The sequence below is a fragment of the Amblyraja radiata genome, chromosome 31, assembly GCF_010909765.2.
Source record: "Amblyraja radiata isolate CabotCenter1 chromosome 31, sAmbRad1.1.pri, whole genome shotgun sequence".
Lineage (NCBI taxonomy): Eukaryota > Metazoa > Chordata > Chondrichthyes > Rajiformes > Rajidae > Amblyraja > Amblyraja radiata.
In genome coordinates, this window is record NC_045986.1 from 27,728,903 (window position 1) to 27,800,991 (window position 72,089).

Below are 72,089 nucleotides of genomic sequence, written 5' to 3' on the forward strand. Positions count from 1 at the left end.
CGCACCTTATGTTAAATGCAGCTCGTACCTGGTGCCAGCTACTGCAGTCTGAGCTGAGCTAATATCTCCAGTACGTACCCACTAATTCGGACGGTGCAGTTCCAGTGGATGGGGATGCAGCAGGAGTGGATTGGATGGAGTGAGGCGGGAACGACTGCAGCTCCAGCTCCAGCAGCTTATTAATCTCGACTAACTGGCTTAGTGTCAAAAGGCTGATAGAATCAGCTGCCGGTGGTGGATGCTGTTCAAGTGAAGCTTTGATCGCAGCAAGGTTCTGAAAGTGAATCATACCTATTGCAGGGCAGGGTGACATCAATGTGGGGAATAGCAGGATAACGGACAAGGAAACTACTTGTGCGGACAGCAGCTGAGCAAGTCCCTGCATCCCGAACGTTAAGCTGGGGGAACTGCAGCTAAATCAGTTTAACTGTGGAAAGCAGAGCAGAAGGGAAATATCGGCAGCGGCGAAATGGCAGGGCAGGGAAATGAAGACTTTGATGTGGACAATGTGTCGGACACCGCCCGCATGCTCAACCATGTCCACCCGCCACCCTACAGCATCGATGACCAGCCCTGGCCTCTTGAGGCACGCAGCATGTGTGAGTGCTGGGGATGGGCACTGCTGGTCACTGCCTTTAACTTTGCACTGTTCCTCCTGAACCTCGCCCTCATGGGAACGGTGTTTTGCATCGTGCTGCTGCCCACTATCGTGGTGGTGTACTTTGGCTTTCAGTGCCACTCCAGGGTGAGTAGCCTTCAGCTCGTAAATATTAAATCTCTGCGTAGCTTTGGTGCTCATGGGTTTGCTGTGAAATTCTGATGGTGCATGGGGCCTGAAAGGCCAAACTAAAAGTCAAAAGGTAGTGAAGGTTGTGCAAAGCTTTGGAACCGGTAAAACAAAATAGGTGCTGTGTTTGACTGATATATATACTAACTGAAGGAACTGGAGCAATCTTAATTAGAAAATGCTCACATCTTGTCAGGGTGATCCAGATTGAATTCTTTTCCGTCTCGGTCAGAATGGATTCGAGTGATTGATAACCTGCTTGGTGATGAAGCTGCAATTTACATGCTTGTTAGACTTAATGAAACACAGAATGATAAGGAATAATCCTACGGAAAGTATTAAAATGGACCAGTGCTGGCTGCTGTGCAACCGAGGGCACTTCAGGACGTGTTCAGCTGCACCTAGTGCCCAGCCTGTGAATCACATTATAAACATATCATTAACACTGTGAGTTGATGGATTTGGTAGGACATAGAAACATAGAAAATAGGTGCAGGAGGCTGCATCGCCATTCAATATGATCATGGCTGATCATCCAACTCAGTATCCTGTACCTGCCTTCTCTCCATACCCCCCGATCCCATTAGCCACAAAGGCCACATCTAACACCCCCTTAAATATAGCCAATGAACTGGCCTCAACTACTTTCTGTGGCAGAGAATTCCACAGATTTACCACTCTCTGTGTGAATTTATTTTCTCTCATCTCGGTCCTAAAAGACTTCCCCCTTATCCTTAAACTGTGACCCCTTGTTCTGGACTTCCCCAACATCGGGAACAATCTTCCTGCATCTAGCCTGTCCAACCCCTTAAGAATTTTGTAAGTTTCTATAAGATCCCCCCTCAATCTTCTAAATTCTAGCGAGTACAAGCCGAGTCTATCCAGTCTTTCTTCATATGAAAGTCCTGACATCCCAGGAATCAGTCTGGTGAACCTTCTCTGTACTGAACCCTTTATATTTGTGGTAATAACTTCCACTAAAAGTAAATTGTGTACATTCCCCAGGCATGAAACTAAATCTTCCCCCTCGTAGAACATTGTTCTTGTTCACTTTTCATTCAGAAATATCTGCGAGTAACTGTGAATTTTTCTTTTTGAAACACAGTTTGGAAAAATATGTCTGACCGTGAAAATAGCAATATCTCAAGGTACCTCGAATCATTCTGGTGTAATCCTCAGCAGGTCAGGCAGCATGTCTTGGAGAGAAAGACATCTCCGGTCAACAATCTTTCATCTGAAGAAGGTCCCGACCCAAAACATCATCTGTCCACTCCCTCCCTCACAGATGCTGACTGACCTGCTGAGTTACTCCAACACTCTGTGTTTTCCCTCAAGATTCCAGCATCTGTATTTCCCTATGTTTCCAATCCTTCATCTGAACTTGGAAAGGGAGACGGTTCAGGTTCAACTGCATGGAAGATAAGACAAAAGAAAAATGTTCTTTGCATTCACTTTGTTCACCTCAGCCACCCCACCCCCTCCTTCTCTGCAACTTAAAACTAACTTGTTTTTTCTCTTGTGTAGGAAGGAACTGCAGATGCTGGTTTACACCGCAGATAGACACAAAATGTTGGAGTAACTCAGCACTCATGCTGGAATAACAGGCAGCATCTCTGGATAGAAGGAGTGGGTGACGTTTCGGGTCGAGACCCTTCTTCAGACTGATGCTGCCTGTTCTGCTGAGTTTATTTTCCCCTTTTCCCAGTTCTGCAGAAGCTTCTTCATGCTGAACTGTTAACGGTTTCTCTTTCCGCAGTTACAGTCTGACTTACCGAGTGTTTCTGCCACTTGCTCTTTTTATTTCAGATTTCTAACGTCTGCAGTTTTTTCTATATTTTCAAAGTCTTAGTTAAAAATTCTTTTCAGGATGTCAGGATTAAGGGCAAGCGGTGGAACAGGTTTGATAGCATTCATCGTTGTAAATGTAACACAAACTTTTCACTGTACCTCAGTTCAGGTGACAATAAATTAAACTGAACTGAAGGGGCAGTCAGTGAATACCCGTAGATAGACACAAAATGCCAGAGTTATGCCCCTGTCCCACCTGAACGGAAACCTCTGGAGACTTTGCGCCCCACCCAAGGTTTCCGTGCGGTTCTCGGAGGTTTTTCGTCAGTCTCCCTTCCTGCTTCCACTACCTGCAGCCTCCGGCAACCACCTGCAACCTCCGGGAACCGCACGGAAACCTTGGGTGGGGCGCAAAGTCTCCAGGGGTTTTCGTTCAGGTTTCCTAAGTGGGACAGGGGCATAACCCAGCGTGACAGGCAGCATCTCTGGATAGACGGAATGGGTATGTTTCGGGTCGAGACCCTTCTTCAGACCGAATACCCGTGTTTAATTGGTAAGGGGAATGTAGGTGACAGGCAGTTAACTTGTCTGCACAGTTTTGCTTTCCTGTGTCTCCATAATATTGGTACATGCAGAGATCTGATCTGTCGTCTCCCAATTAGTACAAAGCTGCCAGACAATTTATGAGAATAAACAGAAATGATTAGTAACTTTTAAACAGCTCCGCGCTGAAGGATTTATAAGTATCTCATTATGTGCAGTCGTTATACTCATTGGAACACAGCCATTAAATTTTTTTTTCACACGTGATAAATTCACTGTGCAATATTTTTTTGTGATTCGTTCTGGAAATTAGATGAAAAGTGAAATTGATTTGCAAACAACAAATGAAAACTCGAAGAATCCTAAAGTTTTATCACCTCTAAAACTGAAATAATGTCAGCGCAAATTCACAGAAGCACAGAATAGCGGCAGTGTGGAAGAGGGGACTGAGGGAAGCCATTTTAACCCCTCTTCCAACGAGAACGCATTTCTCTCTCCGTCTAACTCCTTGATGAGTTTCATCTTTCTAGTTTCCAACCTCCTTACAACCAGTTCTATCCCAGAACAACCCAGCATCTCCAGCCACCGTTCCAACCAGCTCCAGCACCATTCCATCACTTCTCCCCCCCCCCCATCCATGCACATAACAGACATCCCTCTTGTCTGGAATTTCATGGCACCCACCAAGGTCAGATAAGGAGAGGAGGAACGTAATGTTAAAGCATTTACATTCTTACACTGCTTTACATTTCACTCCTCCACTTCTCTCCTCATTTGACCCCCTTTTATTTCCTTAACAACTCTAAACTTTGTCACTTACTCCACCCAAGTGCCAATCCAAACACAACTCACCTGTATCCACCTATCACTTGCCAAGCTTTGTCCCACCCCCTCGCTCTCTTCTCCAGCTTTCTCTTCCTCCTTACCACAATCAATCTGAAGAAGGGTCCCGACCCAAAACATGGCCTGCCCATCCCCTCCGCAGGTGCTGAACCACCCGCCGATCTTCCACTCATTGTGTTTTGCTCAAAATTCCAGCATCTGCAGTTCCTCGTGCCTCCATGGTTCCACTGGGAATTTGACACCAGTAGAGGCTTTGTCATCCAGGTAGATGGGAGATGGGGGATTGCACTGGGATTACATCCTGCCGCTGAACATTTTAGACTTGCAGTTGCATCCCTGGTGACTGACCATTTTCTGGACAGGCGCACAATCTGACACTCAGATGTTCAGCTAGTGGGCACTTGTATATCTAGTCAATCCATCATTTAGACAGCAGGAAGATATGGATGCACCAGCATGTCTATCAATGCTGAGGCCCGTGAACTCACTCTGCTATGGACTCCACGTGGCAGAATGCGGACCTGCTTCAACTCACTAATACTGGGAACCCTTTGATATCAATGTGTGCTCGGAGGCCAATAGACAATAGACAATAGACAATAGGTGCAGGAGTAGGCCATTTGGCCCTTCGAGCCAGCACCGCCATTCAATGTGATCATGGCTGATCATCCCCAATCAGTATCCCGTTCCTGCCTTCTCCCCATATCCCCTGACTCCGCTATCTTTAAGTGCCAGACACCATTTTCTACATCAGTTATTTGTTGCTTTGGATGTACAGTGAATCATAGAGTCGCAGAGCATGGAAACAGGTGCTTCAGCCCAATTCATCCATGCCGACCAAGATGTCCCATCTGAGCTCATCTCGTTAGCTCGCCTTTAGCCTGTTTCTCCAAAACAGGCAGTATTTGCGAAAGGGGGAAGAATGAATATTTCTGCTCTGGCAATCTTAGAGCAGAACAAAGGATTGAGCATGGTTGACGAAAGGTCCAGGGTGGTGCAATGGAAACATTTCATACAGAAAATACCTGAAGAGTCCACTGACTGAAAGTGTGTTGGATGGGGTAATACTTTGAAGTTTAAAAAAACACAGTGCCTTAGAGAAAGGAGTGGCTGGGTTGGTGTACAAAGCAGAGACTTAAGGGGTGAATGGCCTCCTACTTGCTGTAATGATACTTTGACGCCATGATATCTACTCCATTGCTTTAAAAGTTTGGTGTCAATATGTACAGGGTGATGGGTATATGGAATAAGACATCATAGGAGGTGGCTGAAGTGGGAGCAGTGACATTTAGAGGACATTTGGACGGGTACATGGATGGGAAAAGTGTAGAGGGATATGGGCTAAATGTGAGCAAATGGGACCAGCTTGGATGGAGCATCTTGTTTGGCATGGGCGAATTTGGTCTGAAGCACCTGTTTCTGTGGTGTAAGCCTCTGGGACTCAATGTACATCCAAGGCAACAAAGATCTCAAGGAGAGCTGCTGGAGGAACTCAGGGAGCATCTGCAGTTGTGAAGTTGGGTCCCAACCTTCATCTGGACTGAGTTCCTCTAGCACCTCTTCCCTTTCTCGCTTCAGATTGCAGCATCTGCAGTCTTTAGTGCCTCCAAAGATCTTATGTCGTTATCTGTTCTCAAATTCTTGCTGTTCATTCCTGGCAGATTCCCACTTGCAGTTGTTCTTGCAGTACATTCTGTTCCGTGGAGTTTTTAATTGTCCTTATCTTCACTATTTGTCATTTTTATTGATACATTTTGAAAGGATATTAAATGTCTTTGCACGATTTTGCTCAATGCATGCAGAATTTGCCAGTCTATAAGATGAGGAATTCATCTATCACGTCTGCTCCTTCTCAATGATAATTCCAAACTATGCTCTATTATGAAGTCATAGCACCTCGGATAATCTTCCCCAAAACTGACCACTAAGTATTCTTGTTATTGAGGGAGTGCAGGGTAGGTTTACAAAGTTAATTACCAGGATGGCGGGACTGTCATATGCTGAGAGGATGGAGCAGCTGGGCTTGTACACTCTGGAGTTTAGAAGGATGAGAGGATATCTCATTGAAACATATAAGATTGTTAAGGGCTTGAACACGCTAGAGGCAGGAAACATGTTCCCGATGTTGGGGGAGTCCAGAACCAGGGGCCACAGTTTAAGAATAAGGAGTAAGCCATTTACAACGGAGACGAGGAAACACTTTTTCTCACAGAGAGTGGTGAGTTTGTGGAATTCTCTGCCTCAGAGGGCGGTAAAGGCAGGTTCTCTGGATGCTTTCAAGAGAGAGCTAGATAGGGCTCTTAAAAATAGCGGAGCCAGGGGATATGGGGAGAAGGCAGGAACGGGGTACTGATTGGAGATGATCAGCCATGATCACATTGAATGGCGGTGCTGGCTCGAAGGGCCAAATGGCCTACTCCTGCACCTATTGTCTATTGACACTGGAAACCTGAAGCACAAACAGAAAATGCCACCCACACACAGCATGTCAGTGAACATTGTAAGGAGAGAGAACCAGAATTGGGTCTGGGTTCTTGTATCAGAATTGGAAACATAATTGATGGTTTAAAATGGAGGGAAGGGGTCAAGGGGAGGGATGAACACAAGGGGAAATATGAGGTAGGGCAGAGGCAGGAGAGAATAAGTGATGCTGGAGTGAATGATGGCGGGGCAAGATAGACTGGGGTGGGATTTAGGACGAGGAAGGGCTGAAAAGATGGGCTGAGAATAGGTGGAGATAGGAAAAGCAGGATTATTATCTGTCATTGTACAATTTCACGCCCAGTGCATGAATGAAAAATAAAGTGAAAGCAGTTGACTCACAGTGCCAGAGACCCGGGGTTCGATTCTGCCCTCGGGTGCTGTCTGTGTGGAGTTTGCAGGTCCTTCCCTGTGACCGCGTGGGTTTTCTCCGGGTGCTCCGATTTCCTCTCCCATTCCAAAGGCGTGTTGGTTCGTAGGCCTCTGTTAACTGCCCCAAGTGTAAAGGGAGTGGATGAGACAGTGGGTTAACATGGAACTGGGGTGAATGGGTGATCGATGGTCAACGTGGACTCCAGTGGACCCGAAACGTCACCTATTCCTTCGCTCCACAGATGCTGCCTCAACAGCTGAGATTCTCCAGCATTTTTGTCTACCTTCGATTTTTCCAGCATCTGCAGCTCTTTCTTAAAGCCCTCTCCCACTGTACGAGTTCATTCAAGAGGTTTCCCCGAGTTTGCCCTGATTCGAACTCGGAGATTTACGGTAATGGCCGCTCGTCGGTACTCGGGGCTCTCGTGGACATTTTTCAACATGTTGAAAAATCTTCACGAGTCTTCCCGTGCTTACCTGCCGTTAGCATTACGAGCCGCTAAGAGACGTCCCCGAGCTCCGACGTACCCGCTACGTCCATTCTACGTGCTTACCACGAGTCTGATTTTTTTTTAAACTCGGGAGAGCTCTTGAATGAACTTGTACAGTGGGACAGGGGACCAAAACAAATATCTTAATCTTACTGAAGGTACACAAAATTGCTGGGGAAACTCAGCGGGTGCAGCAGCATCTATGGAGCGAAGGAAATAGGCGACGTTTCGGGCCGAAACCCTTCTTCACACCCGAAACGTCGCCTATTTCCTTCGCTCCATAGATGCTGCTGCACCCGCTGAGTTTCCCCAGCAATTTTGTGTACCTTCGATATTCCAGCATCTGCAGTTCCCTTTTGAACATCTTAATCTTACTTCCTCTTTTAGTCACATGATGTATCTTTCCATTCAATTAAATTAAATCTCCATCAAACAAATAAAGACAAAGAATTTTGGAGCCCGCGTTGGTGACCATATCGCAATCCTCGAGCTCTTGTTAAAAATCTTTTGAAAATCATATGGTGTAGGGCCCCGACCCGAAACATCATCTATCCATTTCCCTCCATGGATGCTGCCTGACACATTGAGTTCCTCCAGCATTTAGAGTCATAGGGCCATACAGTGTGGAAACAGGCCCTTCGGCCCAACTTGCCCACACCAGCCAACATGTCCCAGCTGCACTCGTCTCACCTGCCCATACCCCTCCAAACCTGTCCTATCTATGTACCTGTCTAACTGTTTCTTAAACGGTGGGAGAGTCTCTACCTCATCTAATACCTCCTGTGGTAGCTTGTTCCATACCCCCACTACCCTTTGTGTGAAAAAAATTACCCCTTAGATTCCTTTTAAATCTTTTCCCCTTCACCTTAAACCTTTGTCCTCTAGTCCTCGATTCATCTACTCTGGGCAAGAGACTCTGTGCATCTATCTACCTGATCTATTCCTCTCATGATTTGATATAATTTGATTTGATTTGATATAATTTGATATAATTTAATTGCCACACAACCAAGGTCGGTGGAATTTGGGTTGCCAGCAGCGTCATTTCATACACTTTGTGTTTTGTTATAAATCTTTCTTGAATGGCTCAAATATCTCTTCAGAACGTGCTAATGCTGTTACCGTCTCACCCTCGACTGCCATTAATACAACTCATGTTTCTCATTATTTTTTATGCCCGGTTAGCCATTTTAGTAATATCTTCATGTTGAATCAAAGTGCCAATGGGCTTGCTTAATATCTCCCAATAATCCTTCGGCAGCTTGTGAACTTCACAAACTGCAGATCTGCAAAACAATGAACTGAAATCTTTAACAGATGTTTCATTTGGAACTGAATTACAGCCCAGACTCTGGAGCCAGTTTAAATGAGGCAGCCATCTCCCTCCTCCAGGAGAAAGAAGTGGCACCTCGAATGATTACAAAGCAACGGAAGTAGTAAAGATCAATGGTCCCTGTTTCTGCCACCTGGTTATTTTTGCTTGTTGATTGATTCTGGGTTGTGACGCCTGTGAGGGCTTCTGGCCTGCGAGGATTGCAGCAGTTCCAACGCAAGCCTCGGTAATAGTCAAGACAGACACAAAAATACGGGGCTGTCATATGCTGAGAGAATGGAGCAGCTGGGCTTGTACACTCTGGAGTTTAGAAGGATGAGAGGGCATCTCATTGAAACATATAAGATTGTTAAGGACTTGGACACGCTAGAGGCAGGAAACATGTTCCCGATGTTGGGGGAGTCCAGAACCAGGGGCCACAGTTTAAGAATAGGAGTAAACCATTTAGAACGGAGAACTTTTTCTCACAGAGAGTGGTGAGTCTGTGGAATTCTCTGCCTCAGAGGGCGGTGGAGGCAGGTTCTCTGGATGCTTTCAAGAGAGAGCTAGATAGGGCTCTTAAAAATAGCGTAGTCAGGGGATATGGGGAGAAGGCAGGAACGGGGTGCTGATTGGGGATGATCAGCCATGATCACATTGAATGGCGGTGCTGGTTCGAAGGGCCAAATGGCCTACTCCTGCACCTATTGTCTATTGTCTATTGTCTATAAAATGCTAGAGTAACTCAGTGGGACAGGCAGCATCCCTGGAGAAAAGGAATGGGTGACGTTTCGGGTTGAGACCCTTCTTCAGACTGAGAGTCCGTGGAGAGAGACATAGCGATATGGAAGGTCAAGGTGTGAAAACACACATCAAAGGGGAAGTGGATCAAGGAAATCTAGAATGACACATTGCTAGCTGAGGGGAAGGGGACAATGAGGCATGCAATCTAATATTTGATCAGGACAATGAAACTAGTTGGAGAACTAGGATGGGGGAGGGACGGAGGGAAAATCATACGAGAGGCAGAGCAAGGGTTACTGTACTTGAAGTTAGAGAAATCAATATTTATACAGCTGGGTAGTGGACTGCCCCAGTGAAATATGAGGTGTTGTTCCTCCAATTTGTAATAGTCACACAGGCACAATATCTATGTGTTCTCACTTTCACACCGGTCTTTGTAGTAAATGGGTCAAAGTCAAAGCAGTATTTGAATAGTAGTTCAGGGTACAGAGTGCCGCCCAGTGCAGGTCAGCAGCTTCATCCATTCTCAGTGCATCTGCGACTATTCTTATAAAGAATGGAATGCTTTGTTGCGAGAAGACTGAGGCACAGACCATAACCTGGCCTGAAAAGGAATCCAAATAAAAATATGGACACAAAGTTCTGGAGTAACTCAGTGGGTCTGGCATCTGGCATCATCCCTGGAGAAAGAGAATGGGTGATATTTTGGATTGGGACATTTCCCGACCCGAGATGTCGCCCACCCATTTTCTCCAGAGATGCCGCCTGATCTGCTGAGTTACTCCAGGACTTTGTGTCTATCTTTGGCATAAGCCAGCATCTGCACTTCTTTGTTTCGACATTGGCAACACTGCATCGGATAAAAATATGAAAGGATATGGAGAAGAGATGAGAAATATGGGACTGCTAAATCTGCTGAATGTCCTTTTTTTTTAAATTGTGAATGCTCCGATACATAACCATGGTTAACTGGATTTCTTGATAAATCCTCCCTGCGATGATTTGATTTTAAGTCTTTTTGGTGAATTCTAATGCACGGCTTCAAGTGATGGGATCTGCAGTTACTTGAGGTGAAAGCTGCTCAAAGGAAGACAGAAGAGGCTGCTGCTGCTGGAACCTTGAGCCGGTGGAACTCTGTGGGTCAGGCTGCCTCTGAGGAGGGTATTTTGGCAGTCTGTTTTTGTTTTTGCGGAGATTAAGAGTCGTTGGTTTTCCAGCCCCACAGCAGGGTTGCAACAGGAACTGCAGCTAGAGTGGCTGCAAATAAAATGTATTTCATGCCGGTATCAAAAAGAGTACATTTAGCCCATTGTCACTGTATTGTCACTTGCGGGCAGAGCACCTAGGCAAGGCAAGGCAAGGCAACTTTATTTATATAGCACATTTCATACACGAGGCAGACTCAAAGTGCTTCACATAAAAACATGTCATACAATAAAATGAAATAATAAAATGAAATAAAATAGAAGAACTAAAAGAAAAGAAAAGCAAAATTAAAAATGCATTATAAAAAGTGCAAAAGTTAAAAGTGCAATGCAGTTAAGATTTAGCTGAAAGCCTAGGTAAATTCCTTGTATGTGAATACTTGGCCAATAAACCTATTCATTCATAAACCTATTCATTCATTCATTCATTCATTCATTCATTCATTCATTCATTCATTAGAGTTTCATTTATTTGCCCAATTCACCCAGAAACTCTTAAAATTCTGCCTTTAGTTCTTGTATCTTCAAAATGAACAGGCTTTCAAAGATATTTGCAAAGAGAGGAAAAATGAAAACCATCACCACCAATTGTACAGAGAGGATATTAGTCAAGAATTAGGTGCTAAATTGTCATATGTACCAACTATTACTTACTTACTTACTTACCATCTATTCTGCCTCCTGGCATGTAGGGCAGCAACGAAGGTCCTCCATTGAAGTTGATTCCTTCAGTTGCTGTTTCCGTAACATATGTGTTTTACGAGACAGGGTTGTTAGCCCTAGTGCTCAACCTCCAACCTGGAGGACCAGTGGATCGCTCTTCGTCTCGCCTCTACCCTTCGACCTGTCCAGCGTGGGAGACCCTAACAGGAGAAGAATCTCCCGCTGGCATGGCTCTAGGGGTCACTGAGACACACACGCTCCCCGACCATGACAAGGTTGCAATCCAACGGCGAGATGTGTATCGACTATGGAACAATGAAATTCTTATTTGCAGCAGCAATACAGATACAAACACATAATATATATTATGCAACAATTTAATGAATTAATAACCACCATAATAGTGCAATTAAAAACACACATGTCCTTAGTGCATGCAAAGACAATCCATATTAGCAGGCAACAAAAGCTTTTCACTGTACCTCGGTACATGTGACAATAAACTAAACTAAATTATATTTCATAGTTGAGGTTAGTGTTGTGCAGTGTTCAAGAGCCTGATGGTTGTTGGGAGGAAGCTAATCTTCAACCTGGTGGTCATGGTTTCCACCCTGCTGTATCTTCACCCTTAACTATCTGTCTTACTGCCAGTCACACTGTTCTCAGTCTGTGTACATCAGTCAAAGAGGAACGTGTTATCAGTGGGATGAAGCACTTGCAATGTGAGTGAGTGACACTGAATGCTGGGCAGACACAGTAAGTGGTTCCATTACGATGGCAGGTTCAGTTAGCTTCGGAGGTAACACCCATCACAATCAATTTTCGCAGAAACCCTTTTCTTCCTGAAGTGGAATCATCAAAGGTGCTGATTTACTTCAACTGGATGCAGCTGTTTCCCTCCACTCGGGGCTCGGAAAATCAGTACTGACAAGCGTTCCCCCGGCAACCGCCCGGCCACACCAATCAACGTGTGAAAGGCAGTGTACATAACGAACTGAAACTATGTTTGTGCAACCAAATCAAGGACTAGTCACACCCCTGGCCACCCGCTCTTCTCCCCTCTCCCATCGGGCAAAAGGAATGAAAGTGTGAAAACATACACACCTCCAGATTCAGGGACAGTTTCTTCCCAGCTGTTATCAGGCAACTGAATCACCCTACCACAACTAGAGCGCAGTCCTGAACGACTGTCTACCTCATTGGTGACCCTCAACACTATCTTTGATCGGAGTTTACCTTGCACTAAACATTATTCCCTTATCATGTATCTCTGCACTGTAAATGGCTCAATTGTAACCATGTATTGTCTTTCCGCTGACTGGTTTGTACGCAACGAAAGCTTTTCACTGTACATGTGACAATGAACTAAATTGAGCTGTACGTCATGCGGATTAACAAAAGAGACCATGGCTGCTCTTTAGTCTGGGGGGGAATGCCATGCAGGGTGGGGATGAAAGTCCAGCCCAAGGTCAAACATTGAGGAAACTCAGACATATGGGTTTCCCAAATATCCGCAGAATTAATTGGAACTCTTTTTAAGGAGGATTCATTCCCACCGGCAAGCTGGCTGACTGGGAGAGTGGGAATTTTAGTTTAGTTTAGAGATATATAGCGCGGAAACAGGCCCTTCGGCCCACCGAGTCCACGCCGACTAGCGCTATCCTACACACACTAGGGACAATTTACAATTTTACCAAAGCCAATTTGAACCTGCAAACCTGTACGTCTTTAGAGTGCGGGAGGAAACCGGAGCACCCGGAGAAAACCCACGTGCTCACAGGGAGAACATACAGACAGCATCCGTAGTCGGGATCAAACCCGGGCCTCTAGCGCTGTAAGATAGCAACTCTACCGTTGCGCCACTGTACCACCCTGATGGCGTTAGGGAGATGAGATGCTGATTATTGTAGGGGTCTGATCATGGTGGTAAAGGGCGGGGAGGTCGGAGAAGAGGTCATGCGTGGGAAGGCTTGGTTATTAATAGTGGGTGGATCTGATCATGGCTCTTGGTGGATTCCAATCTAATGAAACATTTATCTCGAGAACATAGCTGATCCCTGTATTAACTTCACCCAAAGATGATTACCAGCATGGTCCGTTCTGGGTGAAGTCAACTTTGCATGTCCTAACAGTGAAGAAACGTGTACTCAATGACCCAGTTCAGCAAGAACAAGGAGCTGGTTGTTGATCTCCGGAAAGGAAAGCCATGAACCTGTGTTCATTGACGGGATAGCGGCGGAGAGAGTCAACAACTTCAGGTTCCTGGGCATGCATACCTCTGAAGATCTATCCTGGGCTCAGCACATTGATGCAACCACATAGAAAGCTCATCAATGCCTCTACTTCCATAGAAGATTAAGTAGATTTGATGTCACCAAATACACGATCGAACTTCTACAGGTGTATGGCAACGTATTTACTGGTTGTCTCACGATAACCCAAACACCTAGAAAGGAAGGAGTGGTCAACATTGCCCGGTCCATCATGGGTAATTACCTCCCCACCATCAAAGGGATCTACAGGAGGTACTACCTCCAAAAGGCAGTTAATATCTCAAAGACCCAATCCATTGTGGCCACACTCACATCTCGCTGTTGCCATCGGGTGAAGGTACAGAGCCTGAAAACGATGACCTCCACGTTCAAGAACAGCTTTTTTCCCCAACATCCATCAGGCTCTTGAACACAGCACAACACGAACCACAAGCCTGTCTTGGTAAATATGTCCTTTGTTTACGGACTTCGGTCTGCACTATTATAGTCTGGTTCATCAGTTTAACTGATTATTAATTTATTGCATTATTGATTATTGTATATTTATTTGTCTGTTATTGCACGAATTGGCCTGTAAACCGGCAGCAAGTAAGAATTTCATTTCTTTAACAATGAAATCATCTTGACTAAATTTTGTGTGTGGCACTACTGTTAACTTCCATTAAATTAGACAATAGACAATAGGTGCAGGAGTAGGCCATTCGGCCCTTCGAGCCAGCACCGCCATTCAATGTGATCATGGCTGATCCTCCCCAATCAGTACCCCGTTCCTGCCTTCTCCCCATATCCCCTGACTCTGCTATTTTTAAGAGCCCTGTCTAGCTCTCTCTTGAAAGCATCCAGAGAACCTGCCTCCACCGCCCTCTGAGGCTGAGATTTTAGATTTTACATTCATAATGTTTGAGCGTGAAAATCCCACCAAAACGGAGGAGATAAATGTCCCAAGTTGCCTGGACATCGAAAGTACAAAATTATTGCACAAAATCATTTATTCTGCATTAGGTTTATTTTCAACAGAACAATACCTTTTCCTTTGAAGCTGTGTGAACAAGTTTCCAGCGCATTAGAGTTCTGCACAGGGCAGGTTGGTACCAAATTAACCCTGTTCTCCAGAATGATTTCAAGGTGTAACTTGTTCATTACAGTAAAGGCAAGGCCTGTTATTTTTCTGCATAGCATAAATCTGATATGTAGGAAAGAACTGCAGATGCTGGCTTAAACTGAAAATAGACTCAAAAAGCTGGAGTAACTAGCGGGACAATAGACAATAGGTGCAGGAGTAGGGCATTCGGTCCTTCAAGCCAGCACCGCCATTCTATGTGATCATGGCTGATCATCCCCAATCAGTACCCCTTTCCTGCCTTCTCCCCATATCCCCTGACTCTGCTATCTTTAAGAGCCCTATCTAGCTCTCTCGTGAAAGTATCCAGAGAACCTGCCTCCACCGCCCTCTGAGGCAGAGAATTCCACAGACTCACAACTCTCTGTGTGAAAAAGTGTTTCCTCGTCTCCGTTCTAAATGGCTTACCACTTATTCTTAAACTGTGGCCCCTGATTCTGGACTCCCCCAACATCGGGAACATGTTTCCTGCCTCTAGCGTGTCCAGACCTTTAATAATCTTATATGTTTCAATAAGATTCCCTCTCATCCTCTAAACTCCAGGACAGGCGGCATCTCTGGAGAAAAGGAATAGGTGAGGGTACAGATCGAGACCCCTCTTCAGACCCGTAATGTTACCTATTCCTTTTCTCCAGAGATGCTGCATAAACTTCATACCTTCTCGTGATCTATCAATAGCTGTTAATAATACATGTGTTTATGTTCAGAGGTGGAGCTGCTGTCGGGTTAAAGTATTGATTTCTGCTGTTTACTATTTGTAGACGTGCTTGCGGCATTGATTAATGAAGCTGAACACCGATTACCTCTGACTGTGTGTGTGGGAGCAAATCCATATTTACTGCTGCAGAAATGTTACATCTATCCGTGGCAATGTCACGAAATGCTGTCGGAAACCAGGACTGAGAGCAGCTGCATTGCGAACCTTCATTTTGTAGCCTAGTGCCTTTCACGTGGATTCTTTCCGACGGCAACCCTTTGGTGAATTGGCCAAAGGTTATTCAGTCATAGATGCTGGAACAATCGAAGGCAGACAAAAATGCTGGGGAAACTCAGCGGGTGAGGCAGCATCTATGGAGCGAAGGAATAGGTGACGTTTCGGGTCGAGACCCAAAGGGTCTCGACCCGAAACGTCACCTATTCCTTCTGAAGAAGGGTCTCGAACTCGAAACGAAAGGGTCACTTATTACTTCGTTCCATAGATGCTGCCTCACCCACTGAGTTTCTCCAGCATTTTTGTCAACCCCCAAAAATAAATGAGTGCTGACGAAGGTTCAGGGATATTAACTGTCTCTGTCTCTCCCTCCACCTGTACTGTCTGACCTGCTGCCTATTGCAGTCATTTGGGGTTTTATCTCACATTTCCAGCACCTGCAGAATATTGCTTTTGGACAATTTGAATAATGCGTTTTTTTTATAAATTGAGATTTCTCCTCCTATGTATCGTACTTCAAAAGACACAAAGTGCTGGAGTAACTCAGCGGGTCAGGCAGCCACTCTCTCAAGAGAGAGAGAGAGCATGGATAGTTAACGTTTTGTGTCGGCACCCTACTTCCTACATTCCTTACTAAATGAGAAGAAAAAGGCTTTCAGGGAGGGCGACAGGAATAAAATCAAAGAACTTCAAAAGGAACTGAAGGTGAGGATTAAGGAGGGGAAAGAAGCCTATAGGTTCAAATTAGAACGACAGCTGCAGCAAGATGGTGTGAAGCAGGTATGGGCTGGAATGCGATAGATCACGGGCATGAAGCAGAAAGGTGGTACACTGCCTGATGGTGAACAGAGTCTGGCTGATGATCTGAACAGATTTTTCAACAGATTTGACTGCCCCACACCACCCCAGCCTCCCCCACCTGGTCTGCTGACCATTGCTGCTTCCTCTCCACCTCCCCTCCCTCTCTCCATCATCTCCATCACTCCTGAGATGTCACCTGTACGGAGTCCCCTCTTTCCCACCTCCCACTCCACCGGCAGCCCCACCTATGACTCTTCATACTGCTCAGGTCAAGGTGATGCTGGACAGACTGAAGCCAGGGAAAGCAGTGGGGCCTGATGACACCAGCCCAAGGCTACTGAAGACTTGCTCTTCAGAGCTGTGTGGTATTCTAACACACCTGTTCAACCTGAGCTTGCGTCTACAGAAGGTTCCAAGGCTGTGGAAAACATCTTGCCTGGTACCTGTCCCAAAGAAGACCCATCCCACTCTCCACAATGACTACAGACCAGTAGCGCTCACTTCACATATAATGAAGACATTTGAGAGACTTGTCCTTTCCTACATCAGGACTAGTGTGTCAAATCAAATGGATCCTTTACAGTTTGCATATCAGCCTAACATCAGTGTCGATGATGCCCTCATTTACATGCTGCAGAGGGTGTACACACATTTGGACACTACTGATGCATCTGTAAGGATTACATTTTTTGACTTCTCAAGCGCCTTCAACACAATTCAGCCCCGACTGCTAGGGGAGAAGATGGAGAAGATGAAAGTGGATCCATCACTGGTACTGTGGTGTTTGGATTACCTTTCCCTCAGACCACAGTACGTGCGCCTACAGAACAGTGTCTCGGGCACCATCTTGAGCAGCACAGGGGCTCCCCAAGGAACTGTGCTGGCTCCGTTCCTGTTTACCATCTACACAGCGGATCTCCAATATAACACCAACAGCTGCTTTTTGCAGAAGTTTTCGGATGACACAGCTGTTGTCGGCCTCATTAAAGGGGGCAATGAGGAGGAGTATAGAGACATAATAAGTAACTTTGTGGAGTGGAGTGCACACAATAACCTCCATCTTAACACCAAAAAAACAAGGAGATAGTTGTGGACTTCAGGAGGGGGAGGAGGAGGACTCAAGCAACACCAATCACCATTAAGGGCACTGAGGTGGAGGTGGTCGCTAACCACAGGTGCCTTGGGGTGCAGCTTGACAGTGAGCTGAACTGGAAGTGTCATATGGAGGCGGTGTACAGGAAGGGACAAAGCCGACTGTATTTTTTAAGGAGGCTGAGGTCATTTAACATCTGCCAACCCCTACTGTGCAGTGTCTACCATTCAGTGGTGGCCAGTGCTCTGTTTTTTGCTGTGGCCTGTTGGGGAGATGGCGCCCGCATAGCGGACAAAAACAGACTGGACAAGCTGATCAGGAAGGCCGGCTCAGTGGTCGGGGCTGAGCAACGAACGGTCCAGCAGGTGGCAGAGGCCAGAATTCTGAACAAACTGGGTTCAATAATGACCAACCCCACTCACCCACTCCATGCCCTGAAGGTGATCAAGAGCAGCATCTTCAGTCAGAGACTGATTGCACCAATGTGCAAAACTGAGAGACATAGGAAGTCTTGTATACCAGCTGCTATAAGGTTATATAATGCGCATAAATAACTGCACTTTTTTTTAATTAATTGTATTTTAACTTGTATTTTAACTTGTTAAGTATGGAAGCCATTTGAGGAAATGTGTGGTGTTATGTCTGTCTTGAAGCTGTCGTGGCACTGTAATTTCCTGTAAAGGATTATTAAAGGTATAATCAATCAATTCACAACTTACAACTCTTCAATCCTTTTGTCTCACACGTTTCTTTTCATCTCTGTCCTTTCTCCAACCACTTGCCTATCAAACCTCCCCCCCCCCCCCCCCCCCCTTCACCTCTATCCGCCTATTATGCCAGTAGACACAAAATACTGGAGTAACTCAGCAGGACAGGCAGCATCTCTGGAGAGGAGGAATAGGTGGGGTTTCGGGTCGAGACTCTTCTTCAGACCTACTTGCCAGGCTTTGTGCTGCTCCCCCTCGCTTTCAGCTTTATTCCCCCCCCCCCACCACAATCAGTCAGAAGAAGTGTCCCGACCCAAAACGTCACCTATCCGTGTTCTCAGACTTGCTGCCTGACCCCCTGAGTTACTGCAGCACCTTATGTCTTTAATAAACCAGCATCTGTTGTTATTCCACTCCCTCATCCAATTCCCACACATTAGGGGGAATTTTACAGAAGCCAATTCACCTAAAAATCCGCATGCCTTCCGGATGTGGGACGAAACTTAGAGGAAACCCACGAGGTTACAGGAAAAACATGCAAACTCCACACAAACAGCGCCCAATGTCAGGATCATACCCGGGTCTTTGGTGGTGTGAGCAGCAGCTGATTCAGCTGAGCTACTGTGCCACAGGGTCAGAGGGACGACCCCTGTTAGAAGTATTAAATAAGAAAAGCGAACATTAAATTATTTGAATTTTGAGATGGGGTTTTAGTTACTGATGCTGACAGGTTTTGAGGAACGGGAATACAATTTGGGCTGGATAACTAGTCTATAAAATATCTAGACAATGTCGGCAAAACCTCTGATTCATCCTTTAGCAAGTCTGCGCTGGGATGTATTTGAGACTCTGATCAGGTTTGACATTCATATTTAATTCTTTATCTCAAGACGTTATAAGAGTAACTGTCTGAAGGAGCAAAAGCGCGATGCAATGAAGGATTAGACTGGCGGTAATGACTACTATACTTTAGATTCTATCCCAGTCGAGGAGATTCTGCAAAATGAAACTGTAATCGATCGGCACTCAGCCCTGCCTCAAAAACGCAGTTTGATCGATAAATCTGTAAATTGGTTGTCATTTTCTGTCAGGGCGTTATGAGATTCATAAACTTAAATCCAGCCTTCGAGCTAGTCAAATTTGGATGCAAATTTACATAAAATATTAAGAAGAAAAACTAATTGAGTGGTGTAATGGAAAGGAACCGATCATGAAATTGGTGAAAAAGGGAGTGAGTGAGCAGCAGAGAGGGAAATGATGGATCGGTTTCATTTTGTGCCATTTCACTGCAAAACATTAACTTTCAAATCCTATTATTTCTCATGTGCAGCAAATCGCTATAGCACTCTCAGCGCAAAGACTTATAGTACATAAACAATATTAGTTACTGAATGATTCTGGTATTTCCCCAGAGGAATACAGAATTAGGATTAGAGTCAGAGGTGAGGCATTGATTGATGGATCAGCCCAGACTTGGCTCATTGAATATTCTCTGCTATTCTCATCTCCTTGTTTAATATCTCGATGTGTCTTTTGATCAGTTTAATTTTGCTGAAATATAGTTAGTAGAGTTCACAGTTCCAGCAGGCTGGCTTCGATCGGTCTGTGTGGTGTTTGTACCTTCTACATGTGACTGTGTGCATTTCCTCCTGCTGCTCCAGTTTCTTCCCACAACACAAAAATGGGCACACAAGGAACTGCAGAAGCTGGAATCTTGAGCAAAACACAAAGTGCTGGAGGAACTCCGTGGGTCAGCGCGAACTCAGTGCGGCACGGTGGCGCAGCGGTACGGCGCCAGAGACCCGGGTTCGATCCTGACTACAGGTGCTTGTCTGTACGGAGTTTGTACGTTCTCCCCGTGACCAGCGTGGGTTTTCTCCGGGTGCTCCAGTTATCTCCCACCTTCCCAAGACGTACAGGGTTGTAGGTTAATTGGCTTGGTATAATTGTAAATTATCCCTATTGTGTGTAACATAATATTAGTGTACGGGGATTGTTGGGCGGCGAGGAAGGGGCTGTTTCTGTATCTCAAAACTACACGAAATGTTATGTGTTGCGCAAAAATGTGCCGGTTGGTATGTTAATTGGCCACCGTATTTCGACCCTGTTAGATACGTGAGCAGTAGAATGTGCGAAGAGTTGGTCTGCCTCAGAGGGCGGTGGAGGCAGGTTCTCTGGATGCTTACAAGAGAGAGCTAGATAGGGCTCTTAAAAATAGCGGAGTCAGGGAATATGGGGAGAAGGCAGGAACGGGGTACTGATTGGGGATGATCAGCCATGATCACATTGAATGGCGGTGCTTGCTCGAAGGGCCGAATGGCCTACTCCTGCACCTATTGTCTATTGTCTATTGGTGGGAATGAGTGCAGAGTAAAATTAGGTTGACGTAGGATTAGAGCACATGGGAGCTTGATGTTTGGCATGGACATAATGGGCCAAAGGGGCGTGCTTTTCAACTCTATGACCTTTACGAGTGTCTTTGCACTTATTATTCAGTCATTGTTCCTCTGTAGCTAAATAACAGACATATTATGTGAACAATAACTTCCTTTCACTGATCTGCACCCACAGTCCGCTGATTTTAACACCATGGCAGCCATTGTATTTTTCCACGCACGTTATTCTATATCGATGCCTCACACTTCACGGCCACTGAATTGTCATTCATGAGATCTCAAGGGGCACGTTGATAAGGCTGTAAAATGCAAATAAAAGCTGGAGAAATAGAATTAAAACACAAAACCGATTATGTTAAATGTTTAGAACTTTGATTAAACCACATTTAAAATGGCATGTGGTTTTTATGTATAAAAGAATGTCGGTTAGAATGGAAATGTCAAAGTCCAGACGGTATGGTTTAGTTTAGTTTAGTTTAGTTTAGTGGTCCACCGAGTCATGGAAACAGGCCCTTCAGCCCACTGAGTCCGCACCAACCAGCGATCCCTGCACGTTAACACCATCCTACACACACTTGGGACCTTTTACATTTATACCAAGCCAATTAATCTACAAACTTGTACGTCTTTGGAGTGTGGGAGGAAACCGAAGATTTTGGAGAAAACCCACTCGGTCATGGGGAGAACATCCATACTCTGTACAGACAGCACCCGTATTCGGGATCAAACCCGGGTCTCTGGGGCTGTAAGCGCTGTAAGGCAGCAACTCTAGCGCTGCGCCGCAGTGCCGCCCTGCTAAACGGTATTGCATCGCTTTAAGTTTTTTTTACACAGGGAATGGTGGGTGTTGGAATGCACTGTCAGGGGCGGTGATGGAGGCAGGCACATCAGTGGCATTGAAGAGGCTTTTGGATGGGCACATGGATGTGCAGGAAGTGGCAGGATATGAATCATGTGCAGGCAGAGGTGATTAGCATGGATATAGTGGGCTGAAGGGCCTGTTCCTGTGTTGTACTGTTCTATGTTCAAATAAAGGTGCAGGAAAATGCAACGCCGTTTCGCAGAATGATACCAGAACTGACAGATTGAATCTACCAGGAACTTGTGAAAGTGCTGATAATCGGGAGACCATCATAATTATGAAAGGGTGTAACTAGTCAGATCTGGATTGGCAGTTCTTAGAATAAGCGAGTTCGGTATTCTGAAAAACGCAAGGAATCATGGGATTTGTCAAAGGTCATTTGCGATAAACGTTCTCGGCAACTGACGGGACACCGGCCCGGAGCAGTGGCGGCCCCAGGCTGACAGCCGGCACGGTCCCGCCATCCCGGGAATTAACCTTGTAACGGGAAGAATACAATGGGATTAGTATATATGGATGGCTGATAGTCAGTGTGGAGATCGGGCTGGAAGCCATGTTTCTATGCTGTATTACTTCTTGACACACAAGAATGTATCAATTAGATTAATTGGTTGTAAAATCATAGCAGCATGAAAACTAAACTGATTGCACTGTCCGGGTGTGATGATGCTAATAATTCTGTGTGGATTCTCATTATCTTAGTGTGAGGCCCGGATTTATTTAGTTGATGCTTTCCCATGTCCCAGCTGATGTTCACGAACACCATGCAGTAGGTCAGGAGGAAACGCCCTGTGGAGAATTTGCAAAATGGCAGATTTTGAACAGCACAGTAAGTAGCATATCCTGAGCCCTGCACGGACAGAGGTTTATAAGGTCGTCTGAGAACTTTAACAAAACTCCAAACTTAACTGTGATGGGGATTTCAGAACCGTTGAGTCACTGAATCTTCTTCTTCTTCTTGCGTATGGCGTGCACAGCTTAAAGTTGTAGGACAACTTGTTCTATTTGATCTTATTTGATTGTGCACGCCGGGTTGATTGCATTCGTCGAAACAGGGCGGACCACGTGAAGGTTGCAATCTCCCACCCCAGTCACTGAATTAAACACTGTCAGATGTATGATATTTATTCACCATGTGAGCTCAGCTTGCATTTTCTATGTTCTAGAAGGTTCTACGATAGCTACTTCCCATCAACCATCAGGCTCTTGAACGCTGCACAAAACTAACATCAACTATCAACTTCTATGGACTGGCTTTGGTTGCATGAAAGACTTTTGGTGTTTGCACTAACATTACAATTTCTCATTTATTGAACTTGTTAAAATTATTATATTTATCTGTGTGTATATCATTTGCAGGCTTGCCAAGCTGCTGCAAGTAAAATAATAGAAGATAGACAAAAGTGCTGGAGAAACTCAGCGGGTGCGGCAGCATCTATGGATCGAAGTAAATAGGCAACGTTGGAAATAGGCAACGTTTCGGGTCGAAACCCGGAAGGGTTTCGGGCCGAAACGTTGCCTATTTCCTTCGCTCCATAGATGCTGCCGCACCCGCTGGGTTTCACCAGCACTTTTGTCTACCTTCGATTTTCCAGCATCTGCAGTTCCTTCTTAAACAAGAAAAATAATGTTGTTATTTTGTCATCAGTACATATGGCACTTAAACACTCAAGACTCTTGGCATTAGTCAATAAGTTTGATAATAATGTGTAGGTAGGAATTGCAGGTGCTGGTTTAAACCAAAGGTAGACACAAAAAGCTGAAGTAACTCAGCGGGATAGGCGGCATCCCTGGGGAGAAGGAATGGGCGACGATTCAGGTCGAGACCCTTCTGCAGTCTATAGAAGGGTCTCAACCCAAAACGTCACCCATTCCTTCTCTGCAGAGATGCTGCCTGTCCCGCTGAGATGCTCCAGCTTTTTGTGTCTATCTTAAGTTTGATAATAATGGTTACTCGTTTATTATCTCCGTTTTCTTACCTCCACTCCAGAAACAAAAGTTGAGAACGCTATTATTAAACATACAGAAGATTATTTGCTTATGAATAATCTTTGCATCATAATTAATTGTCAACTTTTCTCCTTCAAGGCAAATGACTGTTTGTAGAATATAATGCATGTTCACAAACCTGTTCCTCATCACAAGCAATGATCACATGTGTACGGTTTTCTGAAAGAAGATTTGGGTTTTGATTGGTAACCATACTTCTCTCCTCTCCTTGTCATCTCTAACCTTTGTCTCCTACTCCACCCATCTGCCAATCAAAACCCCCTCACCTGCAGTGGCGGACTGGCCAGGGTGTCAGCTTGCCCGATGGCAAGTGGGCCCCCTATATCAAGTGGGCCCCTGATGAAGTGGGCCCCCTTTGTCTCCTGGCAACCAATATTTTTAGACGCAGTCCACCACTGCTCACCTGCATCCACCTATCACTTGCCAGGTTTTGTCCTGCCCTCATCTCCGTTTTCCAGCCTTCTTTTCTCAACTCCATTCCGTCTGGAAGAAGGTTCCCGACCCAAAATGTTGTCTGTACATTCCCTCCTCAGATGTCCAATGCATCGTTTTTTTGCTCTCGATTTTCCTCTCCTAAGACCAGTGATTAATATTCAGCTTTCTGCCGCTACACTTGCTAAGATCAATCAACCTGGGACAGCTCAGTGGAGCAGCTCGTAGAGTTGCTGCCTCACAGTTCAATCCTGAACTCTGGTGCTGTCTGAGTGGAGTTTGCATGTTCTCAATGTGACTGCATGGGTTTCCCCCGGGTCCTCTACTTTCCTATCGCATCCGAAAGATATCTGATGGGCAGGTTAAATGGCTGCAGCAAATTGTGCCTACTGTGTAGGTGAGTGATAGAACCTGGGTTTGGACAGGAATAAGCGGGGAATAAAATGGGAATGGTAAACACGAGTGCTTAATGGCATATGAAAATAACACTATTGATTCTTGAATAAGGGGAGCTGATATAAACAGAAGAAATATAGGTTTGGGGACATAACAAAAGCTAAACACATCCCACCATGAAACAGAATGTTTGTTACAGTACATGGATGGAACTAAGTGTAAACTCCCTCATTCACACTGTGTTGGAGGCAGGGAATGAAATAAGCAGAAAAAAGGAATTTCAAATGAATAACCTTAAAATGAAATTGGACGCCAATTGTTAAAGTGTTTCTAATTTGCTGCTTGAATGATTCCAAATAGCCTGGACGCTTCAAGCAGTTTTTTTTTAAGAAAGCTGCTGATAGATTGTCAGGCACTACCAACCAATAGTCTGACATCTTCCTTATCAGCAATCGTTACAAAGAACTGATTCCAATGGGCGTTCAAATAAGCATCTAGCTGGCTTTCATTCAACAATGGGGGTAGTGCGGAAAATTAAAAAACATTTGTATTTATATGGCACAATCAGCAGAATGTCCAAATTTAGTTATTGTTGTAATTTAGGAAACACAGTGGTCAATTTATGCATCCACAAAGCTTCTATAAGAATAATCTGCTTCTCATTTACATTGATTGCGGAATAAACGTGACCAGGGTATTAAGCAGTGTTCTGTTACAAATTTACCTCCACATAATCCCCAATTTGAAGCTTGTTCCCTTTATTCCATCAATAGGAATTAGATCAAAATCTCAGTCATGGCGTTGATCTGGAATAAAGCCTGAGCCTAGATTTTGTGCAAATCCTGAGTTCAAAGCAAAAGGATTATGACTGAGATCTTTAATTAAAAAATGATGTATATTAGAAATATCCAAAGTCATTTTATCTCCGCATGTACAGCCGATATAGTACATCTAAACTGTGCTGTGGTAAAGAGATCCTATTTTCATCTGAACATCTTGCCCCCTCAGCCACAATGTCTCCATCACATGTGTAGGAAGGAACTGCTGACGCTGGTTTGAATCGAACGTAGACACAAAATGCTGGAGTAACTCAGCGGGTCAGGCAGCATCTCTGGAGAACATGGATTGCAGGGGGCGGGGGGGGGGGGGGGGGGGGGGGGGGGGGGGGGGGAAAGCTGGAACAGAGGAGGGGCATGATACAGCATGGGCAGTAATTGGTGGACATGGGCTGGGATAATTTTTGAGAGGCAGATTGTTGAGCAAAGGCCAGGAATGGAAAGACAGATGTAAGCCCATAAGAGATGAAGAGTTTAGTGCAGTTTAATTTTGAGATACCGCGTGGAAACAGGCCCTTTGGCCCATCGAGTCCGTACCGACCAGTGATCCCCGCACACTAACTCTATCCTACAACACTGGGGACAATTTATCACTTGACCGAGGCCAATCAACCCACAAACCAGCACGTCTTTGGAGTGCGGGAAGAAACCGGGGCACCTGGAGAAAACCCACACGGTCACAAGGAGAACGTACAAACTCCGTGCAGACAGCACCTGTAGTCGGGATTGAACCGGGGTATCTGGCGCTGTGAGGCAGCAACTCTGCTGCTCCACCGTTGTGCTGCCGCTGCCAATTGTGAAACTCGAGGGTAGAACATTTGCAAAGTGTGTGGCCACTGGAAGGGATGGGGGGGGGGGGGGTGGAGAAATCGGTGCATAGTCAGCCAGGGTTCAGGGAAAGGGGCGGGGATTTTGGGGAGGGATTGGAGGGGGACGGGGGCTGTTGGTGGACATTACCAAAATCTTGAGCATTCAATGTCCATATCGTTGGTTTTACCAGAACGATGCCTGACTTAGAGGGTTTCAGTTATCAGGAGAGGTTGGGCAAACTTGGATTGGTTTCTCTGCAGCACCTTAGGCCGAGGAGAGACCTGATAGAAGTTTATGACAGACATAGATAGGGTAGACAGTCAGAACCTATTTACCAGGGTGGAAATCTCAAAGACTAAAGGGCATAGCTTTAAGGTGAGAGGGGCAACATTTAAGAGATTCAAGATTCAAGATTCAAGAGAGATTATTGCCATGTGTCCCTGATAGGACAATGACATTCTTGCTTTGCTTCAGCACAACAGAACATAGTAGGCATTGACTCCAAAACATATCAACGTGTCCATATAGCATTATATTAAAGGAGATGTGTGGGGCAGGTTTTTTGTATATAGAGAATGATGGGTAGCTGGAACCAACTGCCGGAGATGTTGACAGAGGCAGATGTGACAATGGCATTTAAGAGGCTTTTGGATGGGCACCTAGATATGCAGGGAATGGAGGCTTATGTATTATGTGCAAGCAGAGGAGATTAGTTTAACTTGGCTTCATGTTCGGAGCTGATGTTGTGTGCCTAAGGGCATGTTCCTGTGCTGTATTGTTGATTGTTCTGTAAATGCCACACGACACAGCTATGAGCTATTGAATCAATAACTCTCAAAGCTGTTCATTCAGGAAGTTATTTTGTTCAATGTTCTGCATTATTTTCCTGGTCACATACGATACTGGAAGCTCTAAAGGTAATAGAGAGCAACAGTACACACAGCTGTGGCTTTAGCCGTCTGCAGATGCAGCAATGTAGTCTGGTTATGTACGGTCAGTGGCACTGAGGTGAGACTATGAAGCATTACCACCTCCCCACGACCACCCCCTTCCCCACCCACATGCCTCCTTGGGCTGCTTGTCATCAACCTCAGTGCTATGCGCTTTGTTACAAACACCATCCGAAAGGGAGAGAGGAATCATACTTCAGCCAGTTGATTATTACCTGTCTCGGCTCCACCATCTGGCCTGGCAGCACGTTCCACCCACAACTCTTTGAGTAAAGGACGTACTGCACATCTCATTTAAACTTAGCCCCTCTTAACGGCATAGCAGTAGAGCTACTCCCTTACCACGCCAGAGACCCGCGTTCAATCTACTGTTTAAGAAAGAACTGCAGATGCTGGAAAATCGAAGGTAGACAAAAAATGCTGGAGAAACTCAGCGGGTGCAGCAGCATCTATGGACCGAAGGAAATAGGAAACGTTTCGCGTCTGAAGAAGCGTTTCGACCCGAAACGTTGCCTATTTCCTTCGCTCCATAGATGCTGCTCCACCCGCTGAGTTTCTCCAGCATTTTTGTCTTCCTTCAATCCACTGTTGCTGACTGTACAGAGTTTGTATGTTCGTCCCATGATCTGCGTGGGTTTTCTCAGAGATCTTCGGTTTCATTCCACACTACAAAGACGTACAGATTTGTAGGTTCATTGGCTTGGTATGAATGTAAATTGTCCCTAATGTGTGTAGGGTAGTGTTAATTCACAAGGATCACTGGTCAGTGCGGACCCGGTGGGCCAAAGGGCCGGATACGTGCTGTATTTCTAAACTAAACATTGCAGCTGATCAGCTATATGGGCATAACTTCAACTTAAAAGCAAGGGATTTATATAAAAAAGAATTCATAGTTATGGACATAAAGATAGACACAAAATGCTGGTCTCGACCCGAAACGTCACCCACTCCTTCTCTCCAGAGATGCTGCTGCCTGTCCCGCTGAGTTACTCCAGCATTTTGTGTCTATCTTTGGTTTAAACCAGCATCTGCAGTTCCCTCATAAACAGTTATGGACGTGCTGTATTACAAGGCAAATCATTGAAAAGATTTCTATGGCCAAACAACCTGCCTATTCCTCTCAAATAACAAACTTAAATATATAAACTTAAAAAAAGATGAGTAAGAGGAGGCCATTTGAAGCAACTCCTCAGCGCAATCCCTTTATTACCGCTAGTTGTAGATCCCCAGAAACAGAATCATCTTCTCAGCATCTGATTGTGAAAATATATCACAACCTGTTCCCTGATACTGCATACAGTACTGGTTTGTGTTGGGAATATCAAACAGGTTTTTGAGAATTTCAGCTGCTGCTTTGTGATTTGCTCCAATCCCAACGATCTCAGCTTCAAGTAGACACAAAAAGCTGGAGTAACGCAGCATCTCTGGAGAGAAGGAATGAGCGACGTCTCAAGTCAAGACCCTTCTTCAGACTCTCAGTTCTCAGCTACATTATGTATTAAGCCAGTTTTTAAAAAACAAACTAGGCCTTGAGGGTGATTCTTACAGCTCAAGGTTTCAAAGACAAATTATGAGGTTGGATTACCTGTTACTGCATCAAACCGTTCAATCAATGTTATAATTTGAAACATATAAGATTGTTAAGGGCTTGGACACGCTAGAGGCAGGAAACATGTTCCCGATGTTGGGGGAGTCCAGAACCAGGGGCCACAGTTTAAGAATAAGGAGTAAGCCATTTAGAACGGAGACGAGGAAACACTTTTTCTCACAGAGAGTTGTGAGTCTGTGGAATTCTCTGCCTCAGAGGGCGGTGGAAGCAGGTTCTCTGGATGCTTTCAAGAGAGAGCTAGATAGGGCTCTTAAAAATAGCAGTCAGACAATAGACAATGGGTGCAGGAGTAGGCCATTTGGCCCTTCGAGCCAGCACCGCCATTCAATGTGATCATGGCTGATCATCCCCAATCAGTACCCCGTTCCTGCCTTCTCCCCATATTCCCGGACTCTGCTATTTTTAAGAGCCCTATCTAGCTCTCTCTTGAAACCATCCAGAGAACCTGTCTCCACCGCCCTCTGAGGCAGAGAATTCCACAGACGAATACAAATACAAATCCTTCACTTTGCTCTAAGTGTTGAAAGTTCAAGTGCAGAGCAAGTGATAAATACAGTTAAATGTCACCAACTTTAAAAGCTTTAAAAGCCTCGCCAACTGTCTATCTCATCCATTCCTTCTTTGTTGCTTTAGAGTATGTGTTACATGTATGTTTTTAGTGCTCTTTCGCTTGCTTTATGTGGGGGTTGGGGGTCGTTGGGGGAAACTTCTATTTAATCTCTTACCTTCGACAGAGATGCGGTATTTTTTTCCGTATCGTATCTCTGTCCGCACTGCGGCCTAACATCGAGGAGTTGGCGGCCTCTTGCTGGAGACCGACCTCTGGAGCTCCAACCACGGGAACCTGCGGACTTAACATGGTGGAGCTCGCGTTCCCTGGTTAGAGACCGACTTCTGGAGCTCCAAGCCGTGGGAGCTTCGATCGGCCCGACGCGAGAGCTTTGATCACCGGCTGCGGGAACTTCGATCGCCCAGACGGGTAGTACAACTGCTCCGACCGCGGGAGAATAAAGAGGGAAGAAGATTAGACGTTATTGCCTTCCATCACAGTAAAGAATGTGGGGAATCCGCTGTGGTGGATGTTTATATTAACTTTTATGTAGTTGTGTGTCTTGTTGCTTTTTTGATTATGGCTGTATGGTAAATCGTATATCACTGTACCTTAATTGGTACACATGACAATAAAAGACCTTTAAACCTTTAATAGGCCATTGGTGATACAAGCTTTATATTAGAAATAGGATCAAGAATCAAAGCATGAAGGTTACATTGGCATGACAATACACTAATCGGCCCATTATAATGGACGTAGCAGTAGTGTACAGAATGGGATGCTCATTGGGATGCTCATGAGGTTACTGCAAAGTTCCAGTGAATTGAGCAATGACTAACACAATTTAGTAATTATTGTGCTTCACAGACAATTAATTAAGGCCCTCAAACTTTGCCTCCAACTTGATACTTGCCCCAGACAATTGTACGATGCTGTTTGCAGCCTTGGTATTAGATTTGATGCTGTGTTCACATCTGCATCAACTCTTGTACTATCAATGTGTAGGAAGGAACTGCAGATGCTGGTTTACATCAAAGATGGCCACAAATTGCTGGAGTAACTCAGCGGGACAGGCAGCACCTCCGGGGAGAAGGAATGGATGACATTTCGGGTCGGTCTGAAGAAGGGCCTCGACCTGAAATGTCACCCATTCCTTCTCTCCAGAGATGTTGACTGACCCGCTGAGTTACTCCAGAATTTTGTGTCTATCTTCCAGTGTTATTAATGTCACTTCTATTGCATCAGCTCCTTTCCAGGTGAAATTCTCAACCATTCCTTTGAGGCCTCCAAACCACTGCAAATGGCCTTACCATCTTCCAAACACCTTATACTTCAGGCCATTGAAAATTCCTCCACTGGCATCCTAATTTGCATCCTAATAATAATAATAATAATACATTTTATTTCAAGAGCCTTTCAAGAGTCTCAAGGACACCTTACAAAAAAGAGTAAAAACATGTAAGCGGAATAAAATAAATAGTAAAGACATCACCAGTACACAAATTAAAGACAGAATTCAATCCAAAGACAAAAATCAAAAACACAATATGAAGAGAGAGCAGCGGCAGCTAAAGCGCGCCAGCGTACACTCTCCCTTCCGGCAGCCATCTTGGACACAGAATAAAATAATAATTTACACACAAAAAAACATCCCCCCACAATGGTTACCACTGTGGGGGGAGGCACAATGTCCAGTCCCCATCCCCAGTTCTCCCATAGTCAGGCCTATTGACTATCACCCATGTTTGTTGACTTACTTCAGCTCCTGGTCTTGATTTTAACATTTCATTCTCTATTTTCATGTCCCTCCATTACCACACATAATATTCTGTACATAAGGTTCTGTAAAGGGATTTGGGAGGATGGTCCACCTGGTGGGCGAGTCAAGAATTGAGCTCATAATTTCAGGATAAGAGTTTGGACTAAGATAAGCGGGAGAGTCTAGGACCAGAGGTCATAGCCCCAGAATTAAAGGACGTTCCTTTTGGAAGGAGACGAGGAGGAATTTCTTTCGTCAGAGGGTGATGAATCTGTCATCGCCAAAGAAGGCTGTGGAGGGCAAGTCAATGGGTATTTTTAAGGAAGATAGACAGATTATTGATTATTGATGTCAGGGGTTATGGAGAGAAGGCAGGAGAACGGGGTTAAGAGGGAAAGACAGATCAGCCATGAATGAATGGCGGAGTAGACTTGATAGGCCGACTGGCCTAAATCTGCTCCTATCACTTATGAACGTATGAACTTAGGAGGATGTCATTCTTTCTTTGAGTCATACAACGCGAAAATCTACAACAGCTGCTTATGTGTATGTGGTTTTACCATTTTACCATTTACCGGTGAGACTCTAAATATGTTTAAGAAAGAACTACAGATGCTGGAAAAATCGGTAGACAAAAATGCTGGAGAAACTCAGTGGGTGAGGCAGCATCTATGGAGCGAAGGAATAGGTGACGTTTCGGGTCTTCCTTCGCTCCATAGATGCTGCCTCACCCGCTGAGTTTCTCCAGCATTTTTGTCTACACTCTAAATATGTTTTGTCATTAAGAGCACAGTACATAATGCAACTCAATATTGCTGCTGTAAATTCCCAAAGTTTTGAAACCTTGATCATTCGAAACTTTTATTGCCTGAATCCTTTCCCTCAATAAAGTGTATTGGCTTAGTGATTCCCAAGACTATACGTAATACATCCAATACATTATGAGTCTTGTGCAGTCCCCTCAGCCTCCTTCCTCATTATTTAGTGTGCTGTCAACCTGGTATGATTACAACTCAGTGCTGTCTCCTTGGACATATTTCTACATTAAAGGTCTTAATAATGAAAAAAAAATAGAAGAGGAAGATTTTACAAATCGATACGTACAATCAATGTTATTTTTCGAAAGACGTTTGAAACTCCCTTGTATTGTTGGGGAAGAAATTACATTGAGATAGAGAGAGAGGGTTTCAAAAGCTGCATCTAAGCAGCCCAAAGAAGCAAGTAACGAGGCTGAGGGGGAAATTATTAGAAATATTATTATTAAAGTGTTCGCTCGTGTGTCAGACGACGCTGTTGGCTTCCGTTGTCATTCAACGTGTTGACAGAATTGGTCACCCGATTGGACGCGTCACAGAGTGCATCGTGTCGTGGTTTCCGGGGATCGCCACGGGGAGGCTTCTGTCATGATCCCCTTATTAAATTATATTTGTTAATGATTATTAATGATTAAAATATCAAATTAAAAATGAGGACGTTCAATTGACAATGTTTTAGAAACATAGAAAATAGGTGCAGGAGGAGGCCATTCGGCCCTTCGAGCCAGCACCGCCATTCATTGTGATCATGGCTGATCGTCCCGTCAATAACCCGTGCCTGCCTTCTCCCCATATCCCTTGACTCCACTAGCCCCTAGAGCTCTATCTAACTCTCCCTTAAACCCACCCAGTGACTTGGCCTCCACTGCCCTCTGTGGCAGGGAATTCCATAAATTCACAACTCTCTGGGTAAAAAAGTGTTTTCTCACCTCAGTCTTAAATGACCTCCCCTTTATTCTAAGACTGTGGCCCCTGGTTCTGGACTTGCCCCACATTGGAACATTTTTCTCCAGCATTTTTTGTCTACTTTTATGTTTTTAGTTACATTACTTTGCCAACTGCTCGCTGGTCTTATTCCCAATTGACTGATCTACATGTATGAAGCAGACTGCCGAGGTCAACAAAAGACAATGTTGTTGTCTTCGTAGAAACACTGAGCTGAATAAATGTGCTTCTCACTTATTATTAATGTGTGAAGTGTTTGTTTGTTTGTTTGTATTCTGTGGCAGCTGTCAGCAGTAAGCAGGTCAGATTCCAACTCATGCATCTTATCAATGCAATCTGCTTTCAGACTGCACAATCCCGTTCTACACTCTTTGCATTTGGATAAATCTATATCGACTGAATGTATGATCAAATGAATAGGAATGTGATGCTGCAAGATAAAATAATGTTGAGAATGGTAGACGGCATTTTTCATCAGTTCAGCCAAACGGTCCAGAACATGTCGATCACAGACAGCGTTAGATGTGGCTAATGTATTCGAGATTTATTCAGATTGGCGGTCACCTTCTCTGAATTATTCACACATTCATTACGCATGAGAAATGCGCAGAAGGGAGATAAAAGTCAACTTCAGAGCTTGGTCAGAGGATCCTGTGGTCAACTCTCAGACGCTTTTGAACTTCAAAGTTAGCACGTCAGCACAACGACTAATTTGGAAGGACTTATTGCAAAGGGGGTAGCGGATTGAAGTGGAGAAGTTGTGCCACAACTATACATGGGTCTTAATGAAGTCACATCTGGAGTATACCATTCAGTTTTGCTCTTTTAAAAACACAAGAGTTAAAGCCCTGTCCCACGGTACGAGTTCATTCCAAGAATTCTCCCGAGTTTGCCCTGATTCGAACTCGGAGATTTACGGTAATGGCCGCTCGTCGGTACTCGGGGCTCTCGTGGACATTTTTCATCATGTTGAAAAATCTTCACGAGACTTCCCATGCTTACTTGCCGTTAGCGAGTCTTCCCGAGTACCTGCCGTTAGCGCTAAGAGACGTCCCCGAGCTCTGACGTACCGGCTACGTTCATTCTCCGTGCTTACCACGAGTTTGATTTTTTTTAAACTCGGGAGAGCTCTTGGAATGAAGGGAGGGGAATAGAAGCTAGGGATTTGCTTCCAAAAAAGTAATGAATACTGACAAATAACTGAACAAAATACAAAGTGCTGGAGTAACTCAGAAGGTCAGGCAGCATCTGTAAAGGGCAACGATGGGCGACTTCAATCTGAAGACGGGTTGGGGCTCAAAATGTTGCTTGTCCATTCCCCCAACAGTTGCTGGCTGACCCGCTAAGTTACTCCAGCACTTTGCGTTTGGTCAAGATTTGCGGGTGGCAGTCGCGCAGTTGGTAGAACAGATACCTCACAGCGGCAAAGACACAATTTTGATTCTGAACTCGGGTACTGTCTATGTGGAGTTAGCGTGTTCTCTCTGTGATTGTGAGGTTTTCCTTTGGTTGCTCCGGTTTCCTCCCATACCCCAAATAGGCGCAGATCTGTAGGTGGGCCGAAGGGCCTGTTTCCATATGGTATCTCTGAATTAAACAAATTAAAATTCTACCATCTGCAGTTCTTCAAGTCTCCGTTGAAAAATAATTGGCTGTTTAGACATAATGTACTGACTGGCTGGTTCATGGTCCACTGTTCCCATCTGTTACTTCGATGAGCACAAAATGTGTTTAAAAATGTTTGATAGAATGTCAAATATCAATCAGTAATATTCACTGGAAATGAACATTATTCTTCATCTGTTGCAATAAAATGCTTAAAAAATCCATTTGTACAACAAAGACTATACAAGTGGCATTACCATGATCTATGTGAGTTGGAGTAACTTTTCTTATATTTAATCTGCAGGTTATACATTCGGATGCATACTACTGTAAAACTGTCCTGGATGATAACAGCTCCTCTGCCCTCATCATTCTTGGCTTTGTCCTTATGTCTCCACTTATTGTGATTGCCATGGTGACCTACTGCGGTGTGGCACGTCGTCTGCGCCTCTTCTTCTGCTTTGCTCCCTACTCCCGAGCAGTCTACAAGGGGATGAAGTGGACTGGGTATGACAACCCCAGCTTCTGCTGCTGCAGTGGAAAGGAGTGGGACAGCAGTTTGAAGGCTTGGGTCTGATAGTGTTTTAAATGAATGTATCACGGGCTGCAACTGCTTTCTATAATAGTCTTGTGTTCTGTCCTCTGTCACTTGCATTGTGAAGTAATTTACAGTAACATTTTAATATATAAACTCAAAAGTTATTGCTAGAAATCTGCACCAGGACTCTTTTTTAAAGGAAGAGACAGATTAATATTTTGGGGGGATTCTTTTCTTAATTCTAGTGTATGAAATAGGAATATATTTACTCCAACCTCCTTGAATGAGATTAGTAACTTTATGCATTTTTAATTATCTTTGCTGCTTTGCCGTTCTCTATTCTATTGGATGGGTTGCACGTCCATTTGCCTTTATCTGTAATAACAGTAATAAAGTAATGAAACCTTCCCAACTCTGGTGGTGCTACAGTACTCCTTGTAGTGAGAGACTTTGATTACAGTGTGCCAAGACTATGTAGACAGCTTAAAAAATGTCCATGCTATTGAGGGAGTGCAGCGTAGGTTAATTCCCAGGATGGCGTGACTGTCATGTGCTGAGAGAATGGAGCGGCTGGGCTTGTACACTCTGAAGTTTAGAAGGATGAGAGGTAATCTTATTGAAACATATAAGATTGTTAAGGGTTAGGAAACATGTTCCCGATGTTGGGGGAGTCCAGATCCAGGGGCCACAGTTTAAAAATAAGGGGTAAGCCATTTAGAACGGAGACGAGGAAACACTTTTTCTCACAGAGAGTTGTGAGTCTGTCGAATTCTCTGCCTCAGAGGGCGGTGGAGGCCGGTTCTCTGGATACTTTCAAGAGAGAGCTAGATAGGGCTCTTAAAGATAGCGGAGTCAGGGGATATGGGAAAGGAATGGAGGGTTATGGTCTGAGCGCAGGTATATGGGACTAGGGGAGATTATGTGTTCGGCACGGACTAGAAGGGTCGAGATGGCCTGTTTCCGTGCTGTAATTGTTATATGGTTATATGGTTATATGATATGGGGAGAAGGCAGGAACGGGGTACTGATTGGGGATGATCAGCCATGATCACATTGAATGGCAGTGCTGGCTCGAAGGGCTGAATGGCCTACACCTGCACCTATTGTCTATTGTCTAATACATTATAGATGTTGCATATAGATATGTCTCATGCAGGTACAGAGTGCCAGCATTATCCCACAGCTAAATGTGGACAAAGGAAATTACAATGGAAATATAAAAATAAGGAGGAATGGAACATCTGAACATGGTGGTCCAGTTTTCCAGCTGCCATTTCATCACACTGCATCTACACACGCCATATACAGCAACATGGGCAATAGAGCTCATCATGTGAATTAGATGCAGAGATTTTTTAAGGCGGTGATCGATAGATTCTTGATTAGTACAGGTGTCAGGGGTTATGGGACGAGGCAGGAGAATGGGGTTGAGAGGGAGAGATAGTTCAGTCATGATTGAATGGCAGAGTGGACTTGATGGGTCGAATGGCCTCATTCTGCTCCTAGAACTTATGGAATTATGAACTTAGAAACTCTTTAGATGAAGGAGTAAAGGAAAACAAAAGCAAAAACACGCAAAGAACTAGGCATTTCCAGCTTTATTTGTCCAGCTTCTTAATCTACATTCACATTTTCATCGTCCTAATGAGCTGGCCTTGACTCTACCCAGCACAACAATTTATCATCCTGAATTCAGCATTCTCAGAGATCCAAGGCATGCTTTTGTTTTGCTTTTGCAGTACCCAGAATTGTACTAAAGCAGCAGCACAACTGAATGCATTTTTTAAAATTCTGCCAGAACTGTTCCATTCACTGTTTACAAGATAGCCAAAGGGGGAAATGCTCTGGCAAACATTTCCTGCATTTATTGTAAAGGGAAATAATCAGATACAAAGAGAATGACCCTGCACACTATAATCTGGGCCAATGACCTCAATAACAATATTAAAGTTTAGAGGCATCTGGCCTGCTTTTAAATCAGCACATGAACCAGGACAGATAGAGTCATAGAGTCTTAAAGCATGGAAACAGGCCCTTCGGCCCAGCTTGTCCACACTGGCCAACATGTCCCATCTACACTAGTCCCAACTGCCTGAATTTAGAGGCCCATATTCCTCTCAACCTGTCCTATCCAAATACCTGTCTAAATGTGCAGCACACCTGTGCAGCCATCACCTCATTTACTGCCTGACGGCTGAAGAGAAGGAGACACATTTTGAGGAGCAAATTACTAAAAATAATTTATTTTTGTGATGAAAGATTACTATCTTCAATTTTTTTGGGTGCAGATTATTTTAATAAGTATTTTTAAACCCAGTGCGTAAACGCTGTTTCCAATTCACAGTCTGTACATGCGTGAGTGAACCATGGTAAAGATACATTACGGGGGGGAGAGATATATTTGCTTTCACTCTCTCGATGTCTTTATGCTCTAATTAGTACCAAAGTGGAAAGGCCAAATCGCGATGAGATATAGTAATAGATTCATTTCTTGCTCGGTCTAAATGATGGCGATGTTTGCCGGTAAAGACCTTGAATATCATCATCTGATCTTTGACAACATTGTGGCATCAGCATGACTCACCCTGGGTGAGACGGGTGCACTTTCATTTACGGTCAGAATGTTGTGGGTTGAGTCACATTCCAGAGGACTGAGCATTAGCTTCACAACGAGCACTTTACTGATGAGAGAGTGCCACGTTTGTTTTATTGAATGGGGCATTAGTTGAGTTTAGTTTAGTTTCGTGTTGTTCAGTTTAGTTTATTGTCGCTTGTACCGAGATACAAAGAAAAGTTTTTGTTGCGTGCTAACCAGTCAGCAGAAAGATAATACACGACTTCAATTGAGGCGTCCACAAGTGTACAGATTCACGACAAAGGGAATAACGTGAATCACGTTTAGTGCAAGATGAAGCCAGTATAGTCCGATCAAAGATAGTCCGAGGGTCTCCAATGAGGTAGATAGTAGTTCAGGACTGCTCTCTAGTTGTGGTAGGATGGTTCAGTTGCCTGATAACAGCTGGGAAGAAACTAGGAATATTAGCTGGGAATAATAAAGTACATCTCCTCTGCTCCCCCAGGAGAATATAATAGATTTGTTAGCACAATGCCCCGAAAACATGAAAAACCCTATTTAATGCAAAAGCAAATACTGCCTTTGTCAAAAATGTGAAATAAATACAGAAGTTGGAAAATGCTCAACCGGTCAGGCAGCATCTGTGGAGAGAGAAAGAGAGCTAACGTTTCATTAATGACCTGATTGGCCATGTAAATATACATTTTCATTTACCAGTTCTTAGCAAATAGAGAAATGAAAATTACATATGGTGTTTGATGCTCATTTGGTAAATGATTATATAATTTATATAATTATATAAAATGCAAGATGTATATTATTCAGCTGAAATATTTTGGCATAAATAATTATTCATATGATAACCTTAACCCTTTGTTCACGTCTGCTTCCAGTTTGTCAATGTAATATACAATGGTTAAAACTGCAAATTGTTAAAAACATGAATATAAAATGTAGAAGGAATAAATGTGGTTGTATGCAGAAATCATGGCACATCCTTCACTCCAATTTGTAGGAAGATGAAACTGATTATTATTATTATTATGAAGAAGGGTCTCGACCCAAAATAAGTCTGAAGAAGGGTCTCGACCCGAAATGTCACCCATGCCTTCTCTCCAGAGATGCTGCCTGTCACGCTGGGCTACTCCAGCATTTTGTGTCTACCTTCGATTTAAACCAGCATCTGCAGTTCATTCCTACACATTATTATTTATTACCAGCCATAAATGCAATGAGCCATATATATTCCAATTCTGACTACTGCCATTAAAAAGGTTTTGAGTCTGTTGAACCATTAGCACTGATAAAATATAATGACTGCATTGGCCATTATCAATGCGACTACATTAGAGCAATAGTCATAACATTTTTCAAAGCAGGAACATTATCTTTGCTATACAAACATCTATTATTGATGAAGCTATAATGTAGCAGTCGACATTCTTCAATGCTGGAATGATGTTATAATGAATGCTGGGACCAGCTTTTTACAGGACTGAGAGCTTAATTGTTCCCATACCAACATAATTGGGACATTTGTCAGTCTTGTAGTTATTATAGACCTTCAACGATGTCTACCAATCCCACATATTATAAAATAAAGGCTCATAGATGGTAGTGTTATAACAGTGAGACTTATCAGCATTAGAAGATGGGTTTCAGCAGATGCTGTAAAACAAAATAATATACACAAAGTGCCTCAGTGGGTCAGGCAACATCTGTGGAGGGAATGGACAGGCAACATTTTGGGTCGGGACACTTCTTCAGACTGATTGTGGTCAGGCAGAAGGAAGCTGGAAAAGAGAAGTGGGGGTGGCACAAGGATAGTGTGAGTGTATGGGGGTTGCTGGTCGGCACGGTCTCAAAGGGCCGAAGGGCCTGTTTCCGCAGTGTATCTCTAAACTAAACTAAAAATTGTGGCACCCATCCACCATCCACCATCCACCACTGACTAGATTGCAGTGTAACCGCACAAACTGCCAGTGCCTTGCCATTTGTATTCTGTCATTCCTTGCATTCCTTGAATGTGCAAGTAGACTGAAGGAACAAACTTCATGGGTCCAATGTCCTCACTTTCTCTCGCAGAAAATATGGGCCAAGTAAATCAATGAAAGATTTAGCCTTTATGCGACCACTGAAAAGATCTTTTTTTTTGTCTCAATGTCAGTCTTCAGTGCAGTCCCAGTCTGAGTGGGAAAGCAGTTGTGACAGAGACCAATTACCAACTGTGTTCAATCAATGCAGAAAATGGAACACACTGAGTGAGGCAAAGAGAGGAACAGATCTCACATGGCTATTTCTTCCATTCTCCATCACCTACATATGTCACGGTGGCGCAGCGGTAGAGTTGCTGCCTTACAGCAAAATGCAGCGCCAGAGACCCGGGTTCGATCCCGACTACGGGCGCTGTCTGTATGGAGTTTGTACGTTCTCCCCGTGATCTGCGTGGGTTTTCTCCGAGATCTTCAGTTTCCTCCCACACTCCAAAGACGTACAGGTTTGTAGGTTAATTGGCTTGATAAAAATGTAAAATTGTCCAAGTTGGCGATATGCAAAGTACTGCCCTGCCGACTACAACATTCAGAAGGTTCAGAAGGTATGAATTGGTTGTTGTAATTTATTGAGCATCTGACCTGGGCTGAATCTGACTGCTTTTAGATATTTCAGGTTAGCACCAGGCATGAGCCTCTGGGAACAGAAAACCTTCCAAACTCCCTAAACTTCAAGGTTCTGCACAGCCACAGTGATTTATAGAGCTGGCTGATGATCTTTGAAAGTAGAACGCACCAGAGAAAACTAGAACCCTGAGCACGGCCAACAAAAGTGCCAGAAGGATGTTATTAGGAATGTCACAAAATGTCTGTTCATCATCTGGCGGATGGATCCCCATTCATGAAAAATGATCAAAATGTGTTGATAATGCAGGTTAGATGAGAATTATGAGACATTAAGATATTGGGATCCAACCACTGGATGATGAACTGAGATTTGTGACCTTGCCCAATCTCAGCCCCATTCCACTCTCTGCATCACAACTCAACAATTAACGATAGACACAAAGTGCTGGAGGAACAGACGGGTCTGAAGAAGGGTCTCGACCCGAAACATCACCAGTTCCTTCCTACACAACTCAACAATCTGCTGACAAGGTAACCTTGAAGCCAATGAATGGCATGAATCGAATATCATGTTACGTGATGATGGAAGATGCGACCGTGTGTGAGCAGGCAGAAATAAACGGTGAAACCTCACTGAAGAAAGGGTTTCCGTTGTGCTCGATAACAGCATAACCAAGGCAAATTTAAATGGCTCGGGTGAGTAAGAAAACATTTCAATCAAGTCACTAATTAAGTCCTATAAAGAAACCAACTTTTTCTTGAAGCACAAGGGAAGTTAAACATACTTGTAACCTTCATAGAATTGAAATGAAGATAAAGAGAGCCACGGTGTATGTAGTCACAGAATTACACAGCCCATTTACCATCCCATTTTAGCAGGGCCTTAACAGCATTATAGGCCCCAGGGTAAAGCAGTGCACTGGGGCCCCTATACTGTACTTCCAGTTTTTTTAATGCCGGATCAAATATGCCGTCATGTACTTGCGATGTTCTTCTCCGTTTTCATGTTCTACAATAATATTCCACAATACATAGATTAGCACGGGGCCCCTATGCTCGTGGGACCCCGGCAACTGCCCAGCGTGCCCATGCGTTAAGACGGCCCTGCATTTTAGACTATTCTGAGTAACTATTAAAATTGGAACATTTTTTTAAATTCAGTTCCGGGATTTGCTGGTAAGGCCAGCATTTATGCCCACATCTAATTGCACATTAACAGGCACAAACGAATCACTCCAGTCCATGGTTTAAGATTTACACACAGCGCCGTTGGATGTGGAGTTCCCCATGTCAGACACTGCAATGTGAAGAATCAGAGATATACTGTACCTTCAAATTAAGATAGCATGGGATGTAACAAACTTGCAGCTTGCAGAATTTCCATAATTTTCGGGTGGTTCTTCAGGGATGAGGATGACTTGTTTCCACACTGTTGATTAGTCCAAGGTTAGAATCAGTTTGAGGGGGATCCACAGACTCTGGCACAACCTGCAACAGGTAGAACTCACATGGACTGCACGTTGAGCCCTACTCACTATACATAGAACACAGAACAGTCCAGCACAGGAACAGGCCCTTCGGCCCACAATGTATGTATCAAATTTGAGGCCAATGGCCTCTGCATGTATATGATCCATATCCCTGCATATCCATGTGCCTATCTGAAAGCCTCTTAAATGCCACTATGATATCTGCTTCCACTGCCACTTCCTACAGCACCCACCACTCTCTGTGTAAAAAACTGCCCCATATATCTTGTTTAAACTTTCCCTCTCTGACCTTAAAGCTATCCCTCTAGTCTTTGACATTACCACCCTGAAAAAAAGGTTCTGACTATCTACTGCAAATTATGATATGCCTCTCATAATGTTATATACTTCCATCAGGTCTCCCCTCAACCTCCAAACCCAAGTTTGTCCAACCTCTCCTTATAGCTAAACCCTGGAACAAGCTGCCAGAAGTGACAGAGGGAGTACAATTACAATGTTTAAAAGACATTTGGATAAGGTACGTGAATGTGAATGGTTTACAGGGGTGCAGATCAACACTTGAAATTGTGACACTCAGGTAGACAAACTTGGTTGGCATGGATGAATTGGGTCGACATGCCTTTCTTCAAGCTGTATATAATGTTATGTCTCTATGTCAAATCATCACAAAGCACTTCAGTACTTGAATCTTGAAATGTGTGTCCCATGGAACCTGACACAAACAAGCCCAAAATTGCCACCAATTCGATCATCGAACCTACACAGAACATAAGACCGAGCCAGCGGTTAGGCCCAACATTAACAACACGCAGCACATCAACGAATCAAAATACTGAACCCGTGCAGAGAGCAGCTGTACTAATCAAACTTTGCATTCATCTCAGCCTGCTGAATGGAGATTAGCAAGATAAAAGCAGCTACGTCGTATGAGTTGAGAAACAAGCTGAGGGGAATTGAAAAGAATATAGAGATATTTTTAAGTAATCAGCATGGTTCGTAAGCAGTGCCAACTAATTTTGTGTTGTGAAGAGTCTTTCTGCTTCTGCACAATACCTAATCTATGAATAGATCTTACTAGCCACATGCCCATGTGTGGATTTGAGGACTGTGACATTTTGAGATGAAAGAAGAAAATGCTTAACACCCAAAATATTCGACAGTAATTGGAAGTTAAACTTGGCTGAAAACTTGCAAATCACATCACCAAAAAGGGGCAGAAATATCTACCGATGGAGATTATCATCTAGCGATATACAATGAGAAAGATTTTTAAGAAAAGATTCAAGGGGTACCAGAGTACATAATTCCTCAGTATTTTTACAAAATATTACATTTATGTCTTTTTTTAATGCATACTGTAACAAAATATTATATGTCAATGTACATCATCTGAAATGTTTTAATCTATGTTGTCACAATTTATTCATATTTTTTGCCCATTTTCTCCATTCTAACTTCTTTAAATTTGCCCTTCTCTAATTGCACCCTTCTGTCTGAGATGGCACTACTGATCATGTTTGAATTTCCTAGTTCCTTAGCATTCCCGAAGTAATGTTACCGGAGCAGTATGGAAAGATGATAGGAGAATTCTCTGCCTCAGAGGGCAGTTGAGGCCAGAATGGCCTACTCCTGCACCTATTGTCTATTGTCTATTGAGGGACCCCATTCCCAAAACGGTGTTATGACCAGTATAATCATCTGCACCAACAGTAGAACGATCCATATCAGGCTCAGATTCACTATTCAGGCCATTACTCAGTTTTACAAGATAGGGAGCTACAGGACAATAGAGCATTGAAAGATACTGCAAGGCATACTTTAAACATCAGGGTTCCCCAGCTCAAGGGGATTGTTGCTGGAATGCATTTGGTTCTATGAACATTGATATTGCACAAAGATTATTGCCCAATCTCCTGACAAAAGTCATTGTAACTTTGCTTCAGAACAAAAACAGCTCATTTCAAGTATTTAGTTGCACAGCTCATGGCTTTTCTATGGCGTGTGCTGCAGGACATAAGGAATAGGAATAAAAAGATACGAGGTGGCTCGAGTAGATCATAAACAATGTGAACTTATTTTAATAAAACGGAACTGCAGACGCTGGCTTATATCAAAGATAGACACAAAGGATGTTCCTCTAGGATGGAGATGAGGAGGAATTTCTTTAGTCAGAGGGTGGTGCATCTGTGGAATTCATTGCCACAGAAGGCTGTGGAGGCCAAGTCAATGGATATTTTTAAGGCAGAGAGATAGGTTCTTGACTAGTACGGGTGTCAGGGTTATGGGGAGAAGGTGGGATAATGGAGTTAGGAGGGAGAGATAGATCAGCCATGATTGAATGGCAGAGTAGATTAGATGGGCCGAATGGCCTAATCCTGCTCCTATCACTTATGACCATGAAAATGCTGGAGTAACTCAGCGGGTCAGGCAGCATCTCTGGAGAAAATGGATAGGTGACGTTTCGGGTCGGGACCCTTCTTCAAATTGGCCTCATTGAGTATCAATCCCCATAATGCCATCAGTCTCCACCATCAGTCTCTACTGGTAAATTTAAAATCATGCCTTGTTTAGTTATTGCACCTACAGGGTCACTATATTTTACTCTGCAATCTCTTTAACACACCTTATAATCCACAAGTTTGAGCTTTAGTGTCATCCTTGCCACCTTCTTGACACCTTCATTAAACAATTATTTTGATTAAAACCTATACCCAAACATTTTGACCACCACAGGATACTCTGCTAATTCTTATACACTTCTGTTCTCTCTCAATCCTCCCTTTATCCTTCACCTTTACCTCATCCCCAAGTCTTCTCTTGATCTCTTCTTTTCTAACTCTTTAACTCATCTATTTTGCCTGCTTGTGAAGTGCTCTAGAATGCTTCGTTTTATTAACTGAAACTTATCCTTTCAGTATTTAATTGCAAAACTCCCCCAACTCTCGTTATAACAAATGTTTTAAGGGATGGGTTCTCAATTTTCACTTTCAAATGGGTTAAGCTTGCCTCATTCTGCTCATTATGGAGAATGAATTGCCAGATTTTCTGCGGTTGACAAGTTTTTCACCAGAGATAAAAAGCTCTTTAAGTTTACTCAGTACAAATTGCTTGTATTTAAGCTGCTCTTTGATGTCTAAAATGAGCAGCTAAACACATAAAATGATTTTATGAATTGCACATTTTAAAATGCCATTTTTAAATGACAGCAGTTACTAACTCACAGTTCAAAAAATAAAATATTTATTCTGTGATAAATACAGAGACATTTTGTGATCTGGCCACAGTTTAAGAATAAGGAGTAAGCCATTTAGAACGGAGACGAGGAAACACTTTTTCTCACAGAGAGTGGTGAGTCTGTGGAATTCTGGGTGGAGGCCGGTTCTCTGGATGCTTTCAAGAGAGAGCTAGATAGGGCTCTTAAAAATAGCGGAGTCAGGGGATATGGGGAGAAGGCAGGAACGGGGTACTGATTGGGGATGATCAGCCATGATCACATTGAATGGCGGTGCTGGCTCGAAGGGCCGAATGGCCTACTCCTGCACCTATTGTCTATTGACTGATAAAAAATAAGTTCTAGGCCGAATGTTGGGAACTGGCAAAGATGAGTAATCGAAGTTGGAACCTTAAGACGAGGTGGTTATGGAATATGTGTTAGCATGCAGCAAACAGGGCCAGGTGCCCAGAGCAGAGATGATGAAGAAGGGTCTGAAAGACTGGCTGTGAGGTTATGGACATTGCCCCATCACCATCCATAATAACCGAAGAAGATACAACAGTTTCACTAATTATTGGTAGCTTATCTGGATCATAAGTTCATACTGTAAGTTCTAGGAGCAGAATTAGGCCATTCGTCCCATCAAGTCTACTCCGCCATTCAATCATGGCTGGTCCATATTTCCCTTTCAACCCCATTCTCCTGCCTTCTCCCCATTACCCCTGACACCTCTACTGATCAAGAATTTGTCTATCTCCGCCTTAAAAAATATCCGTTGACTTGGCCTCCACAGCCGTGTGTGGCAATGAATCCCACAGATTCACCACCCTCTGATTAAAGGAGTTTCTCCAGCATTTATGTCTACCAAAGATCATAAGCGTTCAGTTATGTGAGGTACTAAAACATAACTCTAAGGGTGCCATTAATTGTTATAAAGTAATTATGACAAACAGATTGTGTATACAGTGAAATTCTCAAGTTAAAAAACAGTCCTCACCCCATTTCTTCTTTTGTCCATATGACATTGTGCACCTTAATCACAGTGCAAGTACATATTTTCAGTCTGGTAATTCATTTAAAAAAAAGTATTTAGACTATTAAGGGATTGCCAGGAAAGTTGCAGAATTGATATTTCTTCTGGCTGGGTTTCTAGAACTGGGAGTCAGTCTCAAAATAATGAATCAATTATGAGGACAGAGGCCAAATTAGGAGTTATAAAGTCATAGCGTCGTAGAGTCTTACAGCATGGAAACAAGCCCTTCGGCCCAACTTGCCCACACCGGCCAACCTGCTCCATCTACACTAGTCCCACCTGCCAGAATTTGGCCCATTTCCCTCTAATCCTGTCCTATCCCTGTTCAAATGTTTCTTAAACATTGCAATAGTACCTGCCTCAACGACCTCCTCCAGCAGCTTGTTCCATTCACGTGCCACCCTCTGCGTGAAAAAGTTACCACTCAGGTTCCTATTAAATCTTCCCCCCCCCTCACCTGAAACCTGCATCCTCCAGTTCTCGATTCCCCTATTCCGGGCAAGAGTCTGGTGTCTACCCGATCTATTCCTCTCATGATTTTATACACCTCTATAAGATTACCTCTCATCTTCCTGCGCTCCAAGAAGTAGAGTTATGCAGTTAGTGTAAGGAAGAGGTTCTCTGGTAAAAGATCAGCCATGATCTCACTGATTGGTGGGGCAGGTAAAAGGGGCTAGGTGGCCAGTTTCTGTTTATATATTTCATGTCCTTATGTTCAGACTTGAATAGACTTAAATACAACCATTCGAATGAAACAAAATGTAACTAACTTAAGTGGATGAATTGCAATTAATTTGATTGATAATTTTAATAATGGCAGCTCTTATAATAGCACATTCTTTAATAATAGCATAATTTTTATTAATTGAGAGGATTTGAATAGTGCTCAGTGCTCTTAAGGAGAATGTGCCATGAATTACGACTGTTTCATTGTTAAACTTGTCCAAACTTTTATCAAAAATATATATTTTTTCTTATAACATACAAGACTACTCAATCCACTGAGAAGCAGTTGGCTGCGGCAGCAGTCTCATGTTCCACCCCTAGCTTATTTTCCGTCACTACAATCAATTTTTCTGTGACCCGCTTACATGGGGTGAGCCTTTCAGTCGTGAATTAACTGACCAAGATGAACATCTTTGGGAGGCGGGAGGAAACCGGAGAAGCCAGGTGAAGTGCACAGGCTGAATATGCAAACTCCATCAAATGCAACCTGAAGTCAGAACTGAAGAAGGGTCCTGACCTGCAATGTCGCTTGTCCATTCCCTCCCCTGGTGTTGCCTGACTTGCTGAGTTTGCGTTTTTCCTCAAGATTCCAGCATCTCCAACCACTTGTGTCTTGACTGTGCGCCACTCTGCCGTTCTATTAAGAATTGGCGACAACTGCAACCAGAGATACACAAATGAATCGATGGTACCACTAACTAACCCACTGGGAGCATTATCAACAACCGACAAAGACAATAGTGCTTTAATACTTTTCCATATTCAAAGGAGAATTGCCCCCGCAGTGTTACCAGCCAACTAAATGCCAAATGCTTTCTAATTGCCGCCTGGGTCACCTACCATGAAGGATCTAAATGTGATCTTTGTACTATTAACTGGAAAATAAAGTTCTGGCAATTTGTATTTTAGAGCAAAAACATTCCAGAGTAGTATATCTAAATGTCAGTTCTCCTGCTGTGATTTGCCCCCTTCAGTTTGTCACAAGCATCCACTTCATAGTGTCTTGATTCCAGCCACCCACTGCTTGACCCCTGAACCAGTGAAAGCCAGAGTGTCTCCACAGCCGATAGTTCTCTAATTGCCATGAAGTTCTATCCTCACTTACACAATCATTTGCTTCTCAACAATTTTTGGAAACGGTTTCAAAGGGAGAAGTCACAGGCTGTGACATGAATGCTTATCAAAGGTTTTAATTTTCAAGATTTTTTGTTCCCGACATGGACATATAACAGAGTACACAGTACAGTACAGGAACAATGCTGCGTTAAAACTGAACTTAGTACAGTGTAGCACAAGTAGACAAAATATGCTGGAGAAACTCAACGGGCGAGGAGTCATCTATGGAGAAAAGGAGTAGGCAACATCTGATCAGTCTGAAGAAGGGTCTCGACCCGAAACATCGCCTACTCCTTTTCTCCGTAGATGTAGTCCTCGATAATCATCTCCTGCATCGTGTAATAGAGACAAACAAAATAACACAAAATATTCCAGAAAGTGCAAGATCTGTATCGAGTACGTGATAAAAATCATACTGTGAAATCTCCACCCTGTCTAAAGTTATAAAGTACAAATGGCATGAAAGAGAAATGTGGAACTGACAGATATAAATTTTTCATATTCAAATAATTGTACTTTCACAAATGAATTAATAGAGGCATGACAAATGATATGCATCACTAAAGATCGTATTTTCAACTCTTTATCAATCAGCAAAGTCCACATCCAAGTCGACTGGAATGGAATAATGTGGCTACACTCACCAGCTGACACTAAGCTTGTCCTCATACCAACCTATTGCCAATATCTCAATCGCTGCTCTCCTCTAAAATGCGCAGCATCAGCCTCTAAATGGATGTTGGATATCGATGCTTCATCGTCATCATTGTCTCTCCACTATCTCTCCACTGTCTGGAGAAAGAGAATTACATGGATATATCAAAGGGAAAAGGGTAAGTTTGTGGCAAGGAGAAAGATAAAAGTAAAACATTCAAAAAGAAAATGTTGAAAACTTTCATGGGGGGTCAGGTGGCACGTGCAGTGGGAGAGATGGTTTTTGTTTCAAATCAGTGGTTTTTCATCAACATTGTATACATTTAGAACTGGTTGTTGATAAGAAGTAGAGAGAGGGAGAGGAGAAGTGATAAGCAGGAAAGATTACATGATGTAAAGGGGTGAATGGGGATGTTAATGGGACAAGTAAAGAAAAATAAAGAATATCTTAAAGGATTGTGCATGGGAGAAGCAGGATACTTATCTGAAGTAACTTTTGGAAAATAATATGGATGCTAGAAATCAAACAGAAATGCAAATAGAAAATGGTGGTAATGATGATTATCTGCATATGATGTACTGATTGGGAGAGTCCACAAAGTTATAAATACGTTAGGATAAAATAAAATTACACACTTACACATTCTGTTCATTATAAATCAAAAGAGCTTCTGCTTTGTGCAGGAAGTAAGATATTCAGAGTTGGTTATTAGAATATATTTGATGAATTTAGTCCTTCACTTATTATAACCTCTCTGCCAACCATTTTGTACAAACATGACATGATCCACACAGAAGACAAAGTCAATAAAAATCCTATCTGGATTCACTCACAGTTAGCAGGTGGGGTATCGCGGAAATTGGTGCAGTGGTGAAGTCAGAGCCATGGAAATATTTGCCAGTTGTTCTACCTGCATCTTGTCCTATCTGACAACTGAATGCTCTGTCCCACTTCTGAAGACTTGCACTACTACAGACTTGGGTTATTTTCTAACTACATTTTTACACTAATGTCTTGTTTTTTGTTCCTCTCTCTTTTAGAATTTTTTTGTATAATTTGTACAGGAGCCTGAAATCTGTAACATCCAAGTTCAGGAACAGCTTCTTCCCCACAGCCATCAGGCTATTATACACAACAACAAATAAGCTCTGAGCTCTGAACTGCAAAAGTCTATATTATTATTGCACTATATTTGTTATTTATTGAACTTTTTCTTTTTTTTTCCTCTTCCCCGGTTATGTACTATGTTTACAAATTCACGTATTCTGTTGTGCTGCAGCAAGTACGAATTTCATTGTCCCATCCGGGACATATGACAATAAAGCACTCTTGACTTGACTTTTGTGTGTTTATCTGAGCCTGGGAACCTGATTGTAAGTAAGTAAAGTAAGTAAGTAATTTTTATTTATATAGCACTTTTAAATCAAATCACGTTGAAGCCAAAGTGCTTTACAGAGAAGGAATCAGATAACCATATAATCCATATAAAATAAAAAAATAAAAAAGACACAACACACTATAGAATTTAACATTCATGTCCCCCCACAGCAGAATCAACACTTCCCACTGTGAGGGAAGGCACTATAAAGTCCAGTCCTCCTCCTCTTAGTTCACCCGAGGTCGGGGCCTATTTGAGGCCTCCGCAGTTGCCGCAACGGCGGCCCGATGTTACAGGCCCTCTCGCCAGATGATGGAGATCCGGCGTCAGGAGAACATTCTTCAGCGGCATTGGAGTATCTGGAACAGTCATCGGAGTATCTGGAACTGTGCTGCTGCAAGTAAGGTTTTCATTGCATCTTTACCTGAACGTGCTTGTGCATATGACAATCACCTCGACTTGACTTGACTTCAATGCACAACCCTTACAATGTGGTGCAGACTGATTTTGAGCACAGACTAACTGTAATTGGCACTAGCTCAGAAACATAAATGTTTGATGGTTGACTGCTGTTTGTTTTTGCATGCAATCAATGAAGAATCCTGTTAGTAAAGATTGACCATTGAAATCATTACCATCTGATAGCAGCCTCCAAGAACTGAATAACTAACTTAGCTATGTGAATGGAACGTCACCTGCAAGTTGATGGTGAGTGGGTCGTGGCATTTTTATACTTATCAGCTCTGTAATATTTTTGATGTAAATGTTGAAAACTCGTGCCAAACTCTGAATAACTGGCTCTCAATCAACCATCAATTATTCATGTTACTGCGGCTGTAGTAATCGTTTCAAGGTAATGGCCCTGCACAGTTGTCTACTAATTCAGGCTGCAGTTTGCAAACATTTAAAAATCATACCTCTGTAAAGTGGGCAACAGATACAAGTGAGCTGCGGCTCAAAGAATACATCTCCCCTATTTATCTATAGCTGTTCTCCAATTGTACACCAATGGCACCTTTGATCAATGGGAGTGTCCTGATACTGCCCAGAGCAGGCAGGTTAGCATTGACCCAATGATTTGTTATATAGAAAGAACAGTATGATAGAAATCTATTCCCCAGAATCAGCTGCAAAGTTCTGGTTAAATATCCAACTCCATCCAAATCTTTCTCAATTATACATAAATGGAGGAAAGAATTTCCAAGGTTGATAAATTATTGTTTATTTCCTGTTTTCTGTAAGTGGACTGTGCGTGATAAGGATGTTAATAGCACTTGGTGTTTTATGCAGTTTTAAAAGAAGATTCAAAACTAATATAGAAGTGAATCTTTGTTCTACTCACCCCTCCTGCACCTTCTCTATTGATAACTAATGAGCTTTTATTCTTTCCCAATTCTAACGAAAGCTTTGGACCTGGAACATCAGCCCCGTTTCTCTGCAGTTTCCTTTTACTGCTTCACTGTGATATGTCCTCAAAGTATGTCTACTTTAAAGTTCTCCTCTTCTCTCCGAAAAGTGTTCCGTGAGATCCTCTGACCCTCAGTAATGCCCATGATTACTGCTGCTCCCCTGTTCTTTGACAATGTTCTTACCCGGACTCGAACTGCCTGAAGAAGGGTCCCGATCCAAAACGTCATCTGTTGATTCCCTCCACAGTTGGTACCTGACCTGCTGAATTCTTCCAACACTTTGTTTTTTGCTCAAGATTCCTACATCTTCAGTTCCTTGTGTGTCCACAAAAGAGTGCAAACTTGCTTTGAGCTGTCGAGAAGGTGGGGCTGGGGGTTGATTGGGTAGGACGCAGATAACATCTCCAATGAGGTGAGATCAAATGAGTTAATGTGGCAGTCAGTAGCAGATTATACATCTTTGTATTGTGTATTGCTAATGTCAGGAATAGTGAGACAAAGCCAGCAGGCCAAGCGATACTAACGGAGAGAGAAACAATCACTGATGGATGACTTGTAGAATGGTAAATTCTGACAGACAGAAAGTAAGGGCGAGTTATATGTGGCCTGCCGGCATGTCCCATAGTCCCACTGTTATTCCTGCACTTTCATTTCACTGCACATCTTGTATGTGTTTATGACAAATAATGTTGACTTGACTTGATCAACTCATAAAATGGGCAAAGAAGCAGAATTTGCTTTTAATTGCCAAATTAGCCCATTTGGGCTCAACCTATTGGAGATATTCTCCTTGTTTTACTTAACCCTTACCCATCTTCCCTGCAATTAAAAAATAGCTTATTTTCCCTTTTTCTTATTCTGATTATGGTATTTGCATCTTAAACATAACTGTTTCTCTTCCCATGGATGCCTTCTTCCCTGCTGGGTGTCTCCAGCATTTTCTTATTTCTAATCTGCAGTTTATTTTATTTTCATTGAATGATCAGACTTGCTTGCCCAGAAACCAAACGCAGGACTTTTATAGCCATGATCATCAACATACATGTTGTTCAGTCCACCTCTGGTGTGAGTGATGCTGCCAGGTTTACTTCTGCCCTGCCCACTCTCAGCACCACATGAAATTCTAATATTTGTTGGGTTATTGTTCAATATTGATTGCAGAAATTAATTTCTATTATCTTTAATCAATCAGGGGGAAGTTCAAATATTGTGAAGCTGCTTATATGCCTTCGGCGGCTCCACGGGGTCCTAATGCCCCACTTTTAATTTTGATTTTATATCCGACCAACCTCTGATTCAGAGGCAAGGCAGTCTGCATTAAAACAAAATTCACGTTCAGTTTATTCTTTAAGAGGAAAGAAAACTCCTGCACTATTGTAGCTCAATACTTGGTTGGTCAGTTCCTTCTGGTCTACCACCTTTTGATGAATCAGGGTTGCAGTCCTTTGGATTAATTCCTTGTTCAGTGAAAACCTTTTTACAACAATCAATATTGGTGATGAATGAACCATGCAAATGTCAGCCAATAATTTCATCCTAATAAATTAAATGCTAAAGAATGATGACTGAGAATAATTAATTTTCAAAACTATGCCTCAATAAGGGAGACCATTAAATTGATTAATTTTACAATAGGGATGAACTATATAAATTACCAAAAGTTTAAGTTACTCCTTAACATGACGTTACTCAAAGCAAAAAATGAAAATAACTTAGATTTTTAACTTATCATTGCATAAATTAATTTGACTGAATGTTTGACTCATATCCATTACTCTCAGAGCTCGCCAGGTGGCTAAGAAATTGTTTACCGGACAAATTGCTGAATTGAAAAGTTAATTATCCATGAATAATTACTTCACCTCAACTTCCTTATTATCTCAAATAAATTGAACTGAATAAACAGGTGTTGAATGAAGAACTGGTGACAAGTATGGTCAATAACATCTCACCTGATGACTTTTCATATCTCCCTTAACCTCCTCTGCTACTTGGGTTATTCTCCACAGCTTTCTGACATGTTGCCTCAAAATGTGCTCATTTCTATTACTGATCCGATATCTAATATATTCCTCATGTTGAAACAGACCATCAAAGCAGGTGGGAAGAATATCTGAATACAAAGAATTTGGTGATCTGTAAAAAGGCAGCCAGTATCATCAAAACCAATCTTAAAACCCATTTCTATTCCTTGGCTTTTGACCCTGCATGAGACTTTGCTTCTGTTTTAGTGGTTTTAATGTTTTTTTATTGTTTTTACTCTCTCTTTTAATGTTTTTATTGTCGTGTAATAATTTTTTGTCCATGATTAGTCATGTACAGCACTTTGTTGCAACAGTGGTTGTTTTTAAAGTGCTCTATAAATAAAGTTATTATTATTATATTATTATTAAAGATCCACGCCATCCTGACCACGCTCTCATTTCCCTCCTACCATCAAGAAAAAAACATAGATACTGAAGAACATGACCAGGTTCAAACTGTACACAACACTAACCTCAACTAAGTAAGTAAGTAAGTTTATTGGCCAAGAATTCACATACAAGGAATTTGCCTTGGTGCTCCGCCCACAAGTAACAACATGACATATTATGAACTATGGACTGTCTTTGGTTGCACAAAGGACGTTGGGTTTAGTTTTTATACATTGGTGTTGGGATTATAATTTAATTGTTTATTCTATATTATTTATGTGTATTATGTTTACAGGCCTGTAAAGCTGCTGCAAGAAGGATTTCATTGTTCATTTGTCGGCAATTAAATATTGCCGACTTCTGTGCTCCCCATTTATTAATTGTCCAATGTCCTAGCTGCGGGTTGGGGAAGGTCATTTTGTAAAGACTATTGGAGTGTGCCCTATTCTGTTTTACAGTTGCTGCTGGGGTAAATCCCTCAGATCATTCGTGCAGGGAAAAAAGCTTTCCGACTTGATTTTGAACACACACACAGTAAGGACGAAAGTGTCCCAGAGGAGCTAACTGTTACGTGAGTGCAGTAGTTGGAAAGAGAGTAAAATGTTTCACTCCTTCCCATAATCAATATGCAACTCTTGCCCAGAGTAGGGGAATCGAGGAACAGAGGACATAGGTTTAAGGTGAAGGGGAAAAGATTTCATAGGAATCTGAGGGGTAACTTTTTCACACAAAGGATGGTGGATGTAGGGAACGAGCTGCCAGAGCAGGTAGTAGAGGCAGGGACTATCACAACGTTTAAGAAACAGTTGGACAGGTACATGGATAGGACAAGTTTGGAGGGATATGGGCCAAACACAGGCAGGTGGGACTAGTGTAGTCCGAAGAAGGGTCTTGACTCGAAATGTCACCCATTCCTTCTCTCCAGAGATGCTGTCTGACCCGCTGAGTTACTCCAGCTTTTTGTGTCCAGCTGGGACATGTTGGCCGGTGTGGGCAAGTTGGGCCAAAGGGCCTGTTTCCACGCTGTACGACTCTGTGACTATAGCATCTTCAGTCAATGCTAAAACATTTGGGCTCTGGCCCAAGCTGTGCATTTTCCTCTTGGTTTCAGAAAGTATTCAGACACCACCTATATCGCAATGATAAAAGAATGCACAGCAAATCAATGCCAAGAACTGTGCTCACAGGATTTGATTACAGCTTAGGAAAAAGTTCAGAAATGATGTATAAATTTTTTTTAAAACATCAGATTATAGAGTAACAGGGCATTCTGCCCAACCAGTCCAGGATGACGTTTATATTCAACTCCCTGCCTTCTCACCACATCTGAATCTGTCAATGTAACCCTTTCTTTCCTTATCTGGCCTCTCCTTAAATAATATTCATTTCAACCTCTTCATGTTCTCACCGCTCCTGCGTTAAAATAAGTTTTTTCTGTATGTCCCGCTGGATGGTTTGGTGACTATTTTATACAGGTTGATTGAAAAATATGGCTTGGAAACGGCGACACCATCGATCACCCGTTCACACAAGCTCTACATCAGCCCACGTTTACATCCACTCCCTACACACGAGGGGCAATTTACAGAAACCAATTAACCTACAAACCCACACGTCTTCGCGAAACCAAAGCCCACACGGTCACAAGGAGAACGTGCAAAATGCACACTGACAGCTCCTGAGGTCAGGATTGTATCCGGATATCTGGCAATATGAGGCAACAGCTCTACCAACTGCGCCAATATATTGATAATTGTGCTCTTCTGCATAATTGCAAACTTTCTCCACCTGCTCTCTTAAAACCCTTAACGATTTTAGGGTAGGTAGGCCTTCCTTCATCTTTTTTTTTCTCAAAAGATACATATTGTCTTATTTTCTACTCACACCAGCATTACCATATCTTTAAAAGCAAAAGAGATATTGAGGCCAATTTGTTGTATACCTCTGAGAAAAGAGATCTCAATGGATAGTATAATTCAACATTGGAATGGAATTAATCTTATTTGCCAAAGGTTCATTGGTAGAAAGATTACTCATGTGAGAATAGAAGCATCCCATAATTTATAACCAGTATTTCCAGAGAGAAACGGATGATAAAGAGAGATGATACTAATCAGTAGTAGTTATAAACTTATAAAAGGTGGTTCTCACAGATAGATACAGGCATCCAAGACACAGTAACATGGAGATCATCGACTTGGAAGTTGACCTATTCTATTAGATCAACTAATACCAATACTGTTGACAAAAATGGGAACAATGGTCAAAAGGAGAAAAACTGAGAGAAGTATAAGTACAGATGTGTGCATCCAGAACAAAAACAATTATTTACTCAAGTTTAAATCAGACACTAGCTCAGAAACTAGTTCACAAATTTAAAACTCAGCCAGCTCCTATTATTGAAGAATTCAACATGAAAAGAGAACAATTAAATATCTTAAAATCTTAGTTCTTAAAATGAGTACTGCAACTTTGGGCAGACCTGAGATAACACAACTGCGCTCCAATTAAGATAATCTATTTATTTATTAACCATATAACAAATCATATAACAATTACAGCACGGAAACAGGCCATCTCGGCCCTACAAGTCCGTGCCGAACAACTTTTTTCCCTTAGTCCCACCTGCCTGCACTCATACCATAACCCTCCATTCCCTTCTCATCCATATGCCTATCCAATTTATTTTTAAATTATACCAACGAACCTGCCGCCACCACTTCCACTGGAAGCTCATTCCACACCGCTACCACTCTCTGAGTAAAGAAGTTCCCCCTCATGTTACCCCTAAACTTCTGTCCCTTAATTCTGAAGTCATGTCCTCTTGTTTGAATCTTCCCTATTCTCAAAGGGAAAAGCTTGATCACACCAACTCTGTCTATCCCTCTCATCATTTTAAATACCTCTATCAAGTCCCCCCTTAACCTTCTGCGCTCCAGAGAATAAAGACCTAACTTATTCAACTTATCTCTGTAACTTAGTTGTTGAAACCCAGGCAACATTCTAGTAAATCTCCTCTGTACTCTCTCCATTTTGTTGACATCCTTCCTATAATTGGGCGACCAAAATTGTACACCATACTCCAGATTTGGTCTCACCAATGCCTTGTACAATTTTAACATTACATATTTATCTATTTATTTATTTAAAAAATATATTTATTATATTAGAAGCAATTATGCAAGGAGAAAGCAATCGACATAACAATTATACAATTTTCGTACAGCTTCAGTTTTAAGATTTTATAAACTAATAAGTAAATCGGAAAAAAGGAAAGAAAGGAAAGGAAGAAGAAAGGAAAAAGAAAAGAAAGAATTTAGAAAAAGATACGAAAGAGAAAAGAGAAAACCCCCCTGAACTAACGAAGAAGTGAAAAAAGCGGAGATATATCCCACTACTAGCGGAGATAATTTACATAAATGATTTTGGAACTAACATTCCTAAAAGTTGAAAAATAGAAGCAGATGGGATTTTGTTCACGATTTATCAGCTTCAGACAATGATAATGCAAGACATTATTCTTCCAATTTTAATAATGCTTGACACTTTGATGAAATATTTTGCATTGCAGATTTTATTTATTCGCTGCTATTTAATAAGTTGTTTTTTTTAACTTGAGAGTGGCCATAAACTAGAACACAGAAACAGTTGGTGGGAACTGGATGATTTATCGTGTTTAATTTCCACAAACCGTCCTGCATTAGCCAAGGCCATTCCGCATCCCAAACACAGCAGTGCATCAAAGGTTCCAGATTGACTGAGAAGGCCGGAAAGAGAGAGCTTACGACAGACCAATGTGACAACATCAATAAAAATCAAACTTTAAGAATTCAAAATGCTGGAGTAACTCAGCAGGCCAGGCAGCATCTCCAGAGAGAAGGGATGGGTGACATCCCGGGTCGAGACCCTTCTTCAGGCCGAGAGTTAGGGGAGGGGGAGATGCAGAGATAAGGAAGTGTCAGGTGTGAGAACGAGTAAGCAAAGGGGGTGAGGTTCAAGGAAAATATAGAATAGTTTATTGTTAGCTAGGAGAAGGTAACAACAAAGCAGCCAGAGATTAAACAGTCAGACTAGTCGGAGAACTGGGAAGGGGGAGGGATGGAGAGAGAGGGTTCAAAGACTTGCAGGAAAGATGGTCAGCAACAATATATTTAAGGCATCTGGTGTGGAAACCAAACATGGAGTCATTATGGAATTAGCTTGGACGGAGAAGTCAAGGGTGGGAAGAGTTATGGCATCAGATTTTAAAATAGGGCAAACAGTACCTAAAAATCCAAATAACCATGAGTTATGTCTTCACTCATTACCATGCCATTACTCCTGCTGCCCTATCTGGTACTGGTATTGGTCTATTATTGCCACATGGACCGAGGTATGGTGAAAAGGTTTTGTTTGCGTCCCATCTAATTAAATCAGGTCATATTATACATGAGTACAATCGAGCCATACACAAGTACAAAAGGTATTGTGAAGAGATATTTATCAGAGTGTAGAATATAGTTTACAGCATTGCACGTTACAGTTCCAGAGAAGAAGGACCAATGTCTGGAATGAGGTGGGTTGGAAGAACTGCACTACACTCTAGCTTATAGGAGAACTGTTCAGTGGTCTGAGAATAGGGGAAGGGAGGGTAAGATGCTGTCCCAGTGTCTGGCTTTATGCACTTTCAAGTTATTGTATCCTTCATTACCAAAGTGAAATTACCAGAGTGAATTACCAGAGTGAGAAAGGTCCTGGATTATTTAGGCTGCTTTCCCGAGGCACAGTAAAGTGTAGATGGAGACAATGGTGAGGAGTCTGGTCTGTGTGATGGACTTGGCTACATCCACAACGTTGTGTAATTTCTTCTGGTCTAGTGCGGAGCTGTTCCTAAATCAAGCTCATTTGAGAGTTGGACCCCAGAAGATTCAGCAAAAACAAACCAGGTTTATCTTTGTCAGCAGGGACCATAATAAAGGTACTGGTGGGCAAATACTGTTTCATCTCTCTGTAATTCTGATCAACCAGGAATTCCTCTGCCGGTCCACTTTTTGTAAGGTCAACAAATAGGGATTGCAATGGGAAGTCGGATGTTTCCTGTCATGATACTAAAGTTAAAAATAACTTCGCTTAACAAGAAACTGAAGGCCAGCAAAACGGTCAGAAATATACCATTAGAAAAAAGAGTTGAATATGTTTTTCTAACCACAGGGGGCCGAGTTCGCCTCTTAATTTCTGATCCCTGCAGGAAGAAATATTTTTAGCTGTAATAAAATCCTCCTGCAGCTCGCTGCACATTTATGTAAACTCTTTACCGTACTGTACTGAGAATTAAATCTACTGAGAATGACACCACAACAACTCGAGGCTGCGTTTATTCAGAATTCACATCACAACAACATTGAACTACACTGTATTGGCAAAGTACAATGATGGTATTAGTAGAGGAGGCCCGTTATTCACCAGCCTCAAAGGAGGTGAAACTTGTCACTGAGACCAATAGCTTTATAATTAGATTCTTTATGGATAGTAGTCTCTGTATTTTGTTAAATTTATTATGTTCATCAAATTTTCAAACTTACCCATCCAAATGGTTAAGGCTCATTAATCATCTAAATGCAAGGAAATGTTTCACTGAAAATTATAATGATTCTTTATAAATAATAAATGTTGTTGATACTCACAGTCGCAGCCCTGAGAGAGAATGTAATTCATAAGCAATAGTAGAATTAGGCCATTCGGCCCATCAAGTCTACTCCCATAAATTGTAAGACGATTTTGGCCGAGGGGTAAATACATTCAGAATCTTAGAAAATAAACTTTAAAAAAAATAATACATCGGGTTTTATCCATGTAAGAGGAGTCCTTGTGCATATTTAATTCTAAAGACGGACAAGTAAAAATCTCTCTTCGATTTGATCTCTCATTGGAGACACTGAACGCGTGGTGAAAAGATTCTATGGTAGTGGTTTGAAGAAAATCTTGATGATGTTCCCTGGTGTGTTGGCTAACATCTATTTCTCAACCAATATCACTGAAGAAACTGGAGATCACACTGGCTTGGTGGAATAAATCAATAGACTTGCAATTATCCACAGTTAGTACATGGCACTCTCCCCTGCCCACGCCTAGTTTGTTTCTCTTACAAATGTTCCATTCGCCTGTATAAAAGCAATGCTTCCCTTGGAAACACACCCTGCTCCTTAGGGTCTTCCAGTAAAATACATCTAACCACACAAATTTGGATGAAGTCCAGAGTAAATATTTCAGTATAATTATGTTGCTTTATAGTTTTATCTCATATCTTGGGTACAGCCCTCTCATGTAGGAATGTCAGGGGAAGATTGAGCAGATCTTAATTCGCCTTTGATTACTGCACTAAGTATGTGTATGAGAATCAGATAACTGTACTGTGACCTCCACACTAACTTCAAGTGTGGAATTGAGTAAATGAGGTGGTGGTAATATTGCACAAGTAACCCAGGATAAAATGTCTTCCCCGTTATCATAACATGGCAGCAATGAGCTATCTTATTCATTTTTTTTACTACTCTGCTAACGAATGGTGAGAATCTGAACTCTAAAGGGCCTGTCCCATGGGCATGCGACTCCATGCTGCAAGCGCGACCTAAAGGGCCGGTCCCACCAGCATGCGCCTGTATGCGGCAAGCGCGACCTAACGTGGTCACTTGAGCCGTACGGTCTCGCGGGGCTGGTCCCACTTCGATCGCCGGAGCCGTATGGAGTTGTGCGGAGCTGGTCCCGACATCACGCGGGGCTCCGAAAAACTGACTGTGTTCAAAAATTCCGCGCGGCAACGCACGGAACCGCAGCCGCCTCAACGCCGTATGCACCGCCTCGACGCCGTACGCCCGTCGGACTTCGCTCGAACTTCACCTCACTCACTCGACCTCCGTGCGTACGGCATCGAGGCAGCTGGGCTTTAGGTCACGCTTGCCGCATGGAGTCGCATGCTCGTGGGACAGGCCCTTAAGTCATGACCAACACTTCAACATGGAGAAATGATATTTGGGAACAGCCTGACAATAAGAGATAATTTGGGAAATAAATGTCAAATTCTTCGAGATGTTGAGAATGGTAAAGCAGTCAACGTTAGGCTATGTTGATCTCAGATATTCAAGCCAGAACAGTACTTCATGAGGACACAAATGCTGGAGTAACTCAGCAGATCAGGCAGCATCTCTGGAAAACATCGGCAGGTGACATTTTGGGTCATAGAAACATAGAAACATAGAAAGTAGGTGCGAGAGTAGACCACCAGGTCCGTCGAGCCCGCACCACCATTCGCTCATGGCTGAACACTAAACAGACACACTTACCCACAAACAGTAGACACAAGACACAGAACACCAGACACTACCCTCCCCTTTATACCGCTATCACCCCTCTCCACCCCAAGAACCGCGTGATCTCCTGGGGGAGGCAAAAAAACGGATAAAAACCCAGGTCCAATTCGGGAATAAAATCCGGGAAATTCCTCTCCGACCCCAATCCAGGCGATCGACACTTGTCCAGGAGATCACTCAGGTCTTACTATACTAACCATACCTAGGTCCATATCCCTGCCCTCTCCCCGTAGCCCCTTATCCCCTTGGCAGCTAAAAAACCATCTATTTTAGACTTAAATATATTTAACGTTTCTGCTTCCACTGCTCCCTGGGGCAGTGAATTCCATAAATTAACAACCCTCTGGGTGAAGAAGTTCTTCCTCATCTCAGTTTTAAAAGAGCCCCCCCTTATTCTGCGACTATGTCCCCTAGTTCTAGTTTCCACGATCATTGGGAACATCCTCGGTGCATCCACCCGATCAAGGCCCCTCACGATCTTATATGTTTCAATGAGATCGCCTCTCATTCTTCTAAACTCCAAAGAGTAGAGTTCCAGCCTACTTAACCTTTCCTCATATGTCAATCCCCTCATTGCAGGAATTAATCTTGTAAACCTTCGCTGCACTGCCTCCAGGGCTAGTACATCCTTTCTTAAGTATGGACCCCAGAACTGTACACAGTATTCCAAATGTGGTCTCACTAATACTGTGTACAGCTGCAGCAAGACCTCCGTGTTTTTATACTCAATCCCCCTAGCAATAAAGGCCAAAACTCCATTGGCCTTCCTGATTGCTTGCTGCACCTGCATACTAACTTTTAGTGATTCATGTACTAATACCCCTAGATCCCTTTGCGTTGCATTACAACGCAGCTCCTCCTCATTTAGAAAATAACTTGCCCTATCATTTTTTTTCCCAAAGTGAATGACTTCACATTTATTAGTATTAAATTTCATCTGCCAAGTTGTTGCCCACTCACCTAGCTTATCTATATCCTTTTGCAGACTCTTCCTATCCTCCTCATCCCCTACTTTTCCTCCCATTTTTGTATCGTCCGCAAATTTTGATATATTACACTTGGTTCCCTCCTCCAAATCATTTATATAAATTGTGAACAACTGGGGTCCCAGCACCAACCCTTGCGGAACCCCGCTAGTTACCGGTTGCCATCCCGAGTATGAACCATTTATCCCCACTCTCTGCTTCCTATTTGTTAGCCAATCCTCTACCCATGCTAATATATTACCCCCAATCCCATAATTTTTTATTTTTAGCAATAGTCTCTTATGTGGCACCTTGTCAAAAGCCTTTTGGAAGTCCAAGTATACCACATCCACCGGTTCCCCTTTATCCACCCGGGTTGTTACTTCCTCAAAGAATTCGAGCAGATTCGTTAAACAGGACTTCCCCTTCACAAAACCATGCTGGTTCTGTCCGATGAAGTCATGTTTATCCAAGTGCCCCGTTAGTGTTTCTTTAATAATTGTCTCTAACATTTTACCCACCACCGATGTTAGACTAACCGGTCTATAGTTACCCGCCTTCTGTTTACTTCCTTTTTTAAATATAGGTGTTACATTGGCCATTTTCCAATCCACTGGGACCGTTCCTGCCTCCAGGGAGTTTTGGAAAATTATCACCAATGCATCCACAATCCCCACCGCTATCTCCCTCAAGACCCTTGGGTGTAATCCATCAGGCCCAGGGGATTTATCCTCCTTCAGTCTCATTAATTTCCCTAATACCACCTCCTTGGTGATCTTAATAGTATTTAGCTCCTCCATTCCTACCGCCCCCTGTTTATCCAGCGTTGGAATATTTTTTGTGTCTTCTATGGTGAAGGCTGATACAGAATACTCGTTTAATGCCTTTGCCATTTCCATGTTCCCCACCAACAACTCTCCAGTCTCACCCTCCAATGGACCAACGTTCACCTTAGCCACCCTTTTTCTTTTTATATAGCTATAAAAACTCTTACTATTAGTTTTTATGTTGTTCGCTAAATTCCTTTCATAGTCTATTTTCCCCGTCTTAATTAATCTCTTAGTTATTTTTTGCTGACCTTTAAATGCTTCCCAATCCTCTGCCCTCCCACTATCTCTGGCTACCTTATATGCCCTTGCCTTCAGCCGAATACTATCCTTTATAGTTTTACTGAGCCATGGCTGACTGTTCTTACCCTTACCCCTTTTTTTCTTCATAGGAATAAATTTTTCTTGAAGGTTATACAGTAGATCCTTAAACGTACACCACTGCTCATGTACCGTCTTATTCTTGAGTCTGCTACCCCAGTCAACTTTGATCAGCTCAGTCCTCATACCTTCATAATCCCCCTTATTTAGACTAAGCACCCTAGCCTGAGTTTCAACCTGCTCCCCTTCTATTTGAATATGGAATTCGACCATATTGTGGTCACTTGTTCCCAACGAGTCCCTAACTATGACATTTTTAATTAATCCTGCTTCATTACACAGGACCAGATCCAAGATTGCCTCCCCCCTTGTCGGTTCTGCGACATACTGTTCTAGGAACCCGTCTCTAATACATTCTATAAACTCTTCCTCTAGTCTACCCTGCCCAGTTTGGTTTGCCCAATTAATATGAAAATTGAAGTCCCCCATGATTACAGCAGTTCCCTTTTTACATGCGTCAACTATTTGCAGATTTATGTTCTGACTAACAGTGTCACAGCTATTTGGAGGTCTATAAATTACTCCCACTAGTGTTTTTTTCCCCTTGTTATTCTCTATCTGTACCCAAGCTGTTTCACTATCCTGATCCTTCAACGCAATATCCTTCCTCTCTATTGCCGTTATTCCCTCCCTTATTAAAAGGGCCGCCCCTCCTCCCTTTCTTTCCTGTCTATCTTTTCTAATTGTCGAGTACCCCTCTATATTTAACTCCCAGTCCTGATCCCCTTGCAGCCATGTCTCCGTAATGGCCACGATATCATAACTATATATACTTAATTGCACCGTTAATTCATTTATCTTATTTCGAATACTCCGTGCATTTAGATAAAGCACTTTCAGATGATTTTTACTACCCTTCCTTTCCGTTTTTGCCCCTTTTACATCTAGAGCTTTATCTTCACACATTCTGGATCCTCCTGTCACATTTTGATTTTCCGCTTCCCCACTGATACCCTGCTCTATTTCCTCTACCCCTGCCGTTATTACCCCCCTTGATACCTCCCCCCCGCTACTTAGTTTAAAGACCTCTCTACTGCCCTAGTTATATGATTTGCCAGGACCCCAGTCCCAGCACCGTTCAGGTGAAGTCCGTCCTTACAGAACAGATCCCCCCTGTCCCAGTACTGGTGCCAGTGGCCCAAGAAACCAAACCCATTTTTCCCACACCAGTCTTTGAGCCACGCATTCAGCTTTTTAATTTTACGTACCCTCGCCGATTTGGCCCGTGGCTCAGGTAGCAATCCGGAGATCAGTACCCTCGAGGTTCTGCTTTTTAATTTATTCCCTAACTGCTCAAACTCCTTCAGCAGATCCTCCTTCCTCGTCCTTCCTATGTCATTGGTCCCCACATGGACCACGACCACTGGATCCTCCCCCTCCCTCTGCAAATTTCTCTCTAGCACCGCAGAGATATCCTTAACCCTAGCACCGGGTAGGCAACACAGCCTTCGGGACATGTTCTGCTGGCCGCAGAGAACCTTATCTACCCCCCGAATAATACTATCCCCTATCACAACGGCATTTCTTCTAACTCCCCCCTCTTGAATGGCCCCCTGATCCACGGTGCTGCAGCCAGGTTGCTCATCCCTCCCACAGCCCCTGATCCCGTCCTCACATTGAGTAAGAGCCTCGGTCATGCTCGTCAGGGACAAGGGCTGTGGCTCCTGCCGCATCTCCTCCTGGTTCCCCCTACCTGCCTCGCTTATGGCCACACCTTCCTTTCCTTGCTCACTAACTACTGAATTAGTTAAACTGGTCGGTGTGACCATCCCCTGGCACAAAACATCCAGGTAATACTCCCCCTCCCTGATGTTCCGCAGCGTATGAAGTTGGGTCTCCAGCTCATCAATGCGGAGCTCGAGTTCCGCTAGCCTCAAACACTTACTGCAGCTGTAGGGATCATCTACATCAATGGTGTCGACAAATTCCCACATCTCACAGTATTGGCACATCTCCTGGTCGCCCATCTGTTCACTTCCCTCCGGAATTGGCCTCCACTGCCTTCTGTAGCAAAGAATTCCACAGATTCACAACTCTCTTAGTAGCCACGAGGGAGGAGACAAATAACACAGGGGAGAGCCCAGCTGGTCGAGACTCTTCTTCAGACTAATCGTATGAGAGAAGACAGCTGGAAAAGGGGCAAGACAAGACGTGGCAGGTAATAGGTTGACACAGGCGAGGGTGATTTTTTGACAGGCGGGTGGTTGCAACATAGGAGAGATATAAGAATGTTTAAGAAGGAACTGCAGATGCTGGAAAATAGAAGGTAGACAAAAATGCTGGAGGAACTCAGCGGGTGCAGCAGCATCTATGGAGCGAAGGAAATAGGCAACGTTTCGGGTTGAAACCCTTCTTCAGACTGATGTGAGGGTGGGAGGGGCGGGAAGAAGTAAGGAAGAGGTGGAGCCAGTGGGCTGAGGGAGAGCTGAGAAGTGGAGGAGAATGTACCTGAAATTAGAGAAGACAATGTTCAAACCGCTGGGGTGTAAACTACCCAAGCGAAATATGGGGTGCTGCTCCTCCAATTTACGGTGGGACTCACTCTGGCCATGGAGGAGGTCCAGGACAGAAAGGTCGGATTCGGAATGGGAGGGGGAGTTGAAGTGTTGAGCCACCGGGAGATCAGGTTGGTTAATGCGAACCGAGCGGAGATGTTGGGCGAAGCGATCGCCAAGCCTGCGCTTGGTCTCACCGATGTAGATCAGCTGACATCTAGAGCAGCGGATGCAATAGATGAGGTTGGAGGAGGTGCAGGTGAACCTTTGCTGCACCTGGAACGACTGCTTGGGTCCTTGAATGGAGTCAAGGGGGGAGGTAAAGCGACAAGTGTAGCATTTCCTGCGGTTGCAAGGGAAAGTGCCCGGAGAGGGGATGGGAAGGGACGAATTGACCAGGGAGTTACGGAGGGAGCAGTCTCTGCGGAAAGCACAGAGGCGGTGATGGGAAGATGTGACAAGTGGTGGGATCACGTTGGAGGTGGCGAAAATGCCGGAGGATTATTTGTTGTATGTGACGGCTGGTAGGGTGGAAGATGAGGACAAGGGGGACTCTGTCCTTGTTACGAGTGGGGGGATGGGGAGTGAGAGTAGAGTCATGGGCAGTGGCGGACTGGCCAGGGTGTCAGCTTGCCCGATGGCAAGTGGGCCCCTGATGAAGTGATAGCAAGTGATGGCAAGTGGGCCCCTGTTAAATGATAGCATTGTAGTTGTGGCTGGGCCCCCATTGTCTCCTGGCAACCAATATTTTTAGACTCAGTCCGCCACTGGTCACGGGGTATAAGATATAAGAATAGTAGGTGTGAGACAAGTTTGAAGAGTTGCGGATTGTGAATCCATGGGGAGAAAATAGCGGGGGGGGGGGGGGGGAAGGGGTGTGGAGGGGAGAGATAAGTGGGGCTCAGGGGAAGGAAGGGGGTAAGAGAGTGGAGGGGATGAAGTGGAGAAAAGAGAGGGGCGGAGGAATTAGAGGTTACATAAAATTGGAGAATTCAATGTTCATGCTGGGTTACTGAGATGCTGTTCTTCCAGTTTGCGGCGGCCTCACTCTGGCAATGGAGAAGGCCCAGGACGGAGAGGTCAGTGTGGGAATGGGAACGGGAGTTCAAATGGTTAGCAGCCGGGAGATCCAGTAGGCCTTGGTGGACCGTGCATAAGTAGTACTTGGTGAGGACTAGTTACTGATGTTTCTTAAGATAATACATTATTCTAAGCTCATTACTAGAAATTGTTTGGGAATCCAGAGCATACTTCCCAGAATTTGTGTGGCTTTTGAGAAAGGACCTACATTTGACAATAGACAATAGACAATAGGTGCAGAGTAGGCCATTCGGCCCTTCGAGCCAGCACCGCCATTCAATGTGATCATGGCTGATCATCCCCAATCAGTACCCCGTTCCTGCCTTTCCCCCATATCCCCTGACTCCGCTTTCTTTAAGAGCCCTATCTAGCTCTCTCTTGTAAGCATCCAGAGAACCGGCCTCCACCGCCCTCTGAGGCAGAGAATTTCACAGACTCACAACTCTCTGTGAGAAAAAGTGTTTCCTTGTCTCCGTTCTAAATGGCTTACTCCTTATTCTTAAATCCCAGGATTTGCTCTAGTTTACCGATTGTGCTAGTGAAATCACATATCATAGACATTAATCCAATTAGATAATTTAAAAATAATTCAGCTTCATAATAAAAACTTCTTTAAAAAACTATGTTAATTATTTTTTTTTAATGATGCTGTTCCTTTAATTCTCGTTGCTTGGTCCTTTCTAAAGAAATGAAAATATATTGAGGAAGTGGTTGTGGTTGACAAACTATTTCAAACAAAAAATACTTCTTCTTATTGACTGTTGCCAAAGTCTCAAAGCACTTCACATACAAGGAATCACTTTGATGTACATTATTTTTGATATTGAGACAAACAATGTGGGCATTTCAGTTCAGCATGATTCCACAAATAGCAATACATTGAATAACTAAATCATCTACTACTTCCAGGTGGTGGCAGGCAGGAGGTTTATTAGTTGGGACAATAGGAAACTTCCTGCCCTTTCTTAACACTTAATAATCCACCAGCGTATATAGCGTGTTAAACTCACACAGAGTCACCAACTGTTTAGTTTATGAAAGAACTGTTTAAACCAACTGTTTAGTTTAGTTTAGAGATACAGTGCAGAAACAGGCCCTTCGGCCAACTTAGTCCGCACCAACCAGCGATCCCCGCACATTAGCACTATCCTACACACACTAAGAATAATTTTACATATATGCCAAGCCAAGTAACCTACAAATCTGTACATCTTTGGAATGTGAGTGGAAACCAGAGAACCCGGAGAAAACCCATTGAGTTTACGAAGGAACTGTAGATGCTGGAAAATCAAAATCTCCAATTTCCGGTAGACCTTGCTGTCTCTTCCCCTTCTCAGCTCTCCTTCAGCTCTCCCTCAAGCACCCGTAGTTAGGATCGAACCCGGATCTCTGGCGCTGTATGGCATTAGCTCTACCGCTATGCCACCGTGCCGTCCTTTTCTTATTCAATTCACTTTAATATACTCTGCCATTTAGGAACTCAAAAGTGAACAATATAAATCAGTCTCAGCTGCAACTGCATGCTAACTGTTGTTATTGGCACAGGAAAGTCAGTTTAAGATAATGTAAAATTGGCTTCTCATTTGATGCAGTGAAGAAAGATTTTTCAGCAGTTGTTTGACAAAAAAGAAATGATGATAGTGTGCTCTTATGTCCTGATTAATATCTAATTCTAAACCAATATCACCGAACCAAACGGAGGTCACCCTGATTTGGTGGAAGGGATCGCAAAACTTCCAATTATCAACAATCAGTACTAGGCATCCTCCTTTGCTCAAGACTTGCTCTCTACCAAACATCCAGAATAAAAATAATTTGGTCCTTGTAAATGCACTCTGGTCCTTAGGGTTTTCCAGTAAGATGCATCAAGCCACAAGAATTTGAATAAAGGCCAGAGTTAATATTTAACTATAATTCATTTCCTTTATAGTTTAATCCCATATCTTGGGCGCAGCCCCCACATGAGGCAAGAGGAAAATTCAGCAACTGCTTTTCCTTCCATCCTGTTGTAAAGAGTAAAAAATATTTTTATCATGCTGTGGATCAGAATGACATATTCAGGACATGCTGGTGCTGCTATTTATACGTTACGTTGTGCAATCCTTTCCACTATGATCATTTGTCAAACACAAGCAGTGGACTGCACATCTGTGGTATTTGATCTTCCATCTATGGAAATAAATAGATAGCAATGTGGCTAGTAGACCCTGCTGCATTACAGCGCCAAAGACCTAGGTTCGATCCTGATCTCGGGCACTCTCTGTGTGGAGGTTGCACGCTCCCCTTGCAACCTCTTGGGTTTTTCTTCAGGTGCTCCAGTCTCCTCCCACATCTCAAAGACAAGTCAAGAGTCAAGGCTCAAGTCAAGTCAAGACAGTTTATTGTCATGTGTCCCAGATAGGACAATGAAACGAATGGGATTGTAAGTTAATTGGCCTTGTGTGTAGGGAGCTGATACAATAATGTACATACAACTAGTGTGAATGGGTGATCAATGGTCGGCAAGGACTCAGTGGGCTGAAGGACCTGCATCCATGCTGTATCTTTCAATCAATGATACAATAGAAAATCTCTTCCAGGGATGAATGTTCCTCTTTAAATCAATCAATAGCTTTGTTGCACCACTGAAGTGGTTGCAGATACCTCTACCACCATTATTTCTATTGATATTCTGGGTGGAACTGAAGAAATGTACTGGAATATTCAATTATATTAAAATCTACTTTTTTTGGGCAGCTATAAGAAACTGCACTATTGCTTTGAAGAAGAGTAGGAACTTTTCCCGGTCACTGATCAACCATTTTCCATCAAAAAACGAAATCAAACACAGTTTAACTGACTATTCAAGCACTGCTGTTTAAGGGATCTTGTGGTTTGAAAAATAGCTGCTCTGGTTGTCAGTAATGACAGTAATTGCATATATAAGTAGTTAATTATATTTGAATGGTAAATTAAAGAAAAGTCATTAGGTCATAAGGTCATGTGATAGGAGCAGAATTAGACAATTCGGCCCATCAAGTCTACGCCATTCAATCATGGCTGATCTATCTCTCCCTCCTAACCCTTTCTCCTGCCTTCTCCCCAGAACCCCTGACACCTGTACTAATGAAGAATCTAGTGATCTCTGCCGTAAATATATCCATTGGCTTAAGTCTCCACAGCCTTCTGTGGCAAACAATTCTACAGTTTCACCACCCTCTGACTAATAAAATTCCTCCTCATCTCCTTCCTAAAGCAACGTTCTTTAATTCTGAGGCTATGAACTCTTGTCCAAAACTCTTCCACTAGTGGAAGCATCCTCTCCAAATCCACTCTATCTAAGCCTTTCACTGTTCGGTATGTTTTAATGAGGTCCCCCTCATTCTTCTAAACTCCAGTGAGTACAGGGCCAGTGCCATCAAACACTCATCATATGCTAACCCACTCATTCCTGGGATCATTCTTGTAAACCTCCTCTGGACCCTCTCCAGGGCCAGCACATCCTTCCTCAGATACGGTGCCCAAAATTACTCACAATTCCCCAAATGTGGCCTGACCAGCACCTTTTTGAGCCTCAGAATTACATCCCTGCTTTTGTATTCTGGCCCCCTTGAAATTTCAATCAATATTTATTACATGTCATTTGGACCTCAGTGAGGCTCAAACGAAACTCCGTTCCCACAGCCATACAAACAAAGACAATATCCTACAGACATACACACAATTCAATTTACAAAAACATCCATCACAGTGAACCCACTGTGATGGAAGGCAAAGTCTTTTCTCTCCCCTGTTCTCCATTTCTCTCCCGATGTCCAAGCCCCAGGCGGGCGATGATAAGTCCCACGGCCATTTTAGGCTGCGCAGGGCGATGTACGGCCCCGCTCCCGGTCTAAATGTCACAAAGTTGGAGCCCCCGGCGGGCGCTGGAATGTCCCACGGCCATGAAGCCGCGCCGGGCGATGTACGGCCCCGCTCCGGGTCGTTCCAAACCCGCAACACGGGCGGGAGAAGTCGCGTTGCGGGAGCTCCGGAAAGCGGTCTCTCCACCCGGACCCGCGAGGTCCCGATACCCCGACAGTCCACCGGACCTGCGGCTGCAGCTGGAGCCTCCGAGCTACATGGTCGGGCCGCAGCAGCGAGTCACCACCGCTCTCCACGCTCCGATGCCGGCCAGCCCCACGATGGTAAGTCCGCAGCTCCGCAGGCTCCATGACTGGAGCCTCCAGGTCGTTAAGGCTGGAGGCTGCTCCACGGTGCTAGGCCCCAACGACAACGGAGACCCGACAAGGAAAAAGTCTACCATATAGGGAAGAGATTTTAAAAAGTTTCCCCCTCCCCCCCCCCCCCCGCCCCCCACATATACACAGTTAAAAACACTATTAAAAAACACAAACAACTACATTTAACTAGACAAAAAATAAATAAAAAGACAGACAGGCTGTGGGGGCCGCTGCAACAGTGAGTCACGCCACCACCACTACATATACTAGGGACTAGTATAATAATAAATGCTAGCATTGCGTTCTCCTTCGCTATTACCGATTCGACTTGCAGATTAACTTTTTAGGAATCCTGCACCAGCACTCCCAAGTCCATTTGCATCTCCCATTTCTGGATTCTTTCCCCATTTAGAAAATAGTCTACGCCTTTATTCCTACTACCAAAATGCATGATTCCACACTTTGCTACGCTATATTCCATGTTGTCGTATAATTCTATTGCTGTATATTGCTGGATGCTGTGTCATTCTACCATCACCAGGGTTATAATATCCTTTATTATAAAGGGTTTAAGAAGGAACTGCAGATGCAGGAAAAAAAATAAAATTATAAAGGGTGTCCGTTTTACATGTTGTTTATTCATTTACAGGGTTTGATCTGATACTTGTCTGTAAATTAAGTGTCTTTCGGCCTTTGCTGCACATTGCAAATCATAGGTTTTGGCCAAAGCAGTTTGATATGCAAAATGATCGCCTTTTTGGTGGCACATCCCTGGCTGTTCCTGGCTTTATGTATCTCCCCAGTGGTGAGGAGGCCAACAGAAAGATATTTAGCTTCATGCTTTACAACTTCAAAGGCACAGTTCAGCCACCAATACTTGTTTGTGCTTATTTTATCTTCTGTTCTCCCGCATGCAACCATATAAGAGCAAACCTTTCTAGTCTCAGACAGTAGCTATCTCGGAAATGTTCTTGTTGTGTCTACATCTCTTCTTCATCTGTAATTTTACACAGTGGATGGGTCAAATCCTTCGAGGTCATTAGTTGAGCAGTTTCAGTTATAATGCAAGTGGGACACTTATCAAAGCAAGATCAATTCCATAAAAAAACATCTTTTTTTTCATTGTTATTTTTGTGTGCTTTAAATTCTTTTTACAGAATTTTCCTCTTCACTTTGTTTGATTTTGGCACCATCCCAATTTCCAGCTTTGAGCATATACACTGTCCTCAAATTCAACATTATTGATGTTTATGTTGCTTAATATAAAATTCAAAGTAAAATATTAAATTGAATATTTCTCCTGCCCCAAACTATTACGTATAAATAATTGGGTGGATATAATCTTTTAAAGACCGATTGATGGATAAAGGGTAGAGATGAAAAGGAGACATAGGGGGTGTTACATACGGGGTGTTACATACGGAGAGAAGAGGAGTGAAAGGTGGGAAGGGGAGGCGTTACTTAAAATTGGAGAATACAATGTATACATTATATC

General features: G+C 43.3%; 1 protein-coding gene across 1 annotated transcript; it reads left to right on the plus strand.

Moving 5' to 3' along the window:
- The first annotated feature begins 229 nt into the window (after window positions 1–229).
- On the plus strand, window positions 230–35,082 carry tmem88b (transmembrane protein 88B). Its single transcript, XM_033048307.1, has 2 exons — window positions 230–745; window positions 34,437–35,082. Exons 1-2 carry the CDS (start codon window positions 470–472, stop codon window positions 34,707–34,709), a joined length of 549 nt encoding a protein of 182 aa, XP_032904198.1. The 5' UTR covers window positions 230–469; the 3' UTR covers window positions 34,710–35,082.
- The last annotated feature ends 37,007 nt before the right edge of the window (window positions 35,083–72,089 follow it).

Coding starts and splice junctions, on each gene's coding strand:
- tmem88b (XM_033048307.1), top strand. CDS start 470: ATGGCAGGGCAGGGAAATGAAGACTTTGATGTGGACAATGTGTCGGAC. Junction 746..34,436: donor GCTTTCAGTGCCACTCCAGG/GTGAGTAGCCTT, acceptor TTTAATCTGCAG/GTTATACATTCGGATGCATA.